The following is a 72,089-nucleotide window of genomic DNA, read 5'->3' as shown; positions in this document are numbered from 1 at the left end:
CTGCCTCGGCTCGAACGTGATCACATGATCTGCACTTGAAATTACGTTCAGAGCGTCACATCGACCTCAGAGGGATATAACTATTGTCGTCTTAGGGATTCAGCATTAGTGGATATATTTGCCACCTTAACAAAGATCATTAGCAGAATTATGTTGCCAATATTAATAACTTGGACATTTTTAATAAAAAATGTCCAAGTTCTCTGTTTTCAGCTTCTCAAATGTGAATATTTTCTGGTTTCTTTAATCTTCTTATTACAGTAAATTGAAATATCTTTGTGTTTTGGACATAACAATACATTTGAGGACATCAACATGGGCTTTGGAAAATTTAACAACTTTTTCACAATTTTCTGACATTTTACAGACCAAACCACTAATCTATTAATCGAGAAAATAATCGACAGATTAATGGATTATCAAAATAATCGTTAGTTGCAGCCCTAGTTCATTCGACATATTTGTACCAAATACCATCTGTTCACTTTTTATCTTAAAAGCTTCAAAATTAATTCAGGACTGCATTAAAAGATTCAATTAAAAAATACTGCTGCATGAAACACACAGCAGGAAACAAGAACACTCACACAACTTGATGCGGTAGTTATGATTAATTGGGGTGACAATCAGTCACAATCTAGGGGGCCCATTTTACTCCCTTAACTCCTCAAAAAACATATCACATGCAGAACACTCAGCCATTGGTGCTTAATGGAGCCATCATATGGTTTATTGATCGGGCGAACCACAGCTAGATTAATTTATTCTTCCAATCAAGCTTTAATTAATAGCAGGACACTGGTTAGACCCCATTAAAAGTGGTGGTCATTACTCACAGCAGGAACATATAGGAAACCAATAATCAAAACATGGCTGATGCTCCCTTGTCCGATACTCATGGATTCAGTCAGTTGAACAAGGACAACAATTAAAAGCTGTGGAAATTTGGAAGACTTATTTTTTTGAGTAAGAGAGACTTGCACAGAGAAACAGGTCAAAGAAAAAATACAGATATTTAAAAAAAAAGATATAGCAATAAACAAATGGCCGCACATGCAATTAAACACACATACAGAAACATACACACATGGACAAGTAGAAGAATGAGCAGAAAGAGGGAGGAGGGGGACGGATGTAGATGGCAGGGGAAAACAGACAGTTAAGAGGTTGAAATGTGAAAGCTTGAAGATTTGCCAGACTGCATTCAGGAGACCATAAATCTCCGATGTTGCTGCCCATGCTCAGAATGATTATGCTAGGAGTGGATATTGGACCTCTCCCTTAAGTTGGTGCCATTAGCAGACAGGAAGTAAATACTTAGACAGAGAGAGACAGAGAGAGAGACAGAGAGAGAGAGAGAGAGAGAAAGAGACAGAGAGAGAAGCCTCCTCTCACTGAGATGGGCCTTCAGTTCTATATGTGTGTATGGCGAGGAAGAGCGGATGAGAGGAGGGAGAACTTAACAATTAGCGTTCATAATGAGATCAGGGTTATCAGAGGGCTCGCTGGTCACGGATGATGAAACGAACACTAATTCAGTTTGTCTCTTCCTCTGTTACGCTGGCCCTCGCTTATTGCTAACGGATGGAGAGACACAGAGAGAGAGAGAGAGAGAGAGAGAAAGAGGAAGGATGGGGATATAATGTCCATGAGAACAACTCATATCAGACATGTGCTATATTATCTCTGCGTTGTAATTTCATTGTGTACATTGGTTACAATAACTGCATGCTGAAGAGAGCAATAGCATCATAGAATTCTCATCTTTGCCTATCTGCATTCTCTTGGTCACAGCTAAGGTATTTAAATCTAAAATGAACCTGCTGTGTTTGCCTATCGTATGCCGTTCCTCTTTAAAAAATAAAAGCCTAAATGATGACAACACAATTTACTTGTTTTAACCTCGTCTTCTTGCTGGTTTACTCTCATATGCTCATGCTGCCTATAAATATCTCAAAGCTGGCTGCACCTCAGTTGGAGCTAAATGAGTGTAAAGAACTCTGACTGGGCCAGAAACGGATCAGTGGCATCGCTGAGGGAGGAAGCGGAGAGATGGATGGAGACCGAGGAGGAGAAGACAGAAGAAGGGCGTCTATATACTTCTCTCTATAGAGTTCCTTGTAACAAATTGCCTCGGCCAAGAACCTCCAAACCAGACAGCAGAACCAGCACGTACAGAAACAGAGGCATGAAAATCAGTAGCGCACATACAAACGTTGTTTTTTATTTAGTCTTAAATACACCTTTTTCAAATCCTGAAGTTGACAGAATATCAGTTGGGATATTTTCCTGTTTCGGGGGGTTTCGTTGCCACGCCCTACACCCACAATACCAGTGGCGGACTCGGGGGGGGGGCAGCGGACGCCCCCCCCTCGAGGCTCAATGGATGAAAAAGCGCGCTACAGTGCCCTTCAAGAGTGCCGAAAACGAGAGGAAATGCCTTATTGGCTGCCCTTTTCACATGCAAACCATGATTAGGTGCCCTCTAGGGCAGGGGTGTCCAAACTTTTTTCACTGAGGGCCACATACAGAAAAATCTACGAAGGGCCGGGCCACTTTGCAAAAATAACACATTTATCTGGACATGTAGCTGCTCTGATGTTTAGTTTCATAGTGTCTTCGTAAATTGTAATCCTTTCAGCTTTTACGTCTAATGTCCAGCTTGGTGAAAATAGTAGCCAGCTGAGATCCCACCCCTTCAAGGGGGGTCCGGAGGTATGCCCCCCCGGGAGATTTTTTTAAGTTTTTAAAGTGAAATGCATGAATCTGGTGCACTTTGAGACAGGTGCGCCGAGATCGTTTTCCGGCATTTGGCCAGTGTCACGGCGACCACTGCCATACCATGGCTTGAGCCGTTCAGTAACGGTAAATGCCAGTCCAAAAGTGGTATTTTGCGACCGGCACGCCCCGCCTCCCCCCTATAATTTCACGACAGGTATTGCCTTTACGGCAGAGGCAGGTAAAGCTAAATATAGTTGGTCGTTATTGACACTATATCACAACATAACACCGTAAATAAATAGATTTATTCATGTCTCTGGTCCTTTCCGTTGTAAGGATATGTGCGATCTGTTTGTTGTTGCTTTTCAAATGACAGATGCTTTATAAAACAGTCGGACTTGCTCCGGTGACGGTAGTTAGCATAGCCTCCTGAGCAGGTTTGACTAATCGATGACAGAGAATTAGCCTTTAAGCCTTCGGGCTTTTTTGTGTCTATCCCTGGCTATTTTATGTATTTTAATGTGTGACAGAATGCTGTTCATGTTTTAATATCAAAATGGTCAAATAAAATCATTCATTCAAATCATTCATTCATTCAGCCCTATATAGCGTTGGGTACAGCGGCAGGTTGATATATCCAGCAGGGGGTAACTTTGTTACCTAAGACTCCTATAGCTCAGCTGGTAAGACTGTGTCTTATGGAACAGTGGACCGGAGTTCGCGTCCCGCCTGGGTTGATTCTTTAAAATGACTGTACTGTTTCCGAAAGGTCTTTACCGGTCCTTAAAATGGCTTTTACCTTTTGACAATGGTCTCTACCGGCCCATAAAATGGCTTTTACCTTTTGATAATGGTCTCTACCGGTCCATAAAATGGCTTTTACCTTTTGATAATGGTTTCTACCGGTCCATAAAATGGTTTTTACCTTTTGATAAAGGTCTCTACCAGTCCATAAAATGGTGTTTACCTTTTGCCAATGGTCTCAACCATTTCTACACGGACATGCCACTCATATCCTGTGGTATTTGCCGGTTCATACTGGCATAGCACTCGTGATCCAGCTGCAGAATCATTTTGATAACAACAAATATATGATTGGCAATAGGCCTACATGATGGAAACATAAATTAACAATGTCAAAAGTGTGAAAAATAAAATGCAAATTAAATAAGTCAGAAACAATTGAATAAAGAACTGTGTGAACAGTCCTTTGAGAGGGAAATTAAGAGGCTAAAGCTGAATAATTTTGTATGAAAAAAAATGTAAACACTGTGTCAGATGAATTAGAAGCTATTGGAGAAGGACACATGGATTTTCCATAATAATATTAATTTAAATTTAAATATTATGCAGGGTCCTCTGGGATGGCCTTGGTGCTCTTTTTCTTTTATGGGACATATTTCTCTGTAATATAATGAGTGCATTTAGATCAGTGGTTCTCAAAGTGCGGCCGAAGCATATCTGGCGGCCCGCATTGAATTATGAATTATTAAAAAAAAAAAAAAAAAATTATTATTGAAACGCACGGAGGGAATGCGTCCCCCGTAACAGTAAAAACAGTACAGGGGTCGAAACACTTAAATATCCCTCATAATTGTTTGTATTTATTCCCCACTTATTAAACTTGCGAAGTTCGGCTGGCCTCTGCCTCTCGTTGCAGACGGCTGGTCAGCCTCCCGCAGTGCAGCAGGCAGTGTAGTGGTCCCAATGTAAGTTGTTATGCCTCGTTTCCACCGAGTAGAGCGGGTCGGGTCGGAGCGGTTCGGTCCGGGTAGTTTGGCTTTTCATTTGCCAAAAGTTGGGTAGGGTACGGTTTAAGCGCACCTAACCGCTCTGAGCCGCTCCCGATCTCAGTACTCCTCCGTAGGGGTACTAGCGGCCTGAAAGCGGGCCGAAAATGCATGAGAAGGCGGAGCTACACACTGCCGTCATTTGATTGGTCGAAAGAATCATTTCCGCCATGTGTAGATCTCGGCAAGAGTGAAGAGAGTCTTGTGTTTTGGCGAAAATGTGAGCACAGCTCTGTTTATTGTGTGGTGTTTTTCCTCGTCAATAAATTAATCAGTTGGTTACACTGTGTCCCATAGTCACGTAGCTGCTGCAGCCAGCACTGTTCGCTCACTGTCTCTATGAGTTGCGCCGAGCGGTCTCTGTGTGTTTACGCCATAGATAGTAGTAAAATACACGCTCACGACAACACGGGGGGAATACATAAAGAAGCGGCTGGTTTGAATCATCTCCGCCGTTTGTAGTCACCTCGGCTAGAGTGAAGAGAGTTTTGGCGAAAATGTGAGCGCGGCACTGTTTATTGTGTGGTGTTTTTCCTCGTCATTAAATGAATCAGTTGGCTACACTGTGTCCCACTGCTACGATGTCACGTAGCTGCCGCAGCCAGTGCTGTTCGCTCACTGTCTCTATCAGTTGCACCGAGCCGTCTCTGTGCTCACAACACGGGGGGAATAAATAAAGAAGCGGCTGGTTTGACCAAGCAAAAACAAGAGACCGCTGGCTTGACCACAGTTGTTCCCACAGCCCGATAGTTTGACCCACATTCTGGCGTCGGCTATCGCAGTCCAGCCTAAACCCCGCCCTACCAGTAAGGGTAGGGTCGGCGGTGGAAACAACACCGAGATTCTTAAAAGTGAGCTGTCCCGCTCTGAGCCGCTCCGATCCGACCCGCTCTACTCGGTGGAAACGAGGCATTAGATAGTGAGCTTGTCAAGCCCAATACGATGCACTTTCTCACATTCAAGGTGAATTAGATTAGGTCAAGTGTCTAAGGATGGATGCTAACATTATCTGGTTTCTAACTCTTTTGCCTAAAGTTTAGCTAACAAACTAACGTTAGCTAGCTGCTGATAGCCATGGAACTATCTGCCTAGTTGACTGCTGATAGCCCACCCTGTTTATTTCCAATGTATAGTGTCATAATAGTTAACACTGCTGCTGCATCATGAGTAGTGAGTCCTACAAAAAAACACTCCAAAAGGTGATACGTTTTCAATGTGTAGAAAGTTTTGAACCATTAAGTAGAATAAATATTTGAATGCAATACAGAATGCCTCAGTGCCTTGATTTATATTCCATTAGATGTGTGTCAATGGGAGCGAGTTGTCTTTTCCTTAACATGTGTGTCGATGGGAGCGAGTTGTCTTTTCCTTAACATTTCCACCATAAATAAATACAGAAGACACAAATTACTGCATGAAAATTAACCAAAATGCACAAAATGAAGTGTTCGAACCTCAAATTTTTCTGGGGGCCAACCCATTAAGAGTATGTCAGTACCCATAGTGGAAAAGCACAATTAGATGCCAAGCTAGAAAAACTTAATATTTTCAGTTTGCATAATCCGTTTAAAATGTATATAAATTTTTTGAGCGTTCAAGATCATTCAAGTGTAGGTCATTTCATGCAAGAGAGACGATAATGGTCAGCTATCACCTCAACATGAAGGAAAACTTCCTTAAATGTTTCTGTTGCTGGCTGTCAGTGGTCAAAGACTGTACGGTAGCGGCACATTGAATTTTCTCCAGTCTAATTTTTACTTAAATGTTAGTAAAGATGAAAGCAGCAAGGCATCCTCCTTTCTTTGGCTAAAATGTGAAAGTGCACAATGATGTGAACAACTCATTTTGGTGTTTATAAAGTCGCTAGAATAAGGGGAAACAGTGTCTTTGAAGCAAATTTTTTCTGGAGGGGGACCCCCAGACCCCCCGTTTAATTGTATGAGCCCAACAATTTTTTTTAAAGTGCTACATGGAGATTTAACAAATGCCACAAATGGGACCTTCAAGGCAGCGATTGCTAAGGTTAGGGGATAGGGCCTTCCAGGCAGCGCTGCCTTTAAGGCCCCGTTGGGGGAACAAAACACCATCATGTTAGAAAAGCCACTGTGTCCGCTGGTGGGGCCCCATGTTGTCCAGAATGTGCCCTTTTTATTTTTTCGCCCCTGCCCTTCAAACAGTCTGAGTCCGCCACTGCACAATACCATTCTCATCGATGGCGCCTAATCATTAAGACTGATTAGAAGACATCTCAGTGTGAAAGGACCCCCACACAACCCATTTATCACTAACACACACATTCACAAGCACATGCAGACGTGCGCACACACCAACACAAATACACAAAAACGTACAAAACACACAAGCTTCATCCATCACCCCCTGTGGCTGGTCTATCTGAGGTCTCAGTGATTAGTTGTCCTGCCTGGCTGAATTATGATGTTAATAAGTCACTATTAGTTCTCATGTTCACATGAAAGTAAGCCTGCATGCACACACACACACACACACACACACACACACATCTTATTCAATTCAAGTATATTTTCTATCTGGTCTGGCCATCATACAATAAAGTGAGTTGAACAAAATTCACCCTGGTTGACTCTCACATAATTTCTTGTACTGAAAACATATTTTGAAGATGATAATTATATACATTTTGATTTGCCCGAAGGAGAATTCTCTTGGAATGGAAATCCCAATTACCACCTAAGGCATCAGTGTGGCTTTCTGATATGATGATGTTTTTAAAAATTGAAAAAGTGAAATACTTTCTTAGAGGATCAACCAAAAAATTCTACAAAGTCTGGGACCCTTACTGGTTTATTTTGACAAACGTCACTCTTCCCTCTCATTATAAGCTTTAACGTAAAGCACAAACACTCTCATCTTAGGAGAACCCCCCCCCCCCCCACACACACACATTGTCGCAAAAATAAATGTAACTACTGTGAAATATTGCAACTTGTGTGACATTGTACACCTCGTCTAACAAACAATAAAAATGCATGTAAAAAAAAATTGAAACAGACCAACTATTCATCATAAACCTTGAACACACTGTATTTGTCTCTTTTCTAAGTGAGACATTATCACTTGTCCTTGCAAAAAAAAACTGTGATTAATAACACTGAAAACAACTGTTATCCATTCAGGTGAGACGGTGTAACAGCAGACACTTGTGCTTTTCCTATGACAAACCTATTTTCTATTGAGCAGCACTTAGTCCATTCAGTATTACACATGGTACAGCAACATACTCATTGAAGCAAATAACACCCAGTTAAAAATATAAGACCACAAGTAGGGGTGTACGGTATAAACGGTATAGAAGGTAAACCGGTATGAAGTTGCGCTATGATATGGATTTGGACTCTACCGTGTCACCGGTATAGCAGTTATAAAGCAGTGATGAGCGCTACCACACAATGAATGCAGGCGGCCGCTGCTTCATCGTCAGCCAGCACGTGCCCAATACATCCATTACAAAGCTGCTAGATCCCGTGTCATTCACAAAAAGAAATTGTAGTAGAGGAAACTGGTGGATGTAGGCCTACCTTACAGTGCTGATCTGCTAATATCACTAGTTTTACTTCAGATGTGTCGGCCAAAACACCACCAAAACAACGATGAGACGAGGAGTAAGGATTTATCCGCTGTTTATTTCCTTCTTTAACATGCACAGCAGGATACAGATCCCGGGAAAAGAACAATAGCAATACGCTCGTGATGAGACATTAAACAGCTGCTGCGACCGGCAAATGCAACCGTTTAATAACGTGCATAAATTATAGCATAACTTATTACAGCGATCAGGAAACTCCATGTAGGCTACTTACTCAAACAGGTGATGCAAAACAAACTCAGGGAAAGCACGTTTCAACTGTGTAATGATAGTTTACTGCGGTAACTTGTACGCTCACACAACTGAGGGAGAAAGAAAAGGAAACTTCACTAAACAGACGCTCCGGCTGACTGACGTCACGGCCGCTAACTGACAGCTATAATGTCATCTGCACTGAACAACTCACATCTTAAAACACTATGAGAAAATATCAAACACTGTGACCTATAAACTTTGGGGCCTTATCAACAGAAATGCATTGCATTGCCATTCAAAAAAAAGTCTTACATAAAGAGCGATCAGTTTTTCAAACTGCGACCGTGAGCGAGTGTTGAACACTTGTTTACGCGCGCCTCAAGATGGTCGGGCTCGTTCTCGTCACTCACAGGCACAGCCCGGCGAGAAATGCTCCTCGCGGTGTACACAGAACAGCATCCGCAAGGGGAAAAGCTTCATCCAGTCATGACATAAAGAGCAATCAGTCTGTCAAACTACAAACGTAAGTAAGCGAGTGTTGAACAACACTTGCGCGCGCCTAGAGAGGGCCAGGCTGCGCTCCTCACTGCCCGGTGAGAAATGAGTCCTCGCGATGAAGCTTGTCCACTCGTGGAAAATGCTCTGTGCGCTTGTGGTTTTCATGTCAGTTTTTATAAAAAATAAACACCACACAAGGAGTTTAAACTGAAATGGAAGTTAAGAGATGATAGAACCAGAATACGATTGTAAAAGAAAAGGCATCTACCAGAGCATCATCAGCATTCCCTGTGAGTCATAGTCAAAACAAACTTACTATATAGAGTAATTTTCATACACAACAAGTCATCATAAAGTGCTTTATATAAAAACACATATTGACCCCCTCCTATACCCATCCACAGAGCAGAACATTGCAGATTGCACAATGAATGTTGTTTAAATCCCTCTGTAGGGGAGAGTAACACTTTTTGTTTTTTGATTAGTCAAAAACATCTTGAACAATTTGGATAATTCATTCTATGTTGTATTACTGTGCTCTACTTGTTAATATAAATTGTATTTATTTTATAAGCAATAGATGCCCTAATAATACAAGAGTATAGGCCTACAGTAATAGCAAGCATTTTATCCCTTCACAATCATTAATTTAAAGATAAATGAAAATACCGTGATATAATACCATTACCGTCTATGCTTCAAATTATACCGTGGTATACATTTTAGACCATACCGTACAGCCCTAGGCACAAGGAATGCAATTTACGGCCAAAGAACAACATCACTGTCCATGGTACTGAAACAACAGGGAAAACTTTCCATGTCTTGTATGACCAAACACAAAATGCACATACCTACCTACCTACACTAATTGTACAAAATATTATAACACTTTTTTTCGATAGTAGACAAAGCACTGCGTGTTAACAGTGCGTTTGTACTTATGACTCTTTCACAGAGAGAACATTAGAAACATGTAGGTCTAGTGTTAGGTTAGTCAACATGACTCAAACATGACAATGCAAAGCTGAGAGTCTCGAGAATTAGTCATATGAATTCAACCACCACCCTGTTGCCAAGGTCTACTAACATCAACTCATCAGCAACTGAAATGCAGCTTGTACAGCAGCCGCACACACTCAACAGCTGATAACAAGCACAGCAAAGTTCCGGGGATGGAACAATGTTCACAATACAAGATTACATTTCTTGGAGAATGATTTAGAGTTTTTGTAGTCTGTTATGGCCATGGCCCAGTCAATGACACATTTCACAGTTATAGAAGTGAGGACCAAAGCTTTACCTTTGCATAATTTCTCATGTGGCCCATTTTTTTAAACAACCATCTAACCGTAACTCTTATAGTGAAAAAGAAGCCTTCATTTGAATGATAAACCTTGTAAATAAATCACAACAATGTCCTTCTCAATGGAACAAGAGGGACAACCTAGCAGGTCAAATGTCACCAAACACCAAACACAAATTGACAAACTAACTGAATCTAATACAAAACCATACTACTATATTGTTCAAACAACAATAAACTTCATAAAGCTTTACAGGGTTAAACTAAGCTTTATGAATCAGTCACATAGAGAAAGGTGTATGCATAGCAATGCAAGGTAACCAATGTAACTTTGGCATTCCATAAAAACACAGTATTTTGGACAGACTTGCTCTATAAACCGAGAATGGATAACTTGTTTGGTTGGCATTCAGCCATAGCTAGCTAATGAGAACACAGTGCATGTTACTGTGCTCAAGGTCTCATCACAAAACCCGCAGATTAAATACAAGGTCCACAGAGACAAATTATTCAACAGATCACAACAAGTAGGCTACTGCAGTGGGCCCAGCAACGGCATGGCAGCCAACACAGTAACACAACCATGATAATATGATGAAAATAATACTTTCAATCACTTACAGTTTTGAAGTGTTGCATTCATCCAGTTTTTGTTGGCTTCCCCATCTTAGTCTCGGTTTCACAAATCTGACATAAAATGAAATGTATTATCAAAGTTAGAGCAAGAAGTTCAATCGTATTAAATATTGGCAACGCTAAAACAAAAATGCTAATAGGCTAATAGGCTACTAGCATAAAAATGCAAGTCAATTTTGTCAAAAATATTTTCAATATTATTTAGCCACGCACTCTGCCGCATACCTACTATTTTTGACGGTTTAGTCTCGTCGTTTCCCAACCTTGCCCCTTCCGTCAAGAATTTGTGTCGCTTTGTATTTAATTATTAACCCCGCGAAGAGCTTTAGCTTTAGCCATGCACAAGAACAAACTCTTCTTGTACTTTACCTTTAAAGGCCGACACACGTTCAGGTGCCACTTTCAATGTGTGGACCAAGGTTAGTTGGTTATAGAACTTGGGGAGATAAAGTAGACTCCTGATATTAAATAAAATACCGGATAGGCCTACGTCCAAAATTGTTGAAACCCCCGCCCCCCTTGTTGTGCGCTCAGCAAGACGCGCGTCATAGTTGCGCAGGTCTGAGCAAGACGGCTCCAAGTCGGCTAATGAATTGCTGTAGATTAAACATCCAAACACTATATAATGTGAAAAAATTAAGACAGCATTTAACACATACATTAATAAAAAAAATATTATATATAAATCATCATAATAGCCAATTGTAAAACACTGACAGGGACCCTTTTTATCATTAATGAGTAGCCTATACTCATAGATACATGTTGCTGATACATATTTTTACTTAAATAAGGTGATTTAATGCAGAACTTGTAATTGTAGTGGAGTATTTTCACAGTGGTGTAGGCCTATTACTTTTATTTAAGTGAAACATTTTAATAAAATATCGATGTTATGTGTTCATGTGATTTGACTGCTTAAAATAGGCTACACTGACTGAACTTCATCATAATCATAATGGCATAGGATAAGTTACAATAGGCTACTAAAACCTATAGCTTTATACATATCAGCCATACATTCTCACCTAGGCCTAAATAAAGGTAATTTGAGGTTGTTTTTTCACCACTATTCATAAGCATGTGTTTGTGTGTTGGATATCCACAGGAGACCTTTCATTACCTATGGGATGATCTTTGATGAATACCTATTGTCCAAGGGCCGTATTCACAAAACATTTTATCTTAGCGCTAAGAGTACTCCTAAGGAGCACTAAAAGTTCTTAGTAAGGAGTAATTTCTTAAAACCTATTCACAAAGCTGCTAAGACCAACTTTTACTAAGGAATGGGAGGGACTCCTAAGCTAAGAATAGAGGGCGTGGTTGACCCTGTTGCTATGGATGACGTCATGTTCATACCTTCTATGCCCACAGTGATTGGCTGAGTGGGAATGAGTCCCTAAGAGTGAATTTATGATAGAAACACTGTGGGAGATATCCATAGTGTGTCGCTGTATTAAAGTAAAGAGTTTTTATATAGCCTACAATTAATGACAAGTGACACTGATTTAACATGAAACCAAGATACTGCAGGGTTTCCCACACATTCGTTCACAATTAACCTACAATAGCGCCACATAGGCCTAGGCCTATTCATTTTAAATTTTACAATGATTTGAATCGGAAAAAATATCCTCGTTGAATAGCTGCAAGCCATGCACTCTCACTGTATTTTTCTCAACGGCGGACTATGCAGCAATAGTCAGACAGCGACAAACCAGGAAATTCACAATTCAGAAACAACAGCCGGCAAAATCGTAAAGGAAAAAGGTGAGACGCGCAACTATACAGTAGCGCAGGGCTATTCAATAGGCGGCCCGCGGGCCAGGTGCGGCCCGCGAAGGAATATTTACTGGCCCCCACCTTGACTACCGACCGACCCAAAAAAATAATAATTTTTTTTTTTTTTAGTGGTGCACAATCAATGTACTAGCACGTGTGATGTGTGCTTTTGCATGGTCATAACTGCGCGAAAGGCCGCGATCTGCAGTGAATAAATGTGCACATGTATACCGCAGTGTAAGTGTATGGTCCATTATTTGTATTTAGTGTGTCTGCATAATATTGCACCAGTAGAACTTTGCATGTTTGCACAAAATTTGTACCTTCACATAGCAAACAAAATTGCACAACTGTAAAGTCAGTGTCTGTAGTTTTTTGTATTCAAATAAGCAGTTGTTTATTTCTGTACTGTGCATTGGCATAATTGAGCAAAATACAGCCAAAATTTTTGCCGCGGCGCCCTTGACAAACACATTTTTGGGGGGAACCACTGTAAGGTGTTGCACTTAGAGTAGCCTACATTTATTTCTATGTTTTTTGATAAGCTGTTGCACTCTCAGTAAACCTAGGCCTACCTGTATTTTGATAAGCTGTTGCACTTAGAGTACATTTATTTCTATGTATTTTGATAAACTGTTGAAGAGTTAACCTATTGTGTTTTCCTGAACTGATAAGATTGTTAAACACTTAAACAACAGGCAACCTATGTTAATCAAATAGGGATTTTTTTTTTGATAAGCTGGTGAACTCTATTTGATCAAATAAAGACAATATATGCACTCCTATGTCGTTTTACAGTATATGTAGCTATTGATGTGATGCTCATCAATTTTAGGCATTTTTTTCTGGCCCCTCATTTTGGATCATTTCCACCAACCGGCCCCCATTCAAAACTAATTGAATAGCCCTGCAGTAGCGGATCTGTGGAACGGAGGAGATGCTGCGAAGCGCCACATATAGGCCTACTCTAGTAGGAAATTAAACCCAAACGTGACACCAACAGTAACTTTCAGTGCATCGTAAACCCAAAGCAACTGCAGGAAAAGGAACTTAATAAATAATGTTTTATACAAATATAATAAATATAAATGTGTCTATACTTTCTAAATATAGGCTAGCTTTACGATCATTAAACCCTTACAGCTATTAAAGGTAGGCTACCTTTTATAAAGCTCAATAGCATCAAATCTCTCCAAAACACCATCAAATGGTTGTCTGTGATTTACTCTTAGTGACTTAGGAGTCCTAGCTTTTCATAGATTTAGGAGCTAGTTTTAACGCTAAAATGCTTTGTGAATTACACTTATCTTAAAAAGTTAGGAGTCCTAAAATTAGGAGTGAAACGCCCCTTATTTTTGAGAGTTACTCCTAAATCAGCACGTTAGGACCTACTCATAGCCTTAAAATGTTTTGTGAATACGGCCCCAAGTCAATAGTATTTTGGCCAGACCTTGTTTCACTCAATAGCAGCCATACTTTATCTCCGGTTAAGTCGATACTAGAGAGATATGGAGGGACCGAAACGACAGGAATAAATAGATATGGGACTGTAAAATATACAGGTAGGCTATGGCCTGCATGGGTCTCACGATTGAATAATTTATTAGGATGGGTCGATGGCAATATGTATCATTGTTGTTTGATAAGCTATATACCTATATATGCACCATTTGAAGATAACCCTGGAGAAAATCTATCGTAAGGGTAGACTATTGATTATCACGTATCTTATAGAAGGTGAAACTGATGACAACTAAATGTGTGTCAGTGAGATGTTCAGAATAATGTAATCCATCAGAATAAATCAATGAAGAATCCTCACATGCCCGGATCCTAATTGATCCAATTCTTTATTACTTGACTTGAAGAAGTAAAACATGTTTGAGCTATATTGAATCATATAGTTCAGGTGCTTTTCTGTTTCTGAGATTTTCTATGAGAGGAAAACGTTTAGCTGCACATCAATGCCTTTAAGTAAACCTGGGACACTCTTCTTAAGTACATTTCTTTTTGTTGCATATTTCAGCATTACAAAGTTATATATTGTAAAACAATAAATTGGTCCATTTTGTCAAGTCCTCAAACCATCTAAATATTTAATTCAGATTGAGGTTTAACTGACAAGAATATAGTGCCTTTTGAGCAGATTGCCTGGAGAATAGACACAACTACAGACATTACTTCAGTTAACTGTAACATATTGCTTTTTAAGTGAAGATTCATGCCATCTCTTTTGCTTTTTCACACCCAAGGGTCATTACCGACCAAGGTAATGCTTGAAAAAAATATTACAAACAATATGACTTAGCAGTAGATTTAGGAAGCAAATTCCAGGAAGGGCTTTAAGTTGACATCTGCTCTTGAGCTTATGAAAACTGTGTCCTAAAACTTGGCTCATGGCTTTGTGAAGCGGCACAAATGAGTCCCCCTGCCATTGGGGAATCACAACATGTCCACTTTCCAGCGCACACACTCACCTCAATGGAAATGATCTGAAGGGGACTTCCGGGTTACAGAGCATGGGGTAGGCACGATCGCTCGATAGCTCCCACAAAATATTTCAGACCTAACTGATTAAACCCTATTCTCGTAGATTTTTTTTGTGCTTGTGTTGCCGGTAACACGGATACTGTTTTGGAGAAATGCCTAGAAGCAAGAAAAACGCAAGAAGAGATTCGGCAGAGTCAAATATGTCCTCGGACAGCGTGGTTAGCATGGACGTTGGTGCTAACTCAGTGGCTCCCATTGCGGGTCTGCTTGAACAGCATAGAGCAGCGATAGCCGCCGAGTTTAAATCATCTTTCGCCAGCATGGACGCTAAGCTGGACAGCATCCAGGCCGTGGTCTCAAGCCAGGGGAAATGTATAACCGATCTCGAGGAGAATGCAGAAACTTGAGGCTACGTGCTCCTCACACCAAGAAGATAACAAGCTGTTGAAAACTAAACTATCGGATTTGGAAGGGAGGAGCAGGAGACAGAATGTTCGTATCGTGGGCTTACCAGAGTCACTAGAGGGTGCGCGCCCCACCGCCTTTTTCTCCGGGCTCCTCGTCAAGGTTTTTGGTGATCAAGTTCTCCCTTCTCCCCCGGAGCTGGACAGGGCTCACCGCACTCTGGCACCCAAACCGGGCCCGCATGAGAGGCCGCGATCAGTCGTTATCCGTTTTCACCGATACCAGACTAAAGACCTGGGGCCGTATTCACAAAACATTTTAAGGCTAAGAGTAGGTCCTAACGTGCTGATTTAGGAGTAACTCTCAAAAATAAGGGGCGTTTCACTCCTAATTTTAGGACTCCTAACTTTTTAAGATAAGTGTAATTCACAAAGCCTTTTAGCGCTAAAACTAGCTCCTAAATCTATGAAAAGCTAAGAGTCCTCGAGAGGACTCCTAAGTCACTAAGAGTAAATCACAGACAACTATTTGATGGTGTTTTGGAGATATTTAATGATAGTGAGCTTTGCAAAAGGTACCTTTAATAGCTGTAAGGGTTTATTGATCTTAGTAAAGCTATATTTAGAAAGTATAGACACATTTATATATATCATATTTATATAAAAAAATATTTCAAATATTTCGGCCCACAGCCAATCACTGTGGGCCGTATTCACAAAACATTTTATCTTAGCGCTAAGAGTACTCCTAAGGAGCACTAAAAGTTCTTAGTAAGGAGTAATTTCTTAAAACCTATTCACAAAGCTGATAAGACCAACTTTTACTAAGGAATGGGAGGGACTCCTAAGCTAAGACTAAAGGGCGGTGTTGACCCTGTTGCTATGGATGATGTCATGTTCATACCTTCTATGCCCACAGTGATTGGCTGAGAGGGAATGAGAGCTAAGAGTGAGTTTATGATAGAACCACTGTGGGAGATATCCATATCGTGTCGCTGTATTAAAGTGAAGAGTTTTTATATACAATTAATGACAAGTGACACTGATTTAACATGAAACCAAGATACTGCAGGGTTTCCCACACATTCGTTCACAATTAACCTACAATAGCACCACATAGGTCTATTCATTTAAAATGTTACAATGATTTGAATCGGGAAAAATATCCTCATTGAACAGCTGCACGCCATGCACTCTCACTGTATTTCCCTCAACGGCAGACTATGCAGCAATAGTCAGACAGCGACAAACCAGGAAATTCACCATTTAGAAACAACAACTGGCGAAATCGTAAAGTGCATTTACTAAGATCATTAACCCCTTACAGCTATTAAAGGTACCTTTTATAAAGCTCACTAGCATTAAATCTCTCCAAAACACCATCAAATGACTGTCTGTGATTTACTCTTAGTGACTTAGGAGTCCTCTTGAAGACTCCTAGCTTTTCATAGATTTAGGAGCTAGTTTTAGCGCTAAAATGCTTTGTGAATTACACTTATTTAAAAAAGTTAGGAGTCCTAAAATTAGGAGTGAAACGCCCCTTATTTTTGAGAGTTACTCCTAAATCAGCACGTTAGGACCTACTCTTAGCCTTAAAATGTTTTGTGAATACGGCCCCTGATCATGAAGGAGGCACGTAAACAGGGCGAGCTGGAGTACCACGGCCACAAGCTCCGGTTCTACGAGGACTACAGCGCGGAGGTCGTGAAGCAGCGGGCTGAATACAAGCGGGTCATGGCTGTGCTTTATCAGTGCGGACTCCGTCCCTCTCTCCTCTTCCCAGCGAGGCTTCGCATTACACTCCAGAGCGGCGAGAGAAAGTGGCTGCAGTCCGTCTCTGAAGCATCTAACTACTTATCTACACTGGGTGTGGGTCCGTAGTAAATACGATTGCGTGCTGTGAGTATACAATGTGGACAAATGCTTTTTTCATATCCCCAGCCAAACTCTTAGACTGATGGTACTATACGCAATTTTTTTTTTTTTCAATGAGTAAATTAGCTGGGTGAACGTGACATTTTTGTTGCTTGTCATTTTGACGTATTGTCTAGCTCACTCGCTTTTTTTTTATTCGTATCTCTATTTTAAAACGGCTAGATAAGCGTGTCTGTTCTTTATTTTTTATTTTTTTGCCATTTGGACAGATTGTCTAACTCACGCCTTGTTCTTTTTTTTTGTATTTCGAATTTGTTGGTTGAGCACGGTATGTTTGTTTAGTGTGTTGTCATTTTGACAGTTTGCTGGATTGTTCATAGTGTTACTAGCTGTTATGGGGTGAATTGTACAAGACTTATGTGGGAAGCTAGCACAGGCTAGAAAGTTAAGGCTTGGAATGTTTGCTGTGAGACTAGTAAGGGTCTTTCGGGATTTGCTGTTTAGAGCAATATATGGGGTGGGTTCTGGGTGGGATGGGGTGGTGTCAACTGGGGGTTTAGCTGATGGGTTATCACCTGCTGTGTTTTCAGTTATCTGTGTTTTCCTTTTTTTTGTTTTTTTTCCTCTGTATTTTGCTACTCTTTTTGTTATCGGAGCAACTCTTTTTACTCTCACTATAACTGAGCTAGATGAAGGGCAATCTTAATTTAATTAGTTGGAATGTCAAGGGGCTAAATCACCAAGTGAAAAGGGGTAAGGTCTTAACCCACCTAAAACGGCTCAGGGCTGGAATAGTTTTCCTTCAAGAAACCCATTTACATGACTCTGACCATGGGCGACTAAGTAAATTCTGGCGTGGACAATTTTTTCATTCTAATTTCAGGGCTAAGGCCAGGGGCACAGCTATCCTTATTGATAGTAATATTCCTTTTGAGTCCTCAAACATTATATCAGACAAAAATGGACGTTTTATTATTGTTTCAGGCAAACTTTACAATAAGTCAGTCATCTTGGCCAACGTCTACGCGCCTAACGTCGACGATGTAGAATTCTTTAAGAGATTTTTTTCTCAACTCCCCGATCTCAATTCCCATTCTCTTATTCTTGGTGGGGATTTTAATTGTTATCTAGATCCAGTCTTAGATTGCTCTTCCCCCAAACCTGCCACTCTTAGCAGATCTGCAGGTTATATCAAATCATTTCTTGCTGATTATAGCCTCTCTGATCCATACAGGTTTTTATACCCCACAGGAAGAGAATATTCATTCTTTTCACATGTCCACCACACTTACACCCGAATTGATTATTTTTTTGTTGATAATTCATTGATGTCAGACCTTAAGTCATGCAGTTATGAAAGTATTGTGATCTCTGATCACGCTCCTCTGCTCCTTCAACTGGCTTTCCGTGACGTTGAGTATACAAGAAGGCAGTGGAGACTGGATCCATTGCTGCTCACAGATGTGAGTTTTCTTTCACTCATCTCTACACATATTAAAACTTTTTTGAGTATAAATAAAACACCAGGGGCCTCATTTATAAAGCTTTCTACGCACAAAAACCTTGCGTAGACGGCAGAAATGTGCGGTCAAATGTGCGGTGGCAAAACGGTGGTATTTATAAAAGAATTCTTTGCGTAGAAGTGTGCGTATTCCCACGCAAACTTTTGACCATGCGTAGAGCTCACGCAAGGTTTTGCTGACTCGGGGAATCAGCGACACTCAATGGCAACACCACGAAATAAAGCTCTGTCATCGGAAAAACACACATATCCTTGGCACCCAATATATTTCATCAATTATGTGCGTACCTATTGTTGCGAATATAGGCTACTGTTGTCTATGGCATGCAGTAATGGTGTAGGTTGATTTACTTATCAAGTAGGTCTATACATATTTTGATTATATTTTGAAATTGAATCTTATAGTTCTACTCTGTAATAATATCATATACGTCGGAAGGTGTGTCCCTGAGTGGCCAGCGGGAGAGCAAATAGTCTATATTTTAGGCTGTGTGTAAAAAGTAGTTTTGTACAAAGTTAAGGCCAACCATATTAATTAAAACTATATATTTCGTTAGATAAAATCATGTTATGAATTTAGCAAATTATTTTATGCATCTCTTTCCCATAACAACTAACCCTCGAAGTTTAAACTAGCCTATAATCTGACGTTGTTGGAAATGTGTTGATCTATGGAAGGGAAACAATGCTTTGGAATATACTATAGGCTAATGCATTATTTCACTTCTCACAACACATTTTATATAGGCCTGTCCTACAGTTTCGCTAATACGTGATATTTCATACAGTACAAAGTTGGGCAAAACATCTTAACAAAGACTATAACGACTGTGCCAATCATGATATGTGATCAGCGCGCGCGTGTGTGTTTGTGTTTTTGAGGCAGTTACAGAGACGCATGGCACGGGCTTTCTTCCTTCCCAGTCGCTTTCTTTGTGGCCGGTTACCTCCCTTTTTTCCTCATGTCAGTCAAAATGCTGTGCTTATTAAGTGCGTCATCATATTCAGGAGCTATTTAGCATTCGCCATGTATGGTAGATTGTGGGATGAAACTGGGAGGTGTAGTGGGATGACACCGGGCGGAGATCGTCCGCGCACAAATCACCGCAGGTGGGTAATTATAAAGGGAAGATTGCGTGCAACTGTGCGCAGCACAGTTTTATAAATCTCAACTTTTTTTTTGCGCAGCACATTCTTGGTTTTGTGCGAATGCAATGTTTTGGGAAGGTTTCTACGCACACCGTTATAAATGAGGCCCCAGATGTGTCCAATGCAACAATTTGGGAAGCCCTGAAAGCCTATTTGAGAGGTGAAATTATATCATTTGCAGCATACAAAAATAAGTGTACAAAACAGAAACAAACTGAAATTGCTGATCAGATTCTGAACATAGACAGACAGTATGCTAATTCACCTTCATCTGAACTTTACAAAGAACGTTTAAAACTTCAGACAGAATTCAACCTTCTTTCCTCTCGTCAGGTTGCAGACCAGTTGCTTAGGAGCAGAAGTACTTTTTACGAGCATGGTGACAAGATTGGTAAACTCCTGGCCAATCAACTGCGCGGATTTAGAGCGAAGCAACTCATCCCTGGAATACGGACAGACAGTGGGTGTACAACGTCAGATCAGAAATTGATAAACGAAAAGTTCAAAACATTCTATTCAAATGTGTATATTTCTGATTGTACAGTAGACGCAGCGGTGATGGAAACCTTTTTCAGTAACCTAAACATGCCTTCCCTTTCTCAAGACCTGAGACATAGCCTTGAGGCACCTATTACTCAGAGGGAAATTATTGCAGCAATAACATCTATGCAATCAGGCAAATCTCCTGGTCCAGACGGACTTCCATCTGACTTTTTTAAGAAATTCTCAGCCGAATTATCGCCTTTTTTATGTTCAGTATTCTCAGACTCATTTGACTCAGGTAAACTCCCGCCTTCGTTCTACCAGGCCTGTATTTCCCTGTAAGATCCTCTAGATTGTGCATCATACCGACCAATTTCACTATTAAATACGGATGTGAAGATACTTGCTAAAATTCTCGCCCACAGATTGGAGGATGTTCTCCCCTCTATCATATCCCCCGACCAAACTGGGTTTATAAAGGGACGCCAATCATTTTATAATATCCGCCGGCTAATGAACATTTTATATTCCCCCAGAAATATTGAATCAGAATGCCTCGCTTCTATGGATGCTGAAAAAGCATTTGATAGAGTAGAATGGAATTATTTGTTTTTCACCCTTGAGAAATTCGGTTTGGGTCCTGTTTTCACTTCTTGGGTTAAATTATTATATGCAAGCCCTTCTGCCTCAGTATTAACAAACAGCCGTTACTCAAGTAGTTTTGATCTGCACCGTGGGACCCAGCAGGGTTGTCCTTTGAGCCCACTCCTTTTTGCTATTGCAATCGAACCACTTGCGATTGCCATCAGAGGTAACAAACAGATTCAGGGGATATGGAGAGGAGGAATTGAACATAAGGTATCATTATACGCCGATGACTTACTTTTGTTTGTCGCCAAGCCAGCCACCTCTTTACCGGAGGCACTTTCTGTGTTGGAGGTCTTTAGTCAGTTTTCTGGCTATAAACTTAACTTGAGCAAGAGCGAACTCTTTCCGATTAATAAAGAAGCTCTTAAACTTGATTACACAGCTTTCCCACTCAAAGTGGTGACAGACCATCTGAGTTACCTTGGGGTATGTTTCACCAGAAATTTTAAAAACCTATTTAAATCGAACTTCCTCAAATTATTGGATCAGGCGAAGCAAATATTATCGAAGTGGTCTCCTCTGGCTTTCTCTCTCATAAGTAGAATAAATTCAATTAAAATGACATTACTCCCAAAGTTCCTAATATCTATTCCAATGTCTCCCCATCTTTCTCCCCAAATCCTTTTTTCAGGCCCTTGACTCTTTAATGATAAATTATATTTGGAATGGTAAACACCCTCGGTTAAGGAAAGCATTTCTTCAAAGACCAAAACAAACAGGCGGAATGGCCCTCCCTAATTTCCAATACTATTACTGGGCTGCTAATATCCGTTCTTTAGTGTATTGGGTGCATTTTCACCTTGACGACTCAGCCCCAGTATGGGTAACAATGGAGTCCAGCGCTGTTAGCCCATTGTCTCTATCTGCCCTCTTAAGCGCCGCACTTCCACTCTCTTCGGCTATTCCCAACAGTAATCCCGTGATTAAGCACTCCCTTCGAATCTGGACCCAATTTAGGAAGAATTTTGGAATGCAGAATTTTTCACTTTTCAGCCCAATTGCAGCTAATCATTTATTTATTCCCTCGACGGTGGATGGTGCATTCAAGATCTGGCATAAAAAAGGCTTAAAATGCATCGGTGATTTATTTATTAATTATCTATTTGCTAGTTTTTCCCAATTGACAAAACATTTTGGTATCGAAAAGACAAATTTTTTCCGATTTCTGCAAATCAGGCATTTTACACAGAAGTTAATTCCCCAATTCCCTTATAAACCGCCAGCCAACCATGTCGATTTGTTTCTTTCTGTAAACCCCACATTAAAAGGCTCAATTTCTGTGTTTTTCAACCTTATTTCGAAATTGCATAGCCCCTCATTAGCAGCTATAAAAACCCTGCGGGAGCAGGACCTAGGTTCTGCCTTCACAGATTACATGTGGGATTCAGTCCTGGATCGGATACACTCTACCTCCATGTGCGCCCGACATGCTCTTGTGCAATTTAAAGTAGTACATCGTATCCACATACCTAAAACTAAATTAGCTCGTATGTTCCCCGATGTACTGTAGACCCGACCTGTGATAGCTGTAAGAGCGCACCGGCATCACTCTTTCACATGTACTGGTTGTGTCCCACCTTGACTGAGTTCTGGACATCAGTTTTTCAAACAATTTCTGAAGTACTTCAGCATCAAATTGAGCCGAACCCTTTCACTGCAATTTTTGGCATTGCTCCCAATTCAGGCTTGCCTAAAGTGAAGCTAAAGGTACTGGCCTTCACTTCTTTACTTGCTCGTAGGGCTATCTTACTTAAATGGAAAGATCCTGCTCCTCCTTCCCACTCACATTGGATTAGAGACATTATGTCATGTATGAATCTGGAAAAAATTTGTTGCACTACCCAGGGATCTGAGACTAAATTTAATAAAATTTATTAAAATGTTCTTCCTAGACTATTTTAAGAAACCGACCACTATAATTGAAGAGTAGCTACCCCCTCCCCTTTTTTATTTGATTCAATTTTATTTCTTTGTTTTTTGTTTCATATTGGTTGTTTGTTTTTGTTTTTGTTTCTTGAAGTGTGTGTTTCCGTTTCGTTCCTGCTTTTTTTAACATTATATATAATTTTTCTTTTTTTTCTGTACTAATTTGTTAATGCAGAACTGTTTGTGATTGGGTGTGAGGGTGGGATATGGGTGGGGTATGTTCGGGGGGGAAAAAATGGGGGAAAAATGTATGATCCATTGTACTGCAGTTGCTTTGCTACTTTGCGATTCAATAAAAAAAAACCTTGAAAGGAAATGATCTGAAGGTGTTCTTCAAACAACCAGGCAACATACTGCGATAAGCATGTGCTTTGGACCAATCTATTGTCTTTGGCTCTCATATTTGGCGTCAAAAGAAACTGAATTCATTGTTCCACTTGTCAGTGAACATGCAACATTAAAATATCTGCATGTGTGCATAGTTTTCTCATCTGACAAGCCTTCACTTTATTCTCCCCCTCTGTCTCTCACAGGGGGTAGATTTCAACTCAGCGGAGCGTGAATGTGTTTGAGTTTGAGCAAGGTGTTGAAATTACACCAAAGCTGCAAGGCCTGGGGGAAATGGGATTATCACTCTTAGGTAAGCTGGGATCACACAACTATGCTTTGATATAATGTTAGTTTCAGCTGGCATAGTCATGCACACGCTATTAGGTTTGCCTATACAAAAAAACACGGTAAAGAAACACACACAAAACTACCCTGTGTGCTGCAGTGTGCGGAGGAAGCGTTGTGCAGCTTCAGCTTCTGGCACAGAATTAGCCACAGCTCTTGTCTGCACCTCAGCTTAGAAAAGAAAATGGAGAGCGATGTGCATGTGTGTGTGAAGGAGGAGCACGGCGGGGTTGACCATTCTCTCCTCTTCTGTAACTTCATTAAAGAAATATAAAATGGCAGGCCATTAGGGCAAACGCATTCAGCGGCCTCTTATTGAGAGATGCTTTTAGAACAATCCAATTCACAGAAAATTGTATTGCACTCCAACGCTCCACATGCGCAGACAGATACACACATACACACACACAGGCGCACTTCTCTAATACTCCAAATATGACTAGCACTGTGAGCGCAGTGAAGGCTGTGGGAGGAGGAGATGGGTGGTACCATGCTTGCGCATTGATATAGTGGCACCTCAAACATGGCAGTCCTCTCACGCTGCCCTCTTAATAAACAGAAAAAAAGAGAACCAACAGAGATGGCATAACGGAAATTCACACTCATTTTTCCATCCTCCGCCCGCCTCTAACAGCCTCCATGTTTTTACCTCTCTCTTCTCAGTGTGTGCTTCCACCTCTCCCCTCCTCCCCTCTTCTGAGTTATTAGGGATGAGAGGAAGTCATTTTCTGTGTGTGGTTATTAGTATTGATTTGAGCGCCGTTCAACAGCCGATTCCTGCTGATTTCCTCTCGTCCGCCCTCCCTTCCTTTCATAGTTTATATCCCTTAATAGTCCCCTCACCCCCACCGATCCATCTAAGCGCTGTAGCTGCTCTACAGTGAAGTTTTAATGTAGGGCTTTGTCCGCCATGTGTGACTGATTTATTAGATATTGTGGCTTTTATACTGCCACACACACATACACATAAACACACACTAGTGCTCGTGCAAGTAACTGACCACAAAAACAATATATTTACATCCAAGCACAGGCCTGAGAACTTTATTGACTAATAAAGAAGACCCACACACACACACACACACACACACACTGCTGCTGTTTGCACACCATGCAGTCACTCACTCGGGCACACACACACTCACACACTCACACAAACACATCCATTATTGAAACGATCACTATTTACTCTAGGGTCCTCACAGGGAGACATGTATTACTCTTTCTGCTTAGCTGCTGCTGAGTCTGTGGTTTGCAGAATTACAGTAAACAGTGGCATTTCCAGATTTGACCGATAAAAGGCAATAAATCAGCTAATTGTCTTTTTGTGTAGTTCAATGAAACAATGTCAGCTTTAGTAAGAGTTTCTGACTGCAACTACAAATACATATTTAAATACTCACACATACACACACAAACACTCTCTCTCTCTCTCTCTAGGCCAAAGAACACTGTGACTGTATCCCATTCGAGAGGCCGCATCCTTCTAAGGACGCGGTCTACGCGGTCTATGAAGGCCATAGCCTGTGAAGGCCGATTCGAAGGCCGAATGAGCGTTGTTAAATGAGACGGTCTCCGCAGGTCTCCGTTTACGAGCATTTCCCGTTTGTGTAAAAAGCCGTTACCTTGCGTGACGACTCGCCGCTCCTGTGCTGCCTAGCAACCCTGATTGCTGCCAACGGAAACAGCCTTGTCAACGGAGGAAAAAAGAAAAAAAAGTTGCCTACCAGACGAAAAGAAAGAAGAAGAAGAAGAAATAAAAGAAAAGACAAGAAAAAAAGAAAGGAAGATAAAAGTTAAGAAGATGGAGCAACACGTTGCTGTTTTGTTAGTTTTTATGTTATTTTATGCCATCTCTGAAAAAAACGCAATGAATCTTGGGATATGTTGGGCCGCGAAGGATACATCTGTTGGACCCTTCAAAACCGTGAAACGAAGGCTGCATTTCTCGGCCGCATATGAAGGAGCCTTCCAAATGGAACAAGCCTTTGCACGCCGCTATGACGCAATCGGTCTTCAAATGCAGCCTTCGTAGGCTGCGGCCGCTCGATTGAGATACACCTACAGTGAATTCAACCAAAAGGAAGGCAAAGGGGGAAGTGAAAGCTCATGATCATTGTCTCTTTTTAATAAATGGCGACTTTAAATAACATAGGGCGAGGCATGTGTATTATTCATTGTGTTAATGCTAGTGTCTCCTGTCACCTCCTCCTGATGCAGACACAAAACACACACACACACAGACATGCAATTATGCACACATTCTAACCAGACGAAATCACGCACAGATTGGGGGTAGATTAACAACCAGATCTGATTACAGCGCTCATTTGGCATGTTTGTGTGGTCACTGCATTATCGGCTTACCTCCCCTTCGCTGCTGTAAACAGCTGACACTGACCCCTTGACAGTTTGCTGTGGGTAGAAACACTATCAATTTTGTAACCCTGTTCACCGGCATTAAATTGTTACTCACCTTAACCTTTAGCTATATAACCTTTTATCCTACCGCCAATCCTATAGATCATTAGCCTTAGCATATTTAGTGCTATTGACATGTCCTTCCACTGCAACCATGCCCATTAGTCTCAACTATTAGAGCAGCCATGAAGACACAGTTCCTAATAGCTTGTGGAAAGGATGTAAACAAGGTCAAAAGGGATGCCAAAACACCTCATCACAATGAAAGGAAAATTAAAGAAAACCATCATCACGCTTCAACATGTTCTCGGCTCACAGCAGCTGCAGTCCCAAACAAAGCTACAGTATTTGTAAAAGGAAAAGGGGACCAAGAGGCCTGTTCTAGGGGGAAATATGTTATCTACAGTTCAGCTTGGCCTTTCCTCTTTTGTTGAGAGGCAGAGGAACTCGTAAATGACCTAAAGGACACCGTTTTTAGAAAAGAACAACTTATAAATAGAGGCCAGTTTCCGAGGGACATAAGCAAGGACAGTTCCCACAACAGAACAACAGATTCACACATTGAGGCATGGGACTGGCACAGAAAAGTTTCAAACCAGGGCTTTGTTAAGATACTACCTGTTCAAGTTCAAGGTTATTTACTGTCAAGAACACAACAATTACAGTGAAAAAGATCTCAGACTCCCTCCAACTGCACAAAAGGTTTTTCTCTATGTAGAATAATCACATGAGTGGAGCCAAATTGAAGACATAAAATAGTGCAGTAGCTAAAATAAAGGAATTAAATAGATTTACTAAAAAATTAAACTTCATGTGATTGCTGCAGCAACCAGCCCCCAGCCAACCAGGCATGATGAAGGTCATGTTTTTTATTCATTTTGTTTGACATCAGATACAATACGCACAAACGCTTTTTTTAACCCCACTTAACTTGTCTAGATTGAGTGCACGTAATGAAGTGGAATTGCGCTAGGTGTGAATGTAAAAGTGCCAACCTGGCAAACACTGAGCTGTTGCATCAAACCAGCCTAAGTAGACGATAATTGGACTGTGCCCTCCTGCTATACTGTACAGCCAAAAACGACACCTTTTTAAGAGGACGAATGTCTTCTCTTCCCTGCAATTTACAATGGACTGGTCAGGATATATTATATAATCCTGCAGTTAGGAGCTAGAGCTAGAGGCAGTACTGTATTTCTTTGTCAGAGGAGAACTCACTATGGATTAGCTAAAATCTGTTGAGTTGAGCTTAGACTCTAGAGCAGTTCGGTTGAGTGTATGTATAATGTTTTCAAATCAGAACATTTTAAACAGAGGCTTAAAGAGCTATTAAACTCATTTATTTGTCAGTGTGCACATGAAAGTAGTTGAAGACATGTATGAGGAGTTTTTTGTGCCAACTTGCATGTGCAATACCTGGTCCTGGTGAAAGGACATTTTTCTAATCAACATGACTGGAAACACATTTGGAGGAGGAGAGCATAGGCCCAAGCTAGAAAATCTATATTAAATTTTCATTTCATGATTAAACAGAATTTTTATATAAATGCTGAATAAGAACACAAGAAGAAGATTTTTCCTTTGTTGCTTTGTAGGATATCTAAAACTTGGTTTTGAAATTAAAATCATTACATAATGCTATGTACATTATATCTACCACACAATGCTCGTTGTGTTCTGTATACATAGTCAGTAATTTAGATTAGATTAGATTTATTTATTTGTCACATACACAATTGCACAGGGCAATGCGTAGTGAAATTCTTCTAGTAAACCAGTCCGGCTGTCATTCAATATAAAGTGCAAGATTAAAACAATGATTGGGTGGGATTGCGTGGTGGGCTAAGTGACATTGTCAGTCTGGTTTAACAGTCTGATGGCCTAAATACACAGTAGTCAGTAAATACTATAAATTCAGAAACCGCTACAGACACACATACAAAGCTAATTTATAGACACACTCAATGTCCATGGCTTATCACTGTGAACGAAATATGCAGAGAAAAAAAACTGCAAATTACAACAATCTAACTGGCTGATATATTTTTAGTAAAAAGAACTGCAACAAGGAATCTGAATATTTCTGAAAACGATTTTCTTTTCTTTTGCAGTCTGTGAAAAAGGAACCATTATGCTCCACAGCAGCAACACTTCATATTGATGACAAACCTGTACTAGAGGCTGTTGTGTTCACGGTAGCCTAGCAAAGCAAAATGCTGAGTTACATATCTGTCTCTCCCCCCTCTCTGTGAATATGAATGATGTTCAGTTGCACACTCATCCGACCTGGATATTAATTACAGTCTCCATTAAACTTTAATAAATGCTTCCCAGGTGGGCTTGCTGCTGAGTGAACTGAGAGCCTTATCAAATATTAGGCCTTTAATTGGCCTTTCACTCCAATGAATGGCTTTTTAATTAGCGTGCCGTTATCATCCCTCCGCCAACCACAGGGCTGGGCTGATCACCACACGCAGATGTGCCAGTTTTTCTGAGTGAGGGCATCTTAATGACCTGAGGTAGGCCACTCGTTGCATAATACTACATTCCCGTGGCCAAGGGAGGAATAGTGCAATCTGTGGTTAGCAGGCCACAGCCAGACACTAAGTGACTGTCTGGTTATTGCATGGAGATCTATTGGGATGGCAGGCAGACAAAGAGATGTGTGAAGGTGGATACAGAGAAAGCTCACCCACACATGCCAATGAAACTGCTGCAGAATAATGAAGGAAGACCTTGTCCAATACCTTTTTCTCTGTCTTTTAACATCAGTCAGGACCAGGTGATCAATCAGGTGATATGTATCTTTCTTTTGTTCATTCATTTATTGTCTTTATTGCTCAGTTTCTGGAGCATATCGACTCAGTAAGAAAAAAGGGACCCACTCTTGACTTATTACCAGAACTAAGCTATAGACACACAAACAAACACTCACTATGACCGCAGTCATTTCCACCTGACCTACTGTACATGTATCTGCGATGTCAAAGGAAACTTTAGAGTGAACATGTGAAAAACAAGCAAACCCAGAAAGGTCCAGGCTATTCAAACTCAGTAACTGAAAAGCATACCACTGAACAGCTGAGTTTCCCCTCATTTGCTTTCCTTATCTTCAAATAATTCTTCACATATGAATGTAATTAGTTCCCTTGGCATTGAATACTGTAGGTGACACCAACCCAAAGAGAGATTAGGACTTGGCTTAAAAAACGAACCCCAATGAAGACACTTTATTGTTTAATTTATTCTGAGAACAATTTAGTCCAAAAATAACTGCATCAGCATCAGCCTTCAAAAAGCCTTGTTGGTCAAACTATGATAGAAATGTAAATTGAAAAGGGAGACATGAATAAAATACTTGATATTTGATCAGAAATAATATATCATTGCGATTTTTTTTTTAAACTTAAACCCAGCTCTTTTTTTCTGAGGCTTTCAAGCAAAGCTGCTTTCAATTGAATCAGTGAAGAGACTTTCTCCCGCTGGGGATGTCGGGTGTGATGCAACACTCAAATGTGAATCACTGCCATATCCGAACTACAACCAATTACTACACACACACACACACCAACACCCAAGCACAAATACAAATATTCACACCGACATGCAGTGGAACACACAGAAGGAGTGAGTGACGGCTGACACAAACACTTTAAATCACAGAGACGTAGACACAACCTCGACGCTTTGGCGTATGAACACTTTCACACATACACACTCACACGTACGTAAATCACTTAAAGTGTTTACCCAGTCTCCTGCTGCTTTAATCAACTTATGTAGAGCAGGATTAGGCCCCTATGTTAAAGGAAATAAGGAAGAAAGACACCCACTATATATTCAGTGGACTTATTTAACGTGGTCCGATTTCACTGTTTTCCAGCAATAATAAGGTTATTAGGATGTAGTAAGTGCAACAGAAATGAGTCTCTGCAGGTAATGGCGCAGTGAGGAACCTGACTGGAAGGAATGAAAGCCAATTTGCTCAGTCCTATTATTTTTACGATCGGAAGGAAACCAATAGCACGGGATTTGATTTTGCACAGCACTTCCTGCATTGATCAGATTGATAAAGCTTGTCGTATTTTCTCAGATGGTGATGAGCGCTGACAATAACTTAAGCCTTATAAAACTAAGATCCCTCACTTGATAGAACAAGAGGAAAATATAGCAATGAAAAAAGCCATGCAGGCAGTTGATTCAATAAGAATTAATTTCTGTTATCTGTGTTTCACTTATTGCATACATATAGGTTTTTATTAGTACTCCAAAAAAGTTCAACAAATAAAAAAGTGGTATTTGTATGAATAACTGCTTTATGCAGTAAACGCACATGCAGGTGTTTTAGTACAGTATGTAACAGGAAAAACTGATGTATTTGCGCTCTGTATCCGACCTCATCATTAATCAGAAGGAAAGTAGCATGTAGCTTTTCAGCTAGCTCATCTACAAGTGTAAATGCACAATACCACACTCCTCTAATCTATGTTCACACTTATATAGATAGCACCACCTCCAACACATGAGTTGCCTGAAGGAGAGGTGAAATCTGGTATTAAAGTAAAAATAATGATAATCATGGACTGTTCTAAACTGATATATCCCTGGCCAGTTCCCACCTGTAAGTTTAACTCAGTCCAGTGTGGTCAATATTGTTCATGTTGCTGTAAATCCACAAGGACCCTAAATGCATTAGCAGGTGTTAGCTGATGTTCACTCAGTGTCACGGTTGTTAACAGTGGGCCCCTCGCTTGGATCGATATTTTAGATGCGATGTCCTCAGAAAACATTACAAAGTCACACTGCTCCTTACACAGAGGTCCCTGAGTTTGGGGCAGTCCAGATCAATCCCCAAAGGTAGCAAGCTCAGTGTGGGTCCATTGTGCTGTGGGGTTTCTTTCGGGAGCTGTGGAAATCTGGCTCGCCCTTTTTAAGCCAGAGGGACCTTTTGTTGTCTCATGTGCCAAAAGCAGATACCTTGTTGGGGCTGAATGGCTGAAATTCAACAAAAGGTTAAGCTTAAACGGTGAGCTGAGGGAGGAAGCCAGCTGAGAGCGTTCAAATGCCACTTTAGAATGATAAGAGCTCCCTCTAGAGGTCGGCTCACACTGCAGTGGACACACGCGTCAATTTGCCTCTTTACACCTCTTTCCTTCACTTTGCCCTATATGTGAGGGTGCACATTTCCCCTGGTAAAGGGATTTGTCATGATGCAGCTTCTCAAGGGTCAAAAGATAGAGTGTGTTGCATAGGGCAAATTTATGATCTAGTGATATGTGGCTATATAAATAAAGTTGACGTGACCCGACTTGACAGAACACTGAGTGGTGACTTCATTGAATTACAGAAGGTACGACATGCTGGCATCAGCTGACACCTGCCTCTCCCTGGGTCCAGTGACTTCAACTGGGATGATCTCAGTCTCCGGCTTACCTCATACCCACTAAAACTCACACAGACACACACACACACACACACACACACACACACATACAGACACACACAGAGAGTCTCTCTTTCTCCTGCACTTATCCATTTTCCAGGCAGCTCCTCTTTGGCTTTGATTCAGTATTGTATTTGTGAATGTGTCTGCTCTGTCAATCAGACTCACTGTCTTTTCCATTCATTAGACGTAAAGGATGGAAATATACCTTTGTGTTTGCCATTCTTCACTATCCTCTTTAAAGTAGGGATGCTGAAGAGCATGCAAACACACACACACACACACACACACACACATTTAAATTATTTAAACTTCTATCAGCGTTAATGGATCCGTCAATTACATTACGGGCTCAACCTATAAGTTCTCCTCAAGCTGTCTCCCCTTCCCATAATGAACAACAGCTTCATGTATATTTAATCTGAGAGAATGTATATGACATACTGAATGATAATGGATGACCATATTGTGGCTATACCATATTACACCCCTCTTTCCTCTGGAAGTATAAGGCTATTATCATCTCTGATGGCATTACATAGGCGCTCAGTATAGAGCCTAGGTGACATCTCTTATTCTCCTGTTTTGCTTCTCAGCACTGTGCTCTTATTCTTCTCCTTATCATTCTAGATATTTTTTTTTGAATGACACTGAAGCTTTCCATCTATATGTGCCCACTCTACTGTGAATAATTGCCTTCTTTTGCCCTCTCTCTCCCTGTAGTCTGTCTCTTCAGAAGTCTCTCTCTCTCTCGCTCTCTCTCTCTTTTGCTCTGTTCTGCTGCCCTGCCCTGTTCCCATGCTCTTTCCTCCCTCACTCTGGTCTTTCATATATAATGCATGTTAAACAAACAGACATGTCAGAGTCACTCAAATGCATGGCTGTCCCCTTGCTGCTGCTCCTTCCACCCTGAGAGGTGGGGTTATGTCTCAAAGGTCCCCCATGTGTGAAGCCCAGGCCCAGCTGAACTACAGTCAGCTATGACAAATATAAACTATACATTGTAAAAGGAGGGGCGGGAATCACTTTTGCTTCAGAGTCTATACACAGAAACGTTAAGATGAAACTTAAAGGAATACTTCACCCATACGGAACCAGCGTTCTATCATTATAAAATAACTATTATAATATAATGAATGAGGTTTTTCTTCCCTCAGTCTTCCCTTAGTCTTCCCTTGGCCCAGCTGTCCTGTTAATTCTAACCCTTACTGTGATGTCACAGTAAGGAAAAGGTAGGGTTAGTGCAGGGGTCGGCAACCTTTTCTACTCAAAGAGCTTTTTGGGACCGCCTCCCAATAAAAAAAAAGCACCCGGAGCCACAACCCATTTTGACATCATAAATACGTGTATATATATACATATAACCTGTATGCTATGTACAAAAAACTATAGGGACTATGTTGCATTTATGAAATCAACGAACTGCTGCAGAGAACACAACATTTTATTTCTGCATGTAACAAAAAGCATTTTACACTTGGTTGATGCTTAATTTCAAATAAAATACCCGGTGTCTATTTGAGTCCTCGTATTTAAGAAATAAAAATCTAAACTTATCCAAATATTATCCACCGGCATTGAACGAACAAGGCAAACCGAAAAATGCGCAGTCTGCTTCTGTGTTCCATCGCGTGTACTGGAGTGTGCAGTCAGTTGGAGATCAGAATACGCGCTGTCCACCTCATTTAGTAATGCGCGGAACTGCCGGTGATTTAAACCTTTTGCCATTATTTTGTTGACAATCTGAATGACAACATCCATTACTTCTGTGCATTCCCGGAGGAAATGTTTGCGCACACAGTGCTTCTTGATGCAAGATGCAATGGAATGTCAGCAACTTTCTATCCAGTGACTTCTGCAGTAAAGTCACAAAGCCCTTATGAGCTCCTGTCATACACGGTGCCCCAGTAGCCACTGACACCAGGTGGGTGGTCTTTATTTCTTTGGTTCTTAAACAATCCAAGACAGCCTCACAGATGTCCTCCCCCCGTGTTTGGCCTTTTAGCGGTATTAAGTCAAAAATGTCTTCCTGTGGCCCGGCAGCGCTCACGTATCGGCAGAACAGCGCTATTTGTTCAATGTCATTTTTGTCTTTGGACGCATATTTTGGGCGCTAAAAATATTAAAAACGTTTTATTTTAATGTTACAAGTTTACCATAATCTTCAAATTCAGAATTATATTTTAAAATGAACAAACTAAAATAAAATGTAATTTTAATAAAATACTCATTATTTATTTTCCAAAGTCACAGGGAGCCACAACAGAAGGATGAAAGAGCCACACGTGACTCCGGAGCCACGGGTTGCCGACCCCTGGGTTAGTGAGACCATAAAACACTCTTTCTGCCTTTTCTCAGGCTAAGATGATCCAATTTCAATTTTTTTTGCACATTTATACTAAATAGGATCTCCGAGTTCAATACACCTTCATATTCCAACTGGTGAAGTAGGCCTTTAAAGATGGAAGCAACACATAACATTATACCAGTTCTGAGATGGGAGTTTTATGCAGAGCTGAATCCCTTTAAATGTGGGCTGAAGCCTAAGCTTCAAGGAAAGACTGTCTAACGGACAGGAGCTTGCAATTTGCCATTTGGATGCCTATTCAAATGAGAAGGTCTCTTTTATCAAGGATTTTACCACTGCTTATAAAGGAGTTTGTGTACATGTTGTGCCTTTTATGTGCACATAAAAGTCCTTACTAATGAGAGCCTTTTACAAGCAATTTTTGAAAAAAATGTAGACCCAACTCCATTTTCTCCCTTTGCGTGTAAATCTAATTTATCTGTAAAGGCATGGAGGGGATAAGCTGCTGCACTGGCGCACTTTTGAATTGTATACGTGCATAAATAAACACACACACACACACACACCGTCATCTACAAAATCCCAATTTTCCAGGTGCAGAGGTCTGTAGAATGGAGTCGGAGCCACTCAAAAGGAAAACTGCATTATTCTCCATCAGCACTGTGGAGCGTCCGAGCTATTATACCACCACTACTATACAGTGCACATATAAATGGAGTTTACCACTTGACAGAGCGTGATGGGGCTTAAAAGCACAAGAGTATGAGAGGGGTCGTGCTCGATCAGCGGCAAAGTAAGTTCATTTTCATGTTCCAATATACTCTACTTGTGTTGCAGTGTTATAATGAATAATGGCCAAGTGCACATTTCACAGCTGCATTACAGTTGCAGTTGAAACCTCATTGAATGTCAGCATGTGCATATTTTCCTCAGATGAGTAGATCAGTGCATTTCAACTTTTTCACCATCTTTATCTTTATCGTGTCTTTATTGAGATCAGGTATGACGATATTGCCAATTTATAGCATAATAAAGTTGTTAGAAGTGCATAAAAGTGGATGAATTGTGCATTCTGCTCTTGTACAGCAGTCCCACCTGTAACGAGAATAAATAATGAGAGGAAATGACAGTTCTCTTTCTTCCACCCACTGTACGCAGATGGGGAAAAAATTGATTTATTCAGACAGCTAATATACACAGTGACTCAGAGTGTATACTGTGTGTGGATGAAATGGGCTCGAGAGGCTTTTCCTCTCACACAAAGCAAATATATGTCCAGGAATAAGATATTGATTTGTCATTTCCCAGAGCTGAAGCCGAGTAAACAGGCTAAGCAGATGTGTGAACGGTGAATGCTGATAATTGTCGTCCGGGAACAGTCCGAGGCCTCTCCTCTGAAATGATACACTAAACCCTCTCACATGCACTTTATATCCCCATCATTCACACTGCATTGCATATACCTGTCAACACACATACAACACACACACAAACATTTTCAATGTGGTATTCATGCAGGTATCTTTTCTGCTCAAACAAAACAATCAGATACATTTTTTCCCATGTTTTGAGTGTTCCAGTACCACAGACAACACATTTCTCAACGTGGACATTAATGTTTGAGCTTCTTGTTTTGAGAAACGCACTCAGGCGGAGAAGCCGCTTAGTTTGCTGTTAAACTATTTAAATGGTTAACAACGACAGTGAAATGTAGACACTATTATTATCTTACAGACAGACAGACAGATACAGAGCTGCTTGAAAGTATGTGAACCCCTTGAGCCTTTTGAAATGTTATCTAGTTTAACCATTATTAATACATTTTTATAACAGATATGTGTTTATCAATATAAACATTTAATTTTTCCGGAAATCAATTGTGTAGTCAAAAGACTAAAATAAAACTAATTATTTGCCAACTTTTGTATGTGCAAAAGTAAATGAACCCTTAGCTGCATTGCTTAAATCGAGCAGCTAAACACAATCAGGCGGTGCGGCGGTGTAGCGTTCTCTCATCTGATTGGATACCAGTTTTGGGATCCCAGAAAAGTTTATTTGCCGATTACATGCAGAGAGGGTGACTGAGAGATCGGAGTTATGAAACGTGCACACTATATTTGATCACTGTATAAATATTGAGCGATTTAACACATTAAAGGTGCTGTAAGCGGAATTGTTCTTTTAGCTAACTTCCTGTCAGTTACTGCAGTTAGCAGTCCCCTCGCTCGTCCCTACGTCACCACATTAATGCATTGCGGTCTTCAAACATGCAAAAGATATCTAGCATCATCTCAGATCCATAAGTGTGATAAAACCGGATAAAACATGATACAAACCATCAAAACAGACATTGGGAAGGATTTTTACCTGCTCCGCCATTGTAGGCGCATACACATTCACCCATCTGTTGCTCTGGCGTGAACCAGCAGTGAGACCATAGAGTGTATATAGTATACATATGAGTGAGACGAATAACGGTTTTTAGCGTTCTCTCTCCTGATTCGATAAAAAATCGGGATACTACAACATTTTAATTTGGCTATTACTGCAAATCAGAATGACTTGGAGACCTGTGATATGACGTCCGCACTCTGTTGAAGTGATTGCTGTAGGAATATGGAGTGATATAACACATATATTAACACAAATAAACCGCTTACTTCACCTTTAACATAAATATATCGCTCACTTCACCTTTAATATATAGTGTTTCTAGTAGATAAACATGAAAAGTAGGCCTACAATATTATTACATATAGAGTTGCATTAGAATTACTTACACTACATACGTTGTATAATGTAATAATCATGAATATCATTAGTATTATTCATATCTACACCAATATACTTCATATACAGTAGGCCTATATAGTTACACTTTGTGACTGCCAGCTTTACCCCAGACTACTGAGCTTGTTTCGCTCAAATACTTGTACAATTTACTTATAGTCTATATTACACATATAAATACATATATTTTTAAGTAGTTCTTTACCTTACGTCTCAGTCCGTCTATATGGACCAGCGCCACCGAAATGTTTGTGACTGCTCGAGTTAACACTCTCCAATCTGTCTTAAGAAAAATCATGTTTAAGTTCATCTGCCGTCTGAATAACTCAGAAAATCTGATTGTTTTGGAACCGACGAACATTGCATTTAGTGCCACACGTTACACATCACTGCTCTGGAAACACTGGTATAAGTGTCTTTTAATAGGGGGTTGCTAGACAACCTTGTATGTTGTTGTTGTTGTTGTTGTTGTCGTCGTCGCTGTTTGTATTGTTTTATATTCTTTTGTTTATCTGGACTTAGAGTCTGTAATAAAATGATCTATCTATATGCTGTAACATATAAATTACCCGTTAGGCTTCGATAAAGTCGTATCTCATCTTAATTAAAACATAGTATTATTGTGATTATTTTATTAAAGATCCAATGTACTTATCTCACTACAAAGTGCAAGGTGTAATTAATCCCACCAAGTGTCACCAAACTCCCACAGCCTGTATATAAAGTAGCCATTGCAGTTCACTATAAACCACCAAGCCACTAGGCGGCAGCACACATAACTGGACTAACAAATACCTTCACAGTCTGTCTCTTGCAAAGACGCAGAAGAATAAAACAGCGGGAGCAAAGTGGAACAAAGCAAAGAAAGAAGTAGGTGAGTCAAACAAGCAATACTGTATGGAGACAAGCCATGTAAACACATGGAAATGATTTCCGTCTCTCTGCAAAAAAAAAAAAGTCTTGTTTGTTGTGTTCCCGTCACTTCAGCTGTTATACTAAAATGGTAAGAGTCTTATGGAAAGACATGGAGTGTGTTAGATTAAGCCGTACGTCGAGATAGTAGTTTGTGGGTATCTGGAACTGGACGACAGACACACAGATGCTGCGCGTGCAGAGTGCAGGAAACAGGGAAGCGCATTAGTCATAGGTCGTTGTAGCGTAGGCTAGTTTCACTGTAATAAAAAAAAAGAAAGAAACAATGAATTTAAAAAGTAAGTCACGTTTGGACGTACTGTCTTGAATTAAATTGGCCCATCTTAGCGCTATATTTGTCATTGTTTACTTGCTGTCGTATCGGTTAAAGGCCCATTATATTTTTTCCACACAGGACAATCTTCCTGGCCTAATCAATGAAACCCCATCAAGATAATTGTATAGATTTTGGCAGAAGTTAGGCTATGTTTACAGCAACTTTAACTTATTTTAATAGGCCTATTGGGTAGTAAGCCTGAAGTAGCTACCTCAACTTATTATTTGATAGCTGTAATAATCATGTAGTATTGCTTATTGCTATTTAACTAATCACTGGATGGACTTGCAACAGTGGCCTTAAGTTTTATGTTTAATCAACTATCAATAATATCCTGTAATCAAAGACGGTATGGTTTAATTTTTAATTAAAGAAGCACACCGTCGGGGACTAAAAAGGACAGCGTTAGGCTGAACTGTCGCAATGTATTTCATACTAAGGTTTGCGAATCTTATTACAGATTTGATCCATGCTTACCTTGCATTTAAAGAATTCATCGTCCCTTTAGTTTTTTCTCTGGAGCTGCCATAAGTGATGCTTCAGTCATGGCTGAGGAACCGGCAGCAGAAATCCAGCTACTCAGAAGCCAGAAGGCCAAGCTAATAGAAATACTTAGTGGCGACGCCGACTTTGTCCTGCAGCATGCGGACTCTCGCGGCCTTCTGTCTCCTCAAGGCTACCAGCAGGTGAAAGCTTGCCGCTTTCCTAGTGAGAAGGTTACAGACATGCTGGATCATATCATCCAGAGGGGGCCTGAAGCAGCACAGGGTCTGCTTCAACTGCTGGGAGACCAGGACCTGCAGAAAACCTTTCCCATGCTTCACTTTATGAAGGATCTGAAAGTCAACTCACTGTCTTCAGGTAGGACAAAGGTGAGCTTAGCACTTTCAGCATTCTCAATATTAAGAATTGTCCGATATTTTGTTTAACATAAAATCACATTTCCCTATATTCACCAGGAAATGAAGAAACGCAAAGAAAGAGAAAATCTGCTCCTGATTTACAAGTGGCAATTCCATTCAAAAAGACCAGCGACAACGGTGGGTCGCACACTACTACGCTCAAAGTCATTCACCTTAACACCAGCGACCATCATTTAACTGACGCTGTCTTGTTGTACAGGCACTGCAGGCTTGGTGACGGAGAAGCAGCTGATGACCGTGGCTCGCTCTATAGGCAAATCTTGGAGGGAGATTGGCAGACTGGCTCTGGACGTCCCCTCTGTGAAGCTGGAACAGATTGAAGAGGACCATTCAGTTCAAGTGGAGCGAGTGTTTGCCATGCTGCGTTACTGGCGTACCCGCCAGAGGGAGAAGGCCACTGCTGCTCTCCTGCACTCGCTGCTCAGTCAGGATGACTGGATGCCTGAAAGCATTGACTTTTTGTTAGAGACTGACTGAGGTCTTCACTTTCCAGTACCTGCTGATACTGAAACCCATTTAGAAGAGACTCTCATTTCATACTGGGGGAAAAGCAAGATTTGAAGACTTTATGGCAATACCCTACAGTAACCTTTACTACCATTGAGCAAGAAGCCTGTTGTTCAGGGACAATGATCACCTTGTACTAGCTTTTTATGACTTTAATTGCAACAATATAAAAGTTGTGTTATAAGAAATGTCTTTGAAAAGAGTATTTCTTTTGGTTGTGTGTCTATATTATTCAAGTAGAGTTAGGGGGGGGGGGGAACTCAGCAGTGCTGATTTCAATGTTAATGTAAATAAACTTAGGCATTATATTTGGAGGATAAAATAATTTCTCTCAACTTTACTGAACATTTTCAGCTTGTGGGAGAAAATAAAATTTCCTCCGGACAAGAAACTTACGGCCTCTGCACACATCCTGCGTCTACCTCTGGAGCGCGTCGCCTTACCTTACTGCTGCGTCTCTCTGCAGCGCTGCTTCTAAGAGCCCTATCTTTCTACATAGTGTTTTCATAGATAATTCCCATTAAAAATGAAGTTCTTTCGTGTAATTTATGATGCATATGATTTATATTGAGTCTAATATTGAGTCTGGACAGTAATCCGTGCGCCCCATTGCCTTTTTTATTTTTATTTTTTTTGCCACATTTTCGCTTGTTGGAAGTTTTATTTTGAAAGGGACACACCAGGAAATGGTGAAACTACAGCGAAAGCTGCCGGTATGAAGTCAATATGACTCTCAGCAGAGTATTTCTCTATCAGTTAAAGCAGAGAGACCCGAGAGAGACGCGCGGCTCTCAGAAAAAAATAGGCGATCCTCCTGAGGTAAAGGGGAGCGTCGCTGCAGACGTGCCTCAGACGCGCATCAGCAGTGCGTCTGAGGTTGGATGTGTGCCCGCTCTAGGTTGATTACACGGTCAGTGACAAGAAGTCAGACGCAGACGCGAGGTAGACACGCAGTAGAGGTAGGATGTGTGCAGAGGCCATTAGAATGAGGGTGTAAGGATAGAAAGTGTCATTATGCTAAACATTGTGAAGCCCCTTGAGGCAATTTTGTGGTTTGCAATGTTGGTATTACGCTGACCTGTTCCCTGTTGATCTGCATACCTTGGTCTTTTAGATTAGATGGACCTTACATCATGGTGTGCAACAAGCCATTTGTGACAGTCTGTTGCGATAGCGATTCTCGTCGTCATGCAAAGGAGGGTAGACAACCAGTGCCTATTTTCCACGTCACACTGCATTAACTACTTATCCAACAGTTGCTGCCTCAAAACATTTTATCTGAGAAGTACTGTAACAATTTAATATGATATTCTTGAAAAACAGGTTGTGATCCAAATAAATCATTTAATTTAACGAACAGTACCTTACGTTGTTCACAAGAAATTCACGTGAGATTTGTGTGATTAGATAAGACCATTAACTTTTTTCTTTTTATATCATTAATTATAATCTCTATTGTTTCCTCTGATTTTTTCCCTGACACAGACGCCATTCATTTACTAGGTCCGGGACAAAGGTTGACTCCCTCCCACTCGTCTTGTGCTAAACTGTGCCCTTGCTTGTCACCATATTCTGCTGCTTGCCCTGAGAGCACAACCAGATCACGGCATTAAGATTCACCAACTTTTCAAAAGCTTGAAAATGGCGAACCTTAATCCATTCACATGTAAGTACGGAGTGCTATGCATGTCTTTTCTAGGTTATAACTCTTAACTTTGGGAAGTTTGTTTTTTCATGCATTGAACTGTAACAACAGCAGATGAGCAGGGAAAGGAACAAGCTAATCTCCATGACATGAATGAGCCTCTCATCGACCACTCAGAGGGCCAGCTCTTCTTGAATGAAGCCTTCAAGATTATCATGGAGGAGGTGCTCTGCAAGGGCACGGACGTCAAAGAAAAGGTCTCGTGTGGAGCCCAAAAATAATGGTTGTGGCAGATTTGAGTGAGAGCTTTGACCGAAACGCATGTTTTGCTTGTGGCAGGTTTGTGAGTGGAAAGAGCCAGAGGAGCTGGCTATGCTGCTGGACCTAGAGCTGAGGGCCGCCGGGGAGCCGCCACAAAGGCTCCTGCAGAGAGTAAAAGACGTTGCCAGGTACAGCGTCAAGACAAGTAAGACAAGCCGGAAACAGACGAGACATTTAAAAATAGATTGACCCCTTTTTTTCATGATGGGACTTTTTTTTTCAGGTCACCCACGTTTTTTTAATCAGCAGTTTGGTGGCGTGGACTATCATGCGTTGGCTGGACGGTTCCTAACAGAGGCTCTCAACACTAACCTGTAAGAATCAACACGACTAACATATAACTAAAGCACATCATTCTACAAAATAAGTCTGTGAAAGCGATGGAAGAACTATTAAATTCTTGTTCTTGAGGAAAAGTAGCACTGACTACTCTGTAATATTATGTTATAGAGGTCTTGCATTAAAAAATGTAGTAAAAAAAAGTGTCACATTAGTATATATATTTTTTTTAAATGGATAATTATTTGTATTATATACATATGTAAAAAGCATGGTGTTGGTAAGTATTTCCAATACCATTGGCATGTTTTACCTGTAACAATGCATCTTTGTATTAGATGTTTTTTGCAAAACAATCTGAAGCTACAGTAAAGGCTCATTTATGCTCTACGTTAGATACGCATACGGATACGGACGGAGCCTTCTGTCCGTACTCTGCGTACATTTTGTCCGTATTTCTGCACGTATCCTGCAAGTTTGCGGTCTTTTTCTGTATCCTGCAAGTTTGCGTACCAAACGGACAGAACGGAGCAGTATCACCGAAAATCGCGGGGGGCGCATAGCCAACAGTTCACTTTCACATTTAACCAGACTGTACATACGTTTAAAAACAGAAACGAAACACAAATAATACTTTAGAAAATGGCTTCACTTTTGAGGAGAGGTTTGTGTGCGTTGGTAAGAGATTACATACACATCTATCTATGATGTTAGACGGCCGGGGCACAGGGACAGATAACTCAAACAGAGCAGCATGAGCGGAGATCACACGGGGAAGGAATGCCAGCTAAACGACAGCAAAATCGATAATTCCATAGATAATATATAAAATTGTATTCACCGTTTGACTCTTCTTCTCCCTATTTGAGTAACTATTGAATCTGAGCGGCGCTGCTGCCCACAAGTGGTTGATTTGCTTAAAGCTGGGGTGGAGAATTTAGGGAGAAAATAGCAGTTGGAATAGAGATTTGAATTCAAATATCTCAACCGCTCGACTTGTTCTCTTTGGTCCCTCCCTGACACGCTCTACACCAACAACGTCGGTGCCAAAGTGAATGGACAGTCCCAACAGCCAATAAGAATAGGGAATCGGATTTTTATTTTATTTTATTATTAGAATCGGAGCCTCGCTCTGATTGGTCAAAGCGTACCGCTCATGTTAATTTTGACCAATCAGAAATCACATACCCCAGCAAACATAAAGGACGCATGGAAGTATGCGGGCAGTGACGGATATAACATTGTAAACGTACGTCTCTATTTACGCACTTAATTGGAGCATATTAGAGCCTTTAAAAGTTTAATTATTTAAACATATATAATGGACATACCAGACAAAAATATTACGGGGGGGAGGAGTTTCGGAGGAAAAACGGACATTACGGGGAATCACATAGGAATGAATGGACTTTCGGTCGGATTAAAGTATTAAAGGGCAGAAAAGTTAAATACTCCTGGTAAAAGTGCCCCACAATTATACTTATGCACAGTTCTTGAGAAACAATCCACTTAATTTACTCTTTACCCTTGCTACTTATTCAACTCTGTGGTCATATTTGTTTGTATAACCTGTGTAGGTAACACTTTATAATAACTATCCGTTGTAACTCGTTAATAGATCATTAGTAAACTCTTAATTAATGATTATTAATGATTTGTTAAGTGTTTGTTAGCAGTTTGTTAAGGATTTATAACAATGGTAGATAGTTAATATCTTAATAATTGAATCAGTTCATCTGGGAGGTAATCCGAGATTAACTGATCACGTCACGTTCAAGTCCATGGCATGCACAGTGTGTATTGAGTTTATTTAAAAATATTTGAAAATGGGGCTGCCCTCAGTTGCCCATGCACTGTGTATAGTCTATAGCCTATTTCAGCCTCGTCGGTATCTCGGATTACCTCCCAGATGAACTGATTCAATTATTAAGCTATTAACTATCTACCACTGTTATAAATCCTTAACAAACTGCTAACAAACACTTAACAAATCATTAATAATCCTTAATTAAGAGTTTACTAATGATCTATTAACGAGTTACAACGGATAGTTATTATAAAGTGTTACCAATGTGTACAGTGATGTGCTACAGTATGAAATACAACCTCAAAGAAAATCCTACATTGTGTGTGTGTGTGTGTGGATTGCAGCTTCACCTACGAGGTGGCCCCAGTATTTGTGCTGATGGAGGCCGAGGTCCTGAAAGGTTTGCGGCAGCTGGTTGGCTGGAAAGAAGGCGATGGCCTTTTCTGCCCTGGGGGCTCCACCTCTAACATGTACGCCATGAACCTCGCACGCTACCGACTCTTTCCACAGGTCAAGAGCCAGGGGCTGTGGGGTCTCCCGCGACTCGCCATTTTCACGTCTCCAGAGGTCAGGAATGGCGGTCAAACACATTGCATATGTGAGAGATGATGGCACTTTAGAGGTCTGTGTCTGTGTTGTCGCTCAGTAAATGTGATTGAAGAAGATGCATTCCTTGTGGTTTTATCCAGAGCCATTACTCTGTGAGGAAAGGGGCTGCCTTCTTGGGCATCGGGACGGACAATATCTTCTTGGCAGATGTGGATGATGGGTAATGTATTATTCATTGAAAGAGATACAAATGATTATTAAATGAGTCCCATCAATTTTCAGAATCAATGAGTTGATTAAGTTGTTTATCAAGCAAAAATGCCAAAACACTGGTCCCAGCTCATCAAATGTGAGGATTTGTTGCTTTTCTCTATTTTATATAATTATAAATTCAATATCTGTGGGTTTTGGACTGTTGTCTGGATAAAACAAGCTATTTGAAGACTTGGGGTCGTGGAATAGGCCTGGGGTATTATTCCACTATTTTCTGACATTTTATAGTCAAACATTTTTTCCAAACGAAATATTGTGAGAATAATTATAAGTCATCGCCCTTATTCATTTTGAATCTCAACATTCCATACAGTCAACCAGATAACTAATTGTTCTATGCTCTTTCATGCACTTCAGAGGTCGTATGATTCCAGAGGACCTAGAAGAAAAAATAAAGCTGGCAAAATCTCAAGTAGGTACTCCGATATATCTGATAGAACATGTTGTAGTTTTATGGTCAGTTTGATGTTGGTTTTAACATTGATTATCCACAAGATATGACACATCACGAAAAATAGAGCATTTTGTTTAAGTGCAAGAAACCTGTGTTCACTCTTAGTTTGTTTCTACCAGGGTGCAGTGCCATTCTTTGTAAACTGCATGGCAGGGACCACAGTGCAGGGTGCGTTTGACCCACTGGCCCGCATAGCTGAAGTCTGTGAGAAACACAAGCTGTGGATGCACATAGACGTGAGTCCTCCAGCCGAAGATAAAATCAACGTCTGTAACTTCAGTTGTACTTGTTAAAAATGGAGAGCATGCAGAGTTTTGCAGGTATTGTTCTTTGTTTTCAGGCTGCCTGGGGAGGGAGCGTGCTCTTTTCCAAGCAACACAGACATCTGATGAATGGCGTTGACAGGTATTAATATTTTATCAGGAGATAAGCAATATTTTGCCTGAACATCAGTATAGTGACACAACCTGGCAGATAGAAGATACAGACACTTTATTGTGTGTGTGTGTGTGTGTGTGTGTGTGTGTGTGTGTGTGTGTGTGTGTGTGTGTGTGTGTGTGTGTGTGTGTGTGTGTGTGTGTGTGTGTCTGTTTGTGTGTGTGTGTCTGAAGAGCAAATTCTGTAGCCTGGAATCCACACAAGATGCTAGTGGCTGGCCTGCAGTGTTCTGTGTTGCTGCTACAGGATACCACGGTTCGGTTTCAAAGTTTGAGGCTACAGAATTATCTAACACACATCAAAATGTTGCTCAAAAAGTAGTTTACTTTTCTTTCTTTTTTTTCGATCTCTGACAATCATTAACTCTGTCTCCCTGTCTTTAGAACTTGCTGAAACAGTGCCACAGCGCCAACGCCACATACCTCTTCCAGCAAGACAAATTCTATGATGTGAATCTGGACGTCGGGGATAAGTCGGTTCAGTGCAGCCGCAAGGTTGACTGTCTCAAGCTGTGGCTGATGTGGAAAGCTGTTGGCTCCATTGGCTTGGAAGAGCGTGTAGACAAAGCTTTTCACCATGTGAGGTAAATAAGGCATGTGGCACAAAATTAGCTTGAAGTAGGTCAAGTCATGGAGTAAATTTAAAGTGATCTTATGTTTAAGAGGTGGAATATAATAGCCATGCTTTAACATGGCTACTTATGACAGCCAACCCTCACATTTACCAATGTTTTTTTTTACCAACATTTAGATTTTTATCAAATTTTAGCTGAATTATGATCCATCCAGGCCAATATAAAGTGAAAACCTAACCACTCTCCTGCAGGTATCTGGTGGAGCAGATGAAGAAAAGAGAAGGGTTTCAACTTTTGCGCGACGTGAGTAAATATCGCAAGCCAACTGAGAATGCTAAATTTGTTTTATCCCCCTGCACAATATGGATTTTTTTTTTTTTGTCTTTTTCTGTCTCTAAAACAGCCAGAGTTTGTGAACGTGTGCTTCTGGTTCGTACCACCAAGCATGAGGGGGAAGGAAGGGAGTGCAGATTACCAGGACAGACTGGCAAAAGTGAGTTAATAACAAATTATTCTCTCCTGTTACACACACACACACACACACACACTCAGATTCCACTTCTAAATGATTTGAGGTACTTTTAAAAACGTTTAAAAAAAAACATGAATGAGCACTTCTGTATCTCAGTTAACTTTTTTTTCTTCTTTTCTCACATTATTAATAGATTGCTCCAGTCATCAAGGAACGCATGATGAAACAAGGCACTATGATGGTGGGCTACCAACCTTTAGGAAACAAGGTCAACTTTTTCCGCGTCGTTGTTTTCTCTCCGTTGGTTTCCCAGAAAGACATGGACTTCTTTCTTGATGAGATCCAAAGACTGGGAAATGATCTGTGAACAAAAAGACAAGTTATAAGCTGTGTAATCCTTGTCTATCTAGAATGTGAATTTGTGCACAAAGCCTGCCAATGTCACACATTATAATCCAATAACCTCACTGTATTAATTGAAAGATGAGAGTTGCTGAATTTTGACAGCTGTCAATATTTAACGAGATACAGTGAACTCTGAAATCTATAATGAATATGAATAATTTATTAATAAACAAGAAGAATGCCTTCATTGTTTTGGGATTAAATGTTTAAATTAATTTGAATGATTATAACCTGATTTGTGGCCTTTGTTTTAAATGTGTTTTGGTAACACTTTACAATAAGGGTACCTTAATTAACTGTTAGTTAATGCTGAGTTAATGCTTAACTCAGCATTTACTAACCATGAATAACTGCTAAATTAATGCTTCATAAGCACTTTCTAGGCATTAGCCAACAGCTATGCTTAGTTAATGCTGAACTAAGCATTAGTTAACTAAGCATAGCTAATGCTTAACCAAACATCAACTAACCCCTAATAAGCTAACTAAGCATTGCAAGTCAAAGAATGCTTGATAAGCATCAACTAACAATAAATATCATTAAGCATTAACTTACAGTTAATTAATGTACCCTTATTGTAAAGGGTTACTGGTGTTTTTTTGTCCTGTGAATTAAACAACTTTTTGTCCTGTGATTTAAACATTCAAGTGACCAAGATGATGGCTTCAAATGCTTCATTTATTGTCTGAAACCCCAACATCTTCATTAAATAAGGAAAGGAAAACAACAGATTCTAGGGGAACAATGTTCATTTTTATTTTTTATTTTTTTAAACGATTTAACCTTCGATCACACCTAGACACATTTATGTATTTTGGGATTATAATTTCTAGCATATATTTTTCATTTGTTGCTTATATTGTTAATAATTTGGCCAGTTTGTGCATTTTTGGGTGTTCTCAATTTTATTCATGTATACTTTATGTTCTGCCTTTTTTAAACACCCCTACTGCAATTACCGCCTACTTGGTCTGGTTGGACCAGGCTAGCAATTACTCACACCTAAGCACAAAAGTGTGTCCCATTGAAACCCATTCAAATCCTTTGAAATCACAAATTTTGATCCTGCTTGAATAACAAGCATGCAATGTCTCATTTCTCCACTTCATTTGAGGCCTGGGGCTTTAAGTGTGTGCTCCGAGGGATTTCCTTGGAGATGACGTCATTTTTACTAAATGGCAAATGGAGAAAAAAATATTTTTTTGCGAAATTGGGCGCTCGCACTCTATGCCTCTCCTACTCTCGTTATACAAGTTATAAGGCATTATTCTTGTTTTGGTGTGCGATTAGGTGTGTGTGGGGATGAATGCACGTCAAAGTTTGTGCACGCGCGCGCCTTCAGCCTACACTTACCGTATGAGCGAATGCGTTGAAGCGCAGGTGGCTTTCAAATCGCCTTTTTCCATACCATTCCATTCATGTGCATTTTTTTATGCAAAAGTTCAAAGCACCACAATTTTTTTTGTTATAAAATACTTAAAACAGACATCTACCCCTGGCCCTTGCACAACTTTTAAATAAATGAAACTCAGGTCCTTTTCAAACATGAAAGTTACTGCCGCCGTGATAATCAAAATAGACGCAGAATTTGTTTAGATAGGTGCACAATGCTCCTCTCTACATTAGTAGAGAAGAGAAAAGCTTCTCATTTCGTACCTGGCATCATGGCGACACGATATAATACCGAGGAAGCGCGGGTAATAGCGGACACAGACCAAGAGCCCGAGGAGCCTGATCGAGCATCGGACTCCGATATAGAGGGGGGATAAGGAGCGGACGCTGCTAGTTCCGGTGACTTGACATTTTCTGCTACCCGTCAGATTTTGCTCCCTAGTGGTTCTGCGCATGCGCATTCCGAAAATAACAATCCTGCGTGAGCAGCGAGCAGCCGTCAGATTCTGCTACCTTTTTTTGCTACCGAGTATTTTCTTCAAAACATGTTTTTAACTGCGTGATTATGCTACACATATGTTTAAATTGTGCCTTTTGACCTGTGAGCATGTAGACACTGGCTTTGCTGCTGAATATAGAAATAAAATTATAGGCTTTTCTATGTGTTAACTTTACCAGACTCGAAGTGGAGAAAGTTTTCGCCGGTGGTGGTGGTGGTGGTGGTGGGAGGGGGGGTGTACATAGGTGTAAAATAACGTGATTCTGTAGCGGGAGCATTATTTGATAGAGACAATTGATCTCACATTATACCCTACTAAATCTATAATAACGTTATAAAGTAGCATAAAAATATACAGCTTTCAGTGTAGGCTACATGGGGTGAGTAGTGGTGTTATAAGTAACGTGATTCTGTAGTGGGAGCATTATTTGATAGTTAATGGGTCTACAGATCAAATACGCTACCAATTACGTGAGGTAGAATTTTCTGATAGGGTAGCATAATTTGATATAGGCTATTAAACACTAACAGCATCAAAATATGCTCCCCATATTCCTACAGTGTAGGCTACACTGTGTGTAGGCATACATAGGGTGAGTAGTGGTGTAAAATAACGTGATTCTGTAGTGGATGCATCGTTTGATGAGGTAATTGTCTATACGCTACCATGACGTAGGGTAGCATTTTCTGATAGGTAGCAAAATCTGACGAGGGAGCAGAAAATGTCAGAACACCGGCAGTAGGTCTATGCCTAAGAAGCCGGGCAGATACGGGTTGAATGTGTGGGTGACTTGCGTTTTGAAAACAGCATATGCATGGAGGGTGTCAGTCTACACCGGCCGAACAGCTGGTGAGCCAGAAGCAGTGACGGAGGGTCATGGTGGAGCAGACGGAGGACTTGCGACAGGGGCGGTTTAACAGGGGGGCAAGGGGGGACAGTCTGCAACAACTTTTTTTCCTCATATGGGCTAGCAGAGGAGCTGCTCCAGAGAAAGCTGGCTGTTTGCTTCTACACAGATACACACTTTGGTGTTGCACGTCCCAAAGCGGGGCAAAAACGTTCTTCTGCTCGGCAGCGGACAGAAGAAAAAGCTGCAGATCATTCTGGACTAAAACCGCTGCAAAGGAAGAGTCGACACAATGGACAAAGTATGTAAAAATTATAGTATTTTGTGGCGTGTAAAGACGGGAGTCGGAGGCGGAGTGTCAAAAGACGGAGCTAACTGCTTTAATGACATTAAGACACTTGTCGAGTAACAACAACGGAGCAGACATGTCAACTCCTGCTAGTCTCCACATGCCAACAACACAAAACAGGAAATTCCCCCAGTCATAACAGTCCCCCCGGAACCCCGGAACTTCAGTTCCATAGGTGAATTATGTAAGATCACTACACAAGCCCCCCCAGAATTCACCCATAGTCAAAGTCCCCGCGCCGGAAAGGCACGCTGGCCCGGCCGCGACTAGAACGAGTGGCAGGGGCCGAAGAGGAGAGGGGCGTGGTGGGTGCGGCAGGACCAACATCAGTTGCGGTCGTAGCGACTGTGGCACCGATGGTTACAGGAGCGTTGGTTACAGGAGCGCTGGTAACAGGAGCGTTGGTTACAGGAGCGCTGGTAACAGGAGCGTTGGTTACAGGAGCGCTGGTAACAGGAGCGTTGGTTACAGGAGCGCTGGTAACAGGAGCGTTGGTTACAGGAGCGCTGGTAACGGGAGCGTTGGTTACAGGAGCGCTGGTAACGGTCGCGCGTGGTGGCGTCATCTAGGCCATCCTGCTTCGGAACCATGTGGAGTGGCGAGGACCACGGACTGTCGGAACGGCGAACGATGCCCAGGCGCTCCATGTTGGCGAATTCAGCCTTAGCAACCGCCAGTCTCTCCGGAGCGAGCCGTCGGGCCCTGGCATGGACGGGGGGCCCTTTCGTCTCAATATGGTGCTCCACACCGTGTTTCGTCGACGTGGACGAGAAGGTTGGTTGCAGCAGGCTAGAGAACTCTCTGAGCAGCCGCTGGTACCTGTCACCCTCAGAGAGCGAGCTAGAAAGGCCGTCGTATGTCCCCTCATCGCAGACACGTGCGAACGAGGAGAAGGTCAATGCGTCATGCTGTTGCGATCGATATTCAAATCAGTCTCGGAATCTTCAGCGGGACTGACGTCAGGGTCACCAATGTGGCGTGTAAAGACGGGAGTCGGAGGCGGAGTGTCAAAAGACGGAGCTAACTGCTTTAATGACATTAAGACACTTGTCGAGTAACAACAACGGAGCAGACATGTCAACTCCTGCTAGTCTCCACATGCCAACAACACAAAACAGGAAATTCCCCCAGTCATAACAGTCCCCCCGGAACCCCGGAACTTCAGTTCCATAGGTGAATTATGTAAGATCACTACAATTTCATATATTTTTTAGATCTATTTGACTGTGTTTTCTTTTCTTTTTTTAACCTATTTTACTTCTTTGTTTTCTTTGCGTATTATACGTTATCCTTGTAATTGTCATCGCCAGTGTGCATGAGGAAACCTCAGTGGCTCATGAGTTAAAATAAAGGTTATTGTATTATATTTTTACAAAAGTGTCTCCATTGTCTCTGGTCCCTTTTTGCAGATGATCGCGGCATACAGCTGCCGGAGAGCGACCAGGCGGTGGCCCTTGGCACTGTTCTTCAACATCCTGGACATCAGTGCGCTGAACGCTTACATCACATGGACGGCTATCGATCAGGCATGGCACCAGGGGAAATCGCACAAGCGGAGGCTTTTCCTTGTGGAGCTGGGGAAGAGCTTGGTAGCCCCACAGATGTCCCGAAGACAGAGCATCCCACGTGCACCATGGGCCGCCAGCCTGGTTCGAGGGGCTCGGGCAGGTAACCCCACCACAAGCCAAGCAGGTCCAAGCGGCTAACCCGCCGACCGAGGGCAGTATGCGCTCTGCTTGCACCGCAAAGTTGCAAGCTGCAGCTGCAAGTCTTGTGGGAAGTTTGTGTGAAAAGAACACTACACAGCTGTTTGCAGCTCTTGCTTTGAATGTGAGGCCTAAAGGCCAGGACACACCAATCCGACTACCCGAAAATCGTGACTGCCGATCCAGGGAGCTCCAGTCTTCCCGTCGCGGCCGAAAAAGTGCAAAGAACACACCAAACCGACTGCTGACTTTCTGTACGCTCTGCGCTTGCGCGGGACGTAATGTCTCCATAACAGCAGGCGACGCTAATCTGTATTGTGGCCCGAAATAATACGGAAGCCGGAAATGATAGGACGGCTCTCTAGACCATCAACATAGATAGAAATACGTATTTATATTTATGGACCATAAAGAGCACCATTTTTAGCAGAGAGTGTCGAGCATGGTGTCGAGCAGTCAACAAGGGTTGATGCATGTGAGTACTCGCTGAACGAAACAAACAAACACATTAAAACGATGGCTAACTGTTGTTAGCTGTTTGTGCTACCCGCCTCACTTCCGGGCTTCACTGATTCGCTAGCCCTCCACAAATCAAATCAAATTGCTCAAACTGAAAGACTGTCCGCCGCCACCAAAAGAAGCCCGACAACATCAACTACGACCGATTTCACGGCACACACCAAACAGATTCGTCTCTCCGTCCCCTCGAAACTCTACGACGGCGATTATCGGGCCGGTGTGTCTTGGCCTTAAAGCTACTACGAGTAAGTCGGCACGTTGGCGACACCTTTGAACAAAAGCGGTAGTATTATTACGACGCCAGCTGTCGTGAAGCTGTTTTGTAGCTCGTGCAGGTGTGCAAGATTCAAATAATCAGGAAGCAATATGGTGCGTGTCCGTGTGTTGAAAGTGTGAGGGCACCGGACTCTTTTCGGCTCCGTGAGTCTATGGGTGACACTGCATCAACTAATGCCAGTAAGTGCTAAACACACCTGATTGCAATGAGTTGATGCATTGTCACCTCTCACGGAGCTGAACGAGTCCCCGTGTCCTCACACAAAGCGAATGAACGAGAGATGGCAGTTAGTTAGTATGGATCACGATGAGGTAATGTGTTTATGTTGTAAATAATGACTATTTCCGATTAATAATGGTCATCTGATGATGCTGGTGAGGCAAAGTAAACTTTGTTTTAGTAGGCTACCGCTCATTCATTTAGGAGTAAACACTGCAGTCTAGTTTCGCTGCGTGAAATTGTGTATACGTTGCTTGGCAACACCCTCCCGCCCGACTATCACTCTCCCTTTTAGCTTTTCTTCATTGCATTTTCTTTTTTTTTCTTTTATGGTTCAGCCCCGTTATCGGTCATTATGACGACAAACAACTGTCTCAAACAAGGCTCCCGCTCCCCTTCCCTCACCTGGAGGGATAGGCTTCTCCAATCGCGTTCCTGCGCCTCACTGAAATCTGTGACCAATACGGATATGTGACCATAGAGCATGCACGCGTGAACCGAAAATCGGACTGGGTGTACGACCAGATCAAATGCAGTAATAAAAACTATATAAAAACGTCTTTCTTTGCACTGATGGTCTCGTTTGCTGTTAAAGGTAATTTATGATTATGAGAGGAAACATGAGGCTGTTTAAAAGATATTTAAAAGTTACTCGTTGCCGCTTTAAGGTAGGCTAATTTGGTGTTCATTTGTTGTATTTTTGTTGTTAAAAGGGTTCATTTAAAAAAGAAAATCATTTATATTTGATATGTGTGATGAGTTCTGATGCTGGTTAAATAAAATGTAAAACAATAAAAAAAAATTGTAATGATTTAATTTTTATTGGCTGGTTTCTTATGTGCACATAAATATGCTTAGGTGTGAAAGTGTGATTATTTTATGAAAAGTGACACTGCAAAAAAAATTGAAAATGCATATAAATAAATGTTGCTGCTAATATCTCACACATCCTAGCCTGCAATAACCAAACCACAAATAGTCCAGTTTACATAACGTTTTTGGAAAATAAATCATATTTTGCATATTTCAAACCAAAAAAAGGAGGTTTTCAATGTCAAATCATGTCAATTAAAGGGTTAATTAAAAAAATACATTTAATATTTGATATATATGGTTAGTTCTGATGCTGGTCTAAAATAAAATGTGTTTTTTTTTAATAAAAACAATAATTTATTTCATTTTTATAGGCTTATTTCTTATGCGCACATAAATGTGCTTAGGTGTGAAAGTGTGATTATTTTATGAAAAGTGACCCTGCATAAATATAGAAAATGCATATAAATAAATGTTGCTGCTAATATTCCACACACACTATCCTGCAATAACCAAACCATAAATAGTCCAGTTTACATAACGTTTTTGAAAATAAATCATATTTTGCATATTTTAAACCAAAAAAAGGAGGTTTTCAATGTCAAATCATGTCAATTAAAGGGTTAATTTAAAAAAATACATTTAATATTTGACATGTATGGTTAGTCCTGATGCTGGTCTAAAATAACATGTATTTTTTTTTAATAAAAACAATAATTTATTTCATTTTTATAGGCTTATTTCTTATGCGCACATAAATGTGCTTAGGTGTGAAAGTGTGATTATTTTATGAAAAGTGACCCTGCATAAATATAGAAAATGCATATAAATAAATGTTGCTGCTAATATTCCACACACACTATCCTGCAATAACCAAACCATAAATAGTCCAGTTTACATAACGTTTTTGAAAATAAATCATATTTTGCATATTTTAAACCAAAAAGAGGAGGTTTTCAATGTCAAATCATGTCAATTAAAGGGTTAATTTAAAAAAATACATTTAATATTTGACATGTATGGTTAGTCCTGATGCTGGTCTAAAATAACATGTATTTTTTTTTAAATAAAAACAATAATTTATTTCATTTTTATAGGCTTATTTCTTATGCGCACAAAAATGTGCTTAGGTGTGAAGATGTGATTATTTTATGAAAAGTGACCCTGCATAAATATAGAAAATGCATATAAATAAATGTTGCTGATAATAAATATTTCACACACACTAGCCTGCAATAACCAAACCATAAATAGTCCAGTTTACATAACTTTTTTGAAAATAAATCATATTTTGCATATTTTAAACCAAAAAAAGGAGGTTTTCAATGTCAACTCATGTCAATTAAAGGGTTAATTTTTTTTTAAATCATTAATATTTGATATGTATGGTTAGTTCTGGATGCTGGTCTAAAATAACATGTAATTTTATTTTTATAAAAACAATAATTTATTTAACTTTTAGGCTTTTATAGGCTTATTTCTTATGCGCACAAAAATGTGCTTAGGTGTGAAAGTGTGATTATTTTAAAGGAGCATGGAAGGGTTAATGTCCAATAAATTCTAACAACAGTTGCTGTTGACATCCTTGAAGCCGCCGACTCTCCCTCACTATTATGGCCGCGAATGTGGGTCATTCAGCTTCGGTCACATGACAGTACGCCTGACCAATCGCTGCTATCCCGTGTGAGCATTTCCGGTGGCGTTTCCTGTCAGTGTTAGTAAACTGAGGAAAAATTGGAAGTGCGACAAGAAATAATAATCTAACAAAACTCTCAAAGTCGAAAGGTAAGCAGTCGGTTTTGTGGCACGTTTCCCTCTCGGCTCTTTGTACGTTTTACAATCCGCCACGTGGCTCTTTCTTCCAGCTGCAGCCGCTTAGGGAGGTGTAATTTTGTGCTCGGCGCTGAGTCCGCACGCCCTGCCTGGCTGTTGTTGTGTTGGCTGGGGCGGGGGGTGGGGGTTCAATCATACAAGAGTTGTCCCAAAACCCCAACTACTGGCTAAGCTAGCACGTTAGCCTTTTCTGTTTCATTTATTACCTCACTGCTATTAATATGTTATCTATATGCACCGAACCGTCCTACCGATTGGTGAATAAAAAGCTACGTTTTCCAGGAGGGAATACAACGTTTTTGGGACAAGTCGCTAGCTAGCTCAATAGTGCTGAAATGCATCACTTCTTGCTCTTACAATATCCCTAACCGGCTTGCTTACAAACGATGAGACCATGCGTTTTTTAACTTAGAGATAATTATAATAACAATAAATGAAAGCAAACACATTTCACTAAAGTGGTGAACGGCAGTGTTTGTGTACGAGGTAAGCGCACTGGATCATTATTTATCTGCTATACATTTTCATTTGCATTTGAAGTAAACAACACATGAAATAATCACAATTGTCTCTTACTGACATTTAGGAGTTATGTGCATCGTAAATTGTAATTCAACAACCTTTTTTACAGGTCATTTGTGTGATTGTATCAAACGTGACCACAGCATGATTTTTTAGTTTTGTTGCTATATTTCTCCCCCTTGTGATAATAATATTAAGCAGCGATTGTTTACCTTGTTTACCAAGGGATGATGTTTTGTCTATAGTTGAGATAACAGATATTTTTATTGTCAAATTAAAAAAAATAAAATATGGAAACTTCCAAAGAACCTCTTAACCTCCAAAGATTAGTCATATGTACAATGTATTGTACAGCGTGTAAGTTTAACAGCTTACACAACTTCCTTTGTTATTTATAGCCTACATTTAACACAATTTCTTCAATCAGTCACCTAGAGCAGTAAAACTACTATCCCAAATACAGAATGATGAAATAAGCAATGTTCTCAGTAGCTAGTAACCAAAATAAAGTATTTTTTAATATATTTAAAATCTTTCCTCCGCACTGAATGCCCAAACTGTTAATGAGTGGAAGTAATGGCATTACATGTTTCTCTTCAGAATGAGCAAATTTGGAGAACAAGAGAAAGGGTAACACATAAATGTGTTTTTTTAATGCAATTTATTAGTTATTGTAACACTATGCCTATTCATTCCATGAAAATAGGTTTGTGGTCATGCAGCGCTTTGCATCACACTCAATGAGTACAAATGTTCCTCAGTGCCATATTTCATTGCCTGATATCCAGTTCACTGTAGTTATTGACTGGCTATTGATCTATTGGACCCCCAATGATTCCTTGTTTTGATTTGTGCTATTAACACATGAATTGGGCAAAAACCTTACACTGTTATATTAGGCGGAGAAAAAGCTTCCAGTCATTTGGAAACATAGGAAGTGTCACATTGCCAGTATTTAATTTTACGATGCCTACAACAATTTATCAACTCAATATTTTTTATACATTTCATAGCACCTCACATATGAGGTATTTTTTTGAGTAATGTGTCATACATACCTACGCAGAATGGTTTATTTATTTTTCTGTTTACATTACTCCCATTGGGTGTCATTATATTTCTCTATCTGACTGTTGTGTTTTCTGTCACCCATGGAAACGTGGCATGCACCAAACCATTGGGGCTTTCTTGCCTGGTTAACTTCACATAGTCATGCTGGACCTCCTAAACGTCTGGTCATATATCCAGTACATTAGGTGATTTGTGAACTCTGGATACATTGGTCTGGTTTTCCAGCTCCCGATTCCAGCATGTACAAAGTGTTAGCCCTCTGTTGACGTGCCTCTACTTTCAGGCTTTTGGCCCCTGATGATTTGTGTGGGTGTGGTCTCTTCTGTTTCCCCCTCATCCTGAGTGAAGCCCCCCCTCTGTTCCCCCAAACACACACGCATTCAAACCACGGCGATGACACACCATTCCAACAACTCTGTTCGAGACCATATGAAATGGGTCAGTGGAAGTCTCTTCATCTCCAGAATCACCATCATGGTTTTAGTGTGTATTCTCAACCCCGACGCCCATGCATTTCTCTGTTAACCCACATTACTCAAGTCCCTCTACTCCCCATCGACTCCACGTCTCTGTGAGGAGTCCTGTGGCCCCCTCTTTCTGCTCTGACGTGCTGTTTGTGTTGCCAGGCTGGGTTGCTGGGCTGCGAGGCGGTGCTGTCCAGCATGGCCCTGATGCAAGCCAACAACATCCCCAGCCAAAAGAGGATGATGTCCCCCTTGGGTCAAGGGCATAGAGCCAGCCCCGAGAGCCACCAAAGCCAGTCGCAGAACAGCCACAACCACCATGGACACCAGGTTCACCATGGACAAGCCCACCACAGCCACATGGGCCATCCTTCAGCTGGGAGCTGTCCTCCCCTGGTAAGAGAGATAACACTGGACAGGCTCACTCATATCTAAAAGTTTAAGTTAAACATTTTAAGTTTTAAGAAGCAGACAGATTTCAAAGCAGTAAAATTGAGCTTAACTCAACATAAAAATTGATAAGTTTAAACAATGGAGGACTCAAAAGGAAACATTTGTGTATTTTTAATGTTATATATTATCTGATTGTGTTATCTTAACGCTAGTACGCATTCATAGGCACTGTACAAATATTTATTAAACGGTTAGTTACACAATAAGATGTAGCTGTTTTAGCCGATATACTAGATGTAGCTGTTTGAAGATATAACTAATGTACAGTATTTTTCTGCAAAAATAACTGAAACTACTCCAATGAAGACATATTTTATATTACTGCATTATACTAAATTGCATTTCTACCAACGTTCCTTCTTTCCCAAAAGCTGATCCGAAAAGACGGGGATTATCACTCATCAAGATTGATGGATGGAAAGGACATGCAGGCAAACCAGAATATGCAACCCAAGAAGAAGCACAAAAAATCTGGGTCATCCAACAAAATTAAAGAGAAAGTGGAGGTGAGGATTGTTTCCCTAGCTGCACTACTGAGTACTCAGTGAGTATACGTGCAAAGATCCACTCTTGATGTTCAGTGTCAGCTAACTTTGTTATTGTTGTTAGCCTATACTTCCACCGATGGATATGGATGATGATGATGACAGCTCCTTGAGGATCCAGAAGAACTTCATCTGTGACCACTGCTACGGAGCCTTCCGAAGTAGCTACCACCTCAAGCGACATATACTTACACATACAGGTGCGGGACACACAGCTCATTTCTTAACAGGGTGGTCTAATGAGAGATGAGGCCACTATACATCTAGTCAACCTCTGGAAGCATCCATCCTTCTGAAGCTCCGAACTGTTTGGACTAAATGGTTTTAATTGTAAATTGGACACATGTAGTTGTTTTAATTGATAGTTTTTTTGTCAAGAAACAGCATGTTTTTTTATGATAGAAGGATGGATTAGAATATTTATTTCTGCCTCTCCATACTCTTGTCTTTGTGAATGTTTTTTTCCTGCAGTCGTCCATGTAATGTTATTATGATGTTCTTTGGCTTTGGACTCTTTAAAAAGAGATGCATTTAAAGGACATTTTTAAAAGTCTTGCATGCCTGAATGTAGTGAAATGTGTTCTTACAAATACGGATATATGATCCACCTGTTGATTTCCCAGGAGAAAAGCCATTTGCTTGCGACGCGTGTGATATGCGGTTCATTCAGCGTTACCACCTGGACAGGCACAAGAGGGTGCACAGCGGCGAGAAGCCATATCAGTGTGATCGCTGCAATCAGGTTAGTTAGCCATTGTTTCAGAATGGCTCCTAAGATTAACTTGTGCTTTGGGTATCCTGCATATTAGTCAGGATCTTACATAATTAAACAGAGTAATCAGTATTAGCTGTGAAACAAACATCTTTTCCTTGCCCGACTCCAGAACTTCTCGCGGACAGACAGGCTGCTGAGACACCGGCGGCTATGTACAGTTGGGATGACCAAGGAGGAAAACCAGTACTCGCAGGACACCCATCCAGCTGCCTGGAGCCCGCTACAGCCTTCTAACAACCGCCTAACTGTCTGACCCTCAGCCTCCCACAGAGGCCTGACAGACAACTGCAGTCTGCAGCTCAGTAACGTCATACATTGGAGCTTAACAGTACTGTAACCTGAGAACAGCCTAGCTTAAACCCAACCGAACTTTAGTTTGCTCTCGCCAGCTCAGTTATAGAGCGTGATAGTGGATTTTTGTACTTTTTTTTTAATCTCAAAAGGGGATGTACTAATTCATGGTCATATGGCAATAACCGAATGAAAAACGCACACTTCTCCTTTTGCCTGAAAGGTTGCAGGTATTTTTTTGGAAGAGAAAGATTGCAAGTATTTTTGACTGCATTTTCTGTCATTGTATCGTGCAGCACATCTTAAATGTCCTGTTGGCCGGCAAGCAACCCCAGTGCTGCCCTCTACTACATATGGACGGTTCACTTACGGACACACAAACTGAACCCTGTTGCATTTTAGTGTTCAAGTCCTACTCATTTTGTGTTGTTTATGCTACTATCGTGAACCAGCTACTGCTCATGAGCGAAAGATCCCAGCAGACCTGCCTTGAGGCAGTAATTAGCCAACGATACAAAACCAAGGGTGTTGTGTGTGTGTGTGTGTGTGTGTGTATCACACCTGAAATGATTGTTAATATACGTTGGATAACGTTGGTCTAAACATGAAAGGGGCTTATTACAGAGTAAAATGGAAAAAGAGTAATCTGTTTTTATTTCGCATATTTTTTACAACGCAAGTCTTAAAAGGATCTAATTTAATAAATAAAATAATAATCCTTTGTTAATCTCTATCTGTGCAGCTATAAAATTACGCAGGAAGGAAACCCTGTTTGCTATGTGTTGAAACAGGTTGAAAAAACACTAAAGGATAACTAGATGCCCCCGAATTGTAATCTTGGTATCCGTTTAGCTGTGTAGCGACTGATGGCTCACTTTTTTACCTTGTTTTAAAGGGGGTTTGTCTTGATTTATAGATTAGAAAGTTGACAGTAGAAGACAAGGTTTGGAAGAAGTAAGTGAGTTTAAAAAAAAAAAACTTTAACTGGATGTAGGAACCAACGGTTAGTTTGCAAAAAGTAAGGTGTTTCTGACATTGCTTCTGTAATAAGCCCCCAATATGAATCAAGTGTATTTACTGTCTCTCAGCTCCTAGAAGCCACTATCAGTCTTATTTTTTCCAAACTTCTCATTCATATATTGAAAGATGTCTTTTTAAAAATAATTTTAGTAAGTGAGGCTTGATCAAATCCTGAGGTTTTAAAAGTTCCTAAGAGTAGATCAGTCTGTGAAGCCTGTCCACTAGGTTTTTCATTTAGTGTTTGTGAAAACTTCCCAAAACAACTCAAACCCTTGAGTCAGATTTGGCTCATCCATAGATTTTGAGAGTTCACCTCTGTCTTGACCGGACTGAATGTCATCTGAATACAGTGCCACATCATTTCATCTCCCTAGTTTAACCTTGAGCATCTTCAGTGAAGGTGACAAATTGTATATACAGTGGGCAGGGGAATACAAGGTCCACATGGTGTTTTGTAGATGATACATCATGAAATGTTCTGTACGATTGAATCAGACTGTAAACACTGGAGATAAGATGTTAGCTCAATTGTAGAGGATTGTATTGTAGATTGGTACTTCTGTTGCTGTCAAACCTTTAGATTATGTCAAAGGAGATTGGGGCCCATCACTGACTTGTCTACTTTTTATGAAGTTAATATATATTCAAATTGTATTAGGGGTAGAAAATAGTGTGTGTGGGACCTACACTCCAGAAAATCAAAGTATTTACAAAGTTATAATCCATAGTCCGATGATTTCTTATGACAACTGAAAAGCCAATGGCAAGTCCTCGTCAACTTTCTTTTAGGAGTGAAGTAAAAGCTGCAACTTTTGCCCTTTTTAGAATAGCAACCAAAATTGGTCAGCATATTTTTTAAGTTTGTTTTTTGCATGCGTTTGTTGGAGGATCTATACATTTTGTTTTGGTAAAGAGATTTTTTACAAATGTAAGCCCCTCCTTTTTTTTTGTCATTTCAGGGGTGAAATAAAATCAATTTAGACTCAGCCAGTCATACTGTAGTATGGAGTTTGTAATGGAGTTTTAGGGCCCCAAGTCTCAATAAAGCTGTTACACTTTTTAAACAAGTGCATGTTGTTCCCATTTTCTGCATCACTGGTTGTAATGAGATTTTTCTTAAGGATCCGGATTTCTCTTTTTCATTTGTTTTGTAGAAAGCAAGGAGAATTTTAAGTCGTCTTTGACTGAGTCCCAGTCGACACAAAATAAAAACAATTTAAATACGTACTTGTCTTTAAACGGGACAAGATGTACCCTTCCAGACTAGGAAGAATGTAATGCAACAATTGTGTCAGCAGATGGCACCCGTGACCAAATGGCAAGGTAATTAAGATGTGCTTCAAAATATGCTTTTTTTTCCAGATAGTTATGTATATGGCATGGAATCAACAAATAAGAGAGTATTCACTGTCTATGATGGTGAATAATATGTTGTTGTTTTAAATATGTATTAAATGGCAGGATATCGTTTCTACACACCTAAATGCAGGTGCAGGAAACAGAAGCAGTGAGATCGCTGCCAAAAGGGGAATCGACCCTTGTGTACTCTTGCATTTGGCTTGAACACAAAATGTTTGGCCTGAAGACAATTAAGCTACAGTCAAACATCATATTGTAATGTATACACAAGTTTTGTTTGATGATTATCCAAGTCACAAATTGAATAACTGAGTCCCTCTCAGACTACACACCTGAATGAATTACTAATGAAAACTGTCAAAAGATCTCACCATCAATTCATCAACTAGCCCAACTGCACACAGCAGTTTTGTCACTTCAGTAGGTTTATACAAAGCACTGTCTGTACCACAAGAGGGAGGTGTTTACTAAGTTACTGTCTGTTCACAGGAGCCTTCCTTATGACAAAGTCACAAACAGATGGTACTTTCACTGTGCAAAGAGATCAGCTCTGTGATTTACAAAGTCTTTTTTTTTAGCTAATTGTAAAAGCAGAGAGAACAGATGATCAATACACCTCCTCCATGAACCAATCGCTGGTTCTGGAGCTGGCTGGAAATATATGACCCAGATTTATTGTTGCATTCCACTACTTGGAAACTTGCAAAGAAATGTAACAATTCAGGTAAAAGCAGTCAAGCTCACAAATGGTCACATATGAGTTTGCAATTCCAGTTGAATTACAGAACATGCTAAGAATATACACATCAGTCAGTCCTGAGCAAATAAATATGATTTGTTATATATGTTGCTGTTAAGAAGTATTATAGTCAAACGGGGTAATCAAACAGTCATAACAGCCTTTGTGGTTATAGCTACTACCCACATTCTTCACAGCAGAGGGAAGAATTTCTGCAAGCACTTTGCCCCGTCATTCCACCTGCATGGGTATTGCCACATTAGTCGTATGTTAACAGTGCAGATCATACCCTTAGCAGCACCTTTCTCTTTGCTATTGACCAGTTCCTTAATTAAAGCATTAGGCTAGGCAGGATGAGATCAGCCTGAAGGCTGCTGGGAGTGTGCACTTTCCCCCATGGGAGACATCCCCTCCCCTCTGCAGCCTGATTTACAGCACCCACAGGCCCCCGGCACTTAACAATGGACCTTCTTAAGTGCGGTAGATGGGATGGAGACCAGAGAGGGGGGGGGGGTAACACTCCATCTTCATACACAAAGTGCTGAAATCATCTAAGTTCAAAATCATCTCTGTGAGACAGACTGATCATGGATTCTGTCCAGGCAGCACTCCTATACCGCCTTGTGCTCTGTCTGGTTCACTCTATCCAAGAGGAGAGCTCTGTTTAAGGAAACTCTGATAGCCAACTCTCCTCATGCTCATCTGTAAAGCATCTCCTCTGTCAAAAGGATTAACAAAAAATAGTTCCTTTAAACAGAACTTTCATCAACAACCAGTAAGTCTCAGCTGACTGTAGATACTGTGGCTCTGTAAACATATGGGTCGTTCCGAGATTTACAAATACAAGCGTTCAGCTGCAGAAACATTCTCTCTCCTACAAATGTTTGGATGGCCCCTGATCAAATAAATCACAGGCTCACGGCGGATGATTGAAACCCTCCCAACAATAGCGCCTGCTATCTCCCTCTCCCCGAGTTGTGGGAGAGCCTTTTCATCTCAGGCTTTGATTAATAAAGGAATGGATGGTTGGTTGAAAGCAGCGATCTGCACCCCCTTCTCTCTCCAGCATCCATCATGCCTGCGACAGCCCACCTCTCTGTGTTAATTAGCGGTGATATTTAAGCTGTCGGGTGTTCCATGGTCGTCAGCGTGCTGGTGGTGCTGCTTATCATTAAAATTTAAATTCCTCTTTCCAGGTTACTCCCGTTTTCCAGGACAGCTCAGTGAACACATCCTCACACAGAGACTGTGTGTTCACTGCAATCAAGACATGGTCATTAAGGAGGACACAAAGTCTGTTTTTTTCTCTAAATTAAAATCAGAAGCATAAAGAAATGGCTCAAGTGCAAATCTGGAATGAAATGTGTCAACTGTGAGCCTGTCGGTGTCATTTTACATGCATTTTCATGTTAACCCAACTGTGTCAGCGTAAATGTTAATAACGTCAATCTGACATATAGCACTTGCTTAATAATTACTTGATATTACATAAAACAATTGGCCATGAATCTAAAGTTCTTGTCAAACAATGAGCAGTGAAGGTGTGAATGCATTAATAATTAATGATCACCAAATATTGCAATATTCTATAATACTGGCGGCTATTATTCAGAAATAAATTATGTATGAAGCTGAATTCTGGCCTGCCTTAAAACCAAAAGGCATCCTACACCAGTATGAAAACTTTTGGTGATATGAAATCTAAAACTAGCTGGATCTAGTGAAGGGTCTTAGCAAACGGCTGCCATTTTACACAAATCTGAGATGGACAAAATGGCCTCCAAAGTGTACACAAAGTTGATATGTACACAGTGTCACTAGGCTAACGATTACTGTTACTATAAACCAGTAAACGCATGTAAGTTACCGCTGGGCTACCTGCACGCCACCTACCTCACAAAACAACCCTGATGGGGAATGTTCTATCATAACATGCTTCAAATTGTCCTGTGTCTAGAAGTCTGCCACTGCTTTTCTAATTAGTGTAACTCAACAAGATTAATTAGCCCCTGCTTATCATTCCCAGTACTCAAAATATAACATGGAGGAGAAGAAAAAGCACAAACCATCACCTGTCTCGCTGGTAACAAGGGAAAAGTAAAGTTCGGCCTACTTGCGTTCAAACAATGAATATTCATACATGAAAATTAATCTCCTTTCAAGTGACAATTTACGACCTAAATTTTCAAAGTTAACGTTTTGCAATTAGGCTTAATACAGAATGTGAAGCCTGGAAGAGAGATTAGAGGTTAGGGGTAACGGGGGAAGCAGAGTTACTGAAAAGGGTATAGGCTTGACTGAAATTCTCTGAATATGTTTAGTTTAGTTTAGTTTATTTGTTTATAGTTTCGTGGACAGTCCCCTTTGAGAAGGAGCAGCTTTAGCCTATTTGGCTAATTTCCAGCTGTAGTCCCCGGCCAGTTGTCAGTAGGCAACCTACAATACATAACAGTAAAAAAATAAAAAATAAATACATTACATTTATAATTACAGCAGGCCTGAGCAAGAAGGGGAAAAAGACAAACAAACATATTGCACAGAGTTGGAGCAAGAACAAACAGGCAAGCACAGATGATGGCAAAGATATCAAGGCAGTTCATGCAACAACAACACAAACACACAGGAGACAAGGGAAAATAGGCCACAAAGATCACATTGAAAGTACATAGGGCAGAACATGCAGGCAGGTAGCAGAGATGGAGCGGCAGCAACAATGACACATCAAACACACACATCACGTCTGACAGAAATTAATGTGTGCAGTTATAGTATTCGGACAGCCATGTTTTAAGATGTGCTGTAAAGGTGGAATATGTAAGTATTTCATTGATAGTGGTAGGCAGTGAATTCCAATTTTGTATTGCCCTAACAGAAAATGATTGTTGACCAAATGTGCTTTTTCTAAATGGGATTAGAAATGAATGACCAATGGTTTTTAAAGGCAGACAGTAGGAAAAGCACGGATGTAGAGACTGACGTGGTGCGTGCTGGGTAAGGCAATACAATTTGACAAGCAAATCGCAGAGGCTGTTATTTAGGATCTACATTGTGCAGTGTCTTACCCAGTTTATTTTTATTTTTTTACAAATGCATGCTCTCCTCCTTATGTGACAGTCATGCTCACCAATCAGAAGTGGCCCAAGGAAACTGTGTATATGGCCACCAAAAACTAACACATGAAACCCAAGGAAAATGTTACATTACTGGTGCTGAAAAACAGCCTGAGCACTTGACAAAATGTGTCAAGTGACAGTAGTGATGCAATAGCACAGCCTAGTAAAAATACTACTATGTCAGAGTCGTTTGCGACTGTTGTTACTCTACATGAGGCTATAACCGCTCATGAATGCACCATAAGGTAAAAAACACCTAAATGAACTTCCTATCCAAAGAACATGAGTGTCAGAGAATTGCTGGATTAAAGTTACATAATTCAGTTGAGTTGTCCTCCCTTAATGGTGTCCAGAATGTAGGTAAAAAGTTGAGAATGAGCGTGAAATTATGTCACTACAACCGATTTGTATAGTTAAGCAGGACAACCAAGCTTTATCTAAGTCTCATCCATAACTTTCGTAAAGGATTACTTTCAGTTGTAGAGTCGCTGAATGCAAAATACCTATTTGCCTACACATATTTACCACGTGAGAATATAGCCTGACTAAATCAATGGACCAGGCTTCAGTGTTTTAGTCACAAGCTGCATGGGTCTCTCTCTTTCTCTCTACTGAAGCTTGACAGATCGCTATCACAACATCAGAAAAAATGCAATTATTTATCTCACTACTTTGTTGCGCCCTAATGCCGGCACACTGTCACAGCTTACTGGGACACTGGAACAGAACAGAGCCATTGTTAGAGTTGTTGGTGAAACCTGTGCTTTTCCTACTGTGGCAAGTATAATGTTGCTGAGAAAAAGACCTATTACACAACTTAAGTTTCTGATCTGCAACACTACACTGGACAATTCAATTTATGACCAAATCCTCAGTCTCTCTCTCTAAAGAAATGGAGTAATACATAGCCCTCACAAAGAAAGGAGAGAGAAAGGAAGAGGCACAAGGGTTGGCCTTTGTGAGTGATTCCTACCATGTACACCTTTGCTAAGGGTCTGCAGTATGCAGATATATTTACAAAGATCAAGTTCAGTTGTGCATGACCTTGTTGCTGAGATTTATTTGGCAACACAGTCATCCACATCCCCTTTGACAGAATAGGAGGGCGCCGAGCTGTGTAAAAATCACTTTCCAACAGAGGTGCGTTTGGCCTCGACAGATACATTAACATGCCTTGGCCTTACGCCACCCTATTAATCTACAGCTTGTTGGGACACGTTTGGACTGAGATGCTTGTCCAGGGAACAACCACCCAGAGCCACAAAGAGAATATAGCACGGATTTTGGCTTCAGAGGTGCTGGATTCTCACTGCACTGTGGGTACACATATTTATCTTGGAAAGCCACAACCTATATGTTATATACACCAGAAACAGAAACTCATTTACCAAATATAGAAGAGGTGAAAGAAATTCCTGCATTTATTTTCTCGTATGAGTTTCTTTGATATCAATTGTCACCAAAGGTATTTTCATGACCTCTAAACTGCTAATTTAAATTTGATAAAAGAAGCTCTGCTAACCATTTCCTTTTGACAATAGTATATATGAGAGAGAAACTACTAACAGCAGAGAAAGGACAAAAGCTCAAATGCAGCATGATTCTACAGAAAAGCACACACTGAAATGGTTAACTACCCAAGTATTTTTTGTCTCAGCCTCTTCTTGCACACCGCCAGACTATCCATCATTCTACTGAGTTCAAAAGGGTTTTCATGTCTCTTTAAGACATAAAAACCTGTTTTCTTTCTCTTACATGGCACGTTGTCAGAGGGTAGGCTGTGTAACCCCACATTATCAAGTTCATGAGAAGGTCTCCTATGAAATTATGCAATCCCTCTTGACAAGGAAAGTCCAGGGCTTTCCTCTGTCTCTTTGTTTTTTTCTGACAATTTTCCAATTGAGCATGTGAACTATCAAGTGTGAACTGAAAAGGTAAAGAGAGGGATTCAATATCCAAGGGAAATGGTGTGTGAATTCACATGGGGTTGATAGACAGGGAAGGGGCAACCTTGGGAGATTTCCACGGGTCAAGGCTGTTTCAGGGCCACATTCTCACTCTTCTTGATCTTGTCAGGATAGTCTGTCAGGCTGATGAAGAGATAGGCTGCAGACGGATGATGGCATTGCACGAATGCTAGGGGGTTGCAGTGAGCAGATACAGTAGTCAAGATACCAGAGTGAATTTGCCTCTGTTGATCAGTTATGTGATATATGTTGGATTGACACAAGACATTTGAGGATCTTTTGACCCGAGTCACACAAAAACCTGCAGATCACAATAAGGCATTGATAAGAAGGAAGACAAATGCACATTCCCATGCAGGTACAAGAGTCTAGAATCAGACGTTACATTTGACTGGCTGCTTGCAGATATATTCTCCATTTTTCTCTCTTTTACACAAACAGAATATTTTAGTGAACTACTCAAAGTATTTTTGGATAAACACATTGTATTTTTTTCTAGTGCCACATTTTTCTGGCTTTCCTATGTGCTCCCAAAAAGGTATTTTCTCCCCTTATGACGTCAGGACTATTATACTCCAGCACCACCCCCTTCAGGGATAAGATTTTACGATTGCAACCTGACACCGTTTCTGTGTCCTATAAGCGACAGAGCTGTAACTCACTTCAAAGGCAGGAGGCATCAAATCACAGTGCACCCATAAATTTACCTGTCGAGCCTCGGCCAATGAGAGGGCGGCATTAAATCTCAGCTGTCACGCTGGCGGCCAATGGAAAGACGATGGCAGTAAATCTGTCAGGGTCGCGTCTGTTAACGGTGTTGTGGTGTGGTTGGGGAATCCGCGGGGAGGGAGGGGAGAAAGTGAGAAAGAGTAGATGGCACGGGGAGGAGGGAAGGAACCGAGGGTTCAGAGCTATGCAACAGAAAAATGCTTTTCTTTACATTCTTTGGCTCTGCTGCAGGAAAATACATCACACACTTACTGAGGTAGAAGAGTGGAGGGGGAGATTCATTTTGAGCAAAAACAAGACTAAACGTGGCTAGAAAAGATGGAGAAACTGACTATAATTTTCCCCGCAGGATGCAGTGGTAGTTGAATAACACCAGCAGAAACACTCGTAAAGCTTTACAGCCTGCATGGCTGTGTATGAAGAAGTTGACTACAGGGAAAATGACTGATGGCCCTTCTTTACTGCTCTTCTGCATCATTGCTAGTACACCAAAACCTAGTGTTGACTGTTTGACAACGGCAGTCACCCAGTAACCTCTAACCGTGCCATGTCATAGCCCCACCAGTAGCAGCAGCAGGCGTCAGACTACACGCCACCCTCCAGATTACAGGAAAGGTCCAGCCGAGCCTATCCTCTAACCAGATGTGCACAGCTTCACATAATGGAGTTGCCCCTGTGGCACAGCAATCCCAAGCAATTACGCTTAAAGATTTTGTTTTGCTATCTAACCACAAAGTAACACAACATGGTGGCTGCTGCATCTAACGAGTACCAGCTTTGACCAGAGTATTTTCACAAGTTTTCAGAATGCCTTCACTATCAGTCTTCTAAAGCGTGCTTTCCATAAAGAGTAATGCACTGCACGGGCGGCACAAGAAAACTGTGGGGAAAACAGCAGAGGGAAAACACATCAGGTAGAATATTTCCTCGATTAACAATGCCCTTGGCGGTGAACTTTCATTATCCTATGAAACTTGAAAATGTTCATGTAATAAATCTTACAGCTATCTGCTCATGCAAAGGAAATTCTATTCCAACCCTAAAGGAAAAAGCTTTCTCTTAGCAAAGCCCACAATTTTTTCACCTCAACCTGTAATGACAACCAATAAACCAGCCACATTTGTGGTGACATTTTTATCTTACATCAACAACAAAAAAAATTAAACATTAGCATCAGAATTTACAGTCATAGTATGTCATTACTATGACTTTTTTTCCACAGAAACATAAACAGTGTGTTGAGTTATGGCAAACGCAGGCAAGAGTGCAATGGTGGAGGTGTTGTTTTTGGCTGGCTTTTCCTGGAGTGGCCATGATTCTCGCTTCTATGGGAATCCATAAACAGACCCAGAGAGGGCAACTTGGGCCATAAAACATGTTGGGCTGCTGATATGCTGCTGAGGCAAAGGGAGCAAGCCTGGGCCCATACCTCTACCTTTCTGCATACACACGTGCATACACACACATCCACATGCACTTTCAGCAGCATTTAATGACCTACTTTAAAAACGCTGTGTTAACAATGATTCTGCAGATTTGGTTTGGATGGTGATTAAGTTTATTTTGAAAACAGCTTAACAATAAACAATCAAAGGAATTATATAATTTTTGGAATTCTGTCGTTTTTATGACATTCATATCATTATGTTAAATCTTAGCATAATGTATCAAGTGGAAGTGTGAAAGCCGGCGTCTAGGTAAAATAGCCTTGTTAATTTTAATTCACTAAGTCTTTAAACATCATTTGGGTCTTGGCCTTTGTCCTGCTTAGACAATATAATGGCACTTCCTTTAATATGTTTACTGTACTGGATCCAACATGCTGTCATTGTCACCCCCGGTGTTGTTTCTCTTTAGCAGTGCAAGCCATTGGATGGGTGCTCAAGCCCATTGACTTTGACATAAAGACTCTGTAAGCTTACAGATGATGATAATTTATTGACTCTAATACACAAAGTCCACTCTCTCTCTCTCTCTAACACACACACACGAGAATGTGAGCGAATCTTTCACTTTATATCGATCAATTACAAGGCTGTAGCCCACATGTCTCTGACAATTTTACTGCATGTTATGTACAGCATGTCAAGCCACGGCGTTTCAAACTGTTCTACTCATGACTATATAATTAATATAAATTACCAGGCAGCTTTTTTATGATGGTGCAACTGTAATTAGAGGATGAAAGCAAGTCACCACGCCCCCGATGGTGCTACAGGGCAATCGAGAAGAAAAGCACTGGTCTGAACAGGCACCTTGGGTTGGGATCTGTTCTTTTAACCCTTTGTATTTTCTGCACTGCCCTCCATCAGATCTCATCTAATCACATTTACTGCTGTCTACTTTTGCTAACATTGTCCTCTTTAACCTTCATAGTCTCCCCCATTTCCCCTCACTGAAACCAAACACTGAGACAGAAGCTGTCCTCATTATACCAGCAAACTGGCGTGAAAACAGTAAACTGGTACGATAATGGAGTCCATTTATAATGGTTAACTTTTCCTTCCCGACTGCTCTTTCTCCAGTAGAACACTTAGCAAGTAGCATCAAAATTGCCTGCATTCATCCAATCTCTGTAGCCATAAAAAGACACAGACTCAAGGCGGCTGAATCAAACTGGAGCTAAGCCAAGACAATAGGTCTGCGGGTCAGATCCAATAACAGTTTAATTGACTACACCCCATCTCTGTTATGTGAAAACATCAAACTACTTGCATGCACACTGACGCAATCGCACGTTTTGTATCAGGTGCTGTGTGAAAACTGGTAACTGATTTATTAGCTTTTTTGTTGTTGGTGTTGTTGTAGGCGTTGATACATTTATAAATGATTTGACCTAAAATATGTACTTCTATTTTTGTCAATCGAGGTGAATACATTAAATCATTTGGACCAGAATAACTAACATTTTCCTTTCGACAGAAATGCTCTAGACATTATTCACTATCAACAGTCTTCTCTGTTGTTGTTTTCCTTTAAGTGCTTCAGAATACCACAACTGGATTTCTTTCCGTTGTTTTCTTTCCCACATGTTTGAGATTGAGATACGCAGCTCCCATAAAAGGCACATATTTGAGTGAGGGTGGTATAACCACAAGCTTTAACTGATGGTTTGACACTGGAAGAGGTTTAACATTTCCTGTGTTGGGAAAATTAAGTGTTGAAATGCTCTAATTTACCTTCTGCATTCCAACATTACCACTCGTGTGTGTTCCTTTCCACAAACTGCTTTAGACCACAGACATCTCTACATCAAGAGCATTCACTGCATCTGCCACTCACTCTGATGTTCAAGCCAAATGACTTACTTTGACAAAAGAAAATAACTACTCATATTTACCAATTTGTGAAAATGCTGCAAACGGTAGCTCAGTGACTTTTTACTTTGGCCAACATACTGTACATGTTGCTGCATTGCCAAGTACAATAGAAGGTGGTATCATGTTAAGAGCAAGAAGGGGGCAGGCAGGATCCATAACAAGACCCGCTACCTTATGTGGTTCCCATTAGACATGGTTGGATCTGCTTTTTGCACGACAAACATAAATCAGCAGTGATGAGCATGAAACATATGTGGATACCTTGCTGGAAGAATGCAGATAGATAATTTCTTCTTCCTTAATATGCATCAGGAACGGACATGATATAGTGTCTGCTCTCAAATCCGTCCCTCTCCGGAGTATACCCTTCATTTGCATTACAATGAGTGTACGAGGTTAGTGTCTGAAGGTGGGGGGTGCACACACTGAAGAACACAATTCATGCTGTCCACCGAGAAGAAAATGAATCAAGTGCGACTCCATAAAACTGATCTGCATGTCACAGTGACACAGTCCAGTGAAAGCTCCCGATCATAGCTGCATGAATGAGTCTCCTCCTGTCTCTACCTTATCCTCTAAACAGCGTTTATGTACCTTTGCCTCGCACTTTGCTGCAGACACCAGGAGATGGAGCCCTTGCTCTAGTGTCTCTAGCTCTTGAGGTCTTGAAGAACAAAGAGCAC

General features: G+C 40.7%; 3 protein-coding genes across 6 annotated transcripts; all 3 read left to right on the top strand.

Moving 5' to 3' along the window:
* The first annotated feature begins 37,475 nt into the window (after positions 1-37,475).
* Positions 37,476-47,128, top strand: csad (cysteine sulfinic acid decarboxylase). Its single transcript, XM_080030792.1, has 15 exons — positions 37,476-37,561; positions 40,852-41,032; positions 41,123-41,268; positions 41,351-41,477; positions 41,556-41,646; positions 43,763-43,985; positions 44,108-44,187; positions 44,598-44,652; positions 44,814-44,930; positions 45,035-45,099; positions 45,306-45,387; positions 45,516-45,715; positions 45,958-46,009; positions 46,110-46,199; positions 46,372-47,128. Exons 2-15 carry the CDS (start codon positions 41,008-41,010, stop codon positions 46,543-46,545), a joined length of 1,527 nt encoding a protein of 508 aa, XP_079886918.1. The 5' UTR covers positions 37,476-37,561; positions 40,852-41,007; the 3' UTR covers positions 46,546-47,128.
* On the top strand, positions 37,595-39,446 carry LOC307252972 (uncharacterized protein). Its single transcript, XM_080030793.1, has 4 exons — positions 37,595-37,690; positions 38,445-38,797; positions 38,896-38,976; positions 39,059-39,446. Exons 1-4 carry the CDS (start codon positions 37,608-37,610, stop codon positions 39,334-39,336), a joined length of 795 nt encoding a protein of 264 aa, XP_079886919.1. The 5' UTR covers positions 37,595-37,607; the 3' UTR covers positions 39,337-39,446.
* Positions 47,129-54,905: 7,777 nt separating the features above from the next.
* On the top strand, positions 54,906-60,789 carry znf740b (zinc finger protein 740b). 4 transcript variants are annotated; one of them, XM_080031029.1, is made up of 7 exons: positions 54,914-54,990; positions 56,915-57,069; positions 57,258-57,491; positions 57,920-58,054; positions 58,158-58,293; positions 58,717-58,835; positions 58,978-60,789. In XM_080031029.1, exons 2-7 carry the CDS (start codon positions 57,025-57,027, stop codon positions 59,119-59,121), a joined length of 813 nt encoding a protein of 270 aa, XP_079887155.1. In that variant the 5' UTR covers positions 54,914-54,990; positions 56,915-57,024; the 3' UTR covers positions 59,122-60,789. The 4 variants fall into 4 exon arrangements, with proteins under 4 accessions (XP_079887157.1, XP_079887155.1, XP_079887156.1 ...); XM_080031030.1 differs by lacking the exon at positions 54,914-54,990 and adding an exon at positions 55,090-55,524; XM_080031031.1 differs by lacking the exon at positions 56,915-57,069 and having other exon boundaries at positions 54,906-54,990.
* The last annotated feature ends 11,300 nt before the right edge of the window (positions 60,790-72,089 follow it).

This window comes from Ammodytes marinus (genome assembly GCF_949987685.1).
Source record: "Ammodytes marinus genome assembly, chromosome: 7".
Lineage (NCBI taxonomy): Eukaryota > Metazoa > Chordata > Actinopteri > Uranoscopiformes > Ammodytidae > Ammodytes > Ammodytes marinus.
This window is presented reverse-complemented; position numbering and strand designations above follow the sequence as displayed.

What these genes read in the sequence shown, in the direction of transcription:
- LOC307252972 (XM_080030793.1), top strand. Translation starts at nt 37,608, where the DNA reads ATGGAAATGATTTCCGTCTCTCTGCAAAAAAAAAAAAGTCTTGTTTGT. An exon ending in TCAGCTGTTATACTAAAATG is followed by an intron (nt 37,691 to 38,444) that starts GTAAGAGTCTTA and finishes TCGTCCCTTTAG; the next exon opens with TTTTTTCTCTGGAGCTGCCA. An exon ending in AGTCAACTCACTGTCTTCAG is followed by an intron (nt 38,798 to 38,895) that starts GTAGGACAAAGG and finishes TATATTCACCAG; the next exon opens with GAAATGAAGAAACGCAAAGA.
- csad (XM_080030792.1), top strand. Translation starts at nt 41,008, where the DNA reads ATGGCGAACCTTAATCCATTCACAT. An exon ending in CTGATGAATGGCGTTGACAG is followed by an intron (nt 45,100 to 45,305) that starts GTATTAATATTT and finishes GTGTGTCTGAAG; the next exon opens with AGCAAATTCTGTAGCCTGGA. An exon ending in AAAGCTTTTCACCATGTGAG is followed by an intron (nt 45,716 to 45,957) that starts GTAAATAAGGCA and finishes ACTCTCCTGCAG; the next exon opens with GTATCTGGTGGAGCAGATGA.
- znf740b (XM_080031029.1), top strand. Translation starts at nt 57,025, where the DNA reads ATGACACACCATTCCAACAACTCTGTTCGAGACCATATGAAATGG. An exon ending in CTGGGAGCTGTCCTCCCCTG is followed by an intron (nt 57,492 to 57,919) that starts GTAAGAGAGATA and finishes CTTTCCCAAAAG; the next exon opens with CTGATCCGAAAAGACGGGGA. An exon ending in ACATATACTTACACATACAG is followed by an intron (nt 58,294 to 58,716) that starts GTGCGGGACACA and finishes TTGATTTCCCAG; the next exon opens with GAGAAAAGCCATTTGCTTGC.